Source organism: Tachyglossus aculeatus, chromosome 17 (assembly GCF_015852505.1).
Source record: "Tachyglossus aculeatus isolate mTacAcu1 chromosome 17, mTacAcu1.pri, whole genome shotgun sequence".
NCBI lineage: Eukaryota > Metazoa > Chordata > Mammalia > Monotremata > Tachyglossidae > Tachyglossus > Tachyglossus aculeatus.
Window position 1 is genome coordinate 45,599,962 of NC_052082.1, and position 72,089 is coordinate 45,672,050.

General features: G+C 43.5%; 1 protein-coding gene across 2 annotated transcripts; it reads right to left on the reverse strand.

Moving 5' to 3' along the window:
* Positions 1-12,011: 12,011 nt before the first annotated feature.
* Positions 12,012-59,155, reverse strand: DHX40 (DEAH-box helicase 40). 2 transcript variants are annotated; one of them, XM_038759592.1, is made up of 19 exons: positions 59,027-59,155; positions 54,320-54,528; positions 52,051-52,196; positions 49,997-50,116; positions 49,147-49,377; positions 48,512-48,578; positions 45,286-45,417; positions 44,224-44,323; positions 42,913-42,999; positions 41,486-41,668; positions 40,773-40,853; positions 37,436-37,593; positions 26,773-26,887; positions 25,890-25,998; positions 19,485-19,579; positions 18,191-18,260; positions 17,640-17,868; positions 15,196-15,309; positions 12,012-13,330 (listed from the first exon to the last, which is right to left on the reverse strand). In XM_038759592.1, exons 2-19 carry the CDS (start codon positions 54,501-54,503, stop codon positions 13,320-13,322), a joined length of 2,232 nt encoding a protein of 743 aa, XP_038615520.1. In that variant the 5' UTR covers positions 54,504-54,528; positions 59,027-59,155; the 3' UTR covers positions 12,012-13,319. The 2 variants fall into 2 exon arrangements, with proteins under 2 accessions (XP_038615520.1, XP_038615519.1); XM_038759591.1 differs by lacking the exon at positions 12,012-13,330 and having other exon boundaries at positions 14,949-15,309.
* Positions 59,156-72,089: the final 12,934 nt, after the last annotated feature.

The window sequence follows — 72,089 nt, forward strand, 5'->3', positions numbered from 1 at the left end:
TCATGCGACTCGGGAGGGGTGGCGTCACTTCCGGGGGCGGCGTGGGGCCCCGCCCGGGCGCTTCCGGGGGGCACGTGACGGGAGGGAGCGAGCGGGAGAAGAAGGGCGGGGGGGGGGGGGGGGGCAGTGCCGCAGGACTGAGGGCGGCCTGAGGGGAGGCCTGAGGAGACTCGGACTCTCGGGGCCCGCAATGGCCGGCGCTCCTGAGGCGGCCTCTTTTAGTCCGTTAGAACGAGTTGATTAAACGGGGAGAAGGAGTTGGCGGGCGCTGCCCTCGTTTTCCCTCCGTGACTCAGGGAAATTACCTCACTGCCCTACTGAGGGCGACGACTGTCCTTGGGCGGGCCCCGCCATTTAACCGCCCCCTCACAAACCCAGCTTCTTCCATGGGATCTCTCTCCACAGCCCAAAACAGACTTGGGGGGGGAGTCCTCTTCATCATCATCATCATCATCATCATCAATCATATTTATTGAGCGCTTACTATGTGCAGAACACTGTGCTAAGCCCTTGGGAAGTACAAGTTGGCTACATATAGAGACAGTCCCTACCCAACAGGGGCTCACAGTCTAAAAGGGGGGAGACAGAGAACAAAACCAAACATGCTAACAAAATAAAAATGAATAGAATAGATATGGACAAGTAAAATAAATCATCATCATCATCATCAATCGTATTTATTGAGCACTTACTATGTCTAAGCGCTTGGGAAGTACAAGTTGGCAACACATAGAGACAGTCCCTACCCAACAGGGGCTCACAGTCTAAAAGGGGGGGAGACAGAGAACAAAACCAAACATGCTAACAAAATAAAATGAATAGATATGGACAAGTAAAATAAATCATCATCATCATCATCAATTGTATTTATTGAGCGCTTACTATGTCTAAGCGCTTGGGAAGTACAAGTTGGCAACACATAGAGACAGTCCCTACCCAACAGCGGGCTCACAGTCTAAAAGGGGGGAGACGGAGAACAAAACCAAACATGCTAACAAAATAAAATGAATAGAATAGATACGGACAAGTAAAATAAATCATCATCATCAATCGTATTTATTGAGCGCTTACTATGTGCAGAGCACCGGACTAAGCACTTGGGAAGTACAAGTTGGCAACACATAGAGACGGTCCCTACCCAACAGCGGGCTCACAGTCTGAAAGGGGGGAGACAGAGAACAAAACCAAACATGCTAACAAAATAAAATGAATAGAATAGATACGGACAAGTAAAATAAATCATCATCATCATCATCAATCGTATTTATTGAGCGCTTACTATGTGCAAAGCGCCATACTAAGCGCTTGGAAAGTACAAGTTGGCAACACATAGAGACAGTCCCTACCCAACAGCGGGCTCACAGTCTAAAAGGGGGGAGACGGAGAACAAAACCAAACATGCTAACAAAATAAAATGAATAGAATAGATATGGACAAGTAAAATAAATCATCATCATCAATCGTATTTATTGAGCGCTTACTATGTGCAGAGCACTGTACTAAAGCGCTTGGGAAGTACAAGTTGGCAACACATAGAGACAGTCCCTACCCAACAGTGGGCTCACAGTCTAAAAGGGGGGAGACAGAGAACAAAACCAAACATACTAACAAAATAAAATAGATATGTACAAGTAAAATAAATAAATAAATAAATAGAGTAATAAATATGTACTAACATATATACAGGTGCTGTGGGGAAGGGAAGGAGGTAAGATGAGGGGGATGGAGAGGGGGATGAGGGGGAGAGGAAGGTAGGGGCTCAGTCTGGGAAGGCCTCCTGGAGGAGGTGAGCTCTCAGCAGGGCCTTGAAGGGAAAGGTCCTTTTAATAACACTACTACTAATAATAATGGCATTTATTATTTGGTGTGGGGGAGACAGGAAAGAGGGAGAATTTTGAAGGGTGCCGGAGGGGTGAATGGGATAGGGTTGGGGGCACATAACAGAAGAGAGGTTTTGCTCTTCACAGTTCACCTGGCAGTACAACACTGACTGAACTGTTCTGAGTTCAAGAGGAGGCTCACCTCCTCCAGGAGGCCTTCCCAGACTGAGCCCCTTCCTTCCTCTCCCCCTCGTCCCCCTCTCCATCCCCCCATCTTACCTCCTTCCCTTCCCCACAGCACCTGTATATATGGATATATGTTTGTACATATTTATTACTCTATTTTATTTGTACATATCTATTCTATTTCTTTTATTTTGTTAGTATGTTTGGTTTTGTTCTCTGTCTCCCCCTTTTAGACTGTGAGCCCACTGTTGGGTAGGGACTGTCTCTATATGTTGCCAATTTGTACTTCCCAAGCGCTTAGTACAGGGCTCTGCACATAGTAAGCGCTCAATAAATACGATTGATGATGATGATGATTTATTAAGTGCTTATTATGTGCAAGGTGATCAGGTTGTCCCATGGGGGTGCTCACAGTCTTAATCCCCATTTGACAGGTGAGGTAACTGAGGCCCAGAGAAATTAGGTGATTTGCCCAATGTCTCACAGCTGACAAGTGGCAGAGCTGGGATTTGAACCCATGACCTCTGACTCCAAAGCCCGTGCTCTTTCCACTAATAATAATAATGATGATGGCATTTATTAAGCGCTTACTATGTGCAAAGCACTGTTTTAAGCGCTGGGGGGATACAAGTTGATGAGGTGGTCCCACGAGGGGCTCACAGTCTTCATCCCCATTTTACACATGAGGGAACTGAGGCACAGAGAAGTGAAGTGACTTGCCCAAAGTCACACAGCTGACAAGTGGCAGAGCTGGGATTTGAACCCATGACCTCTGACTCCAAAGCCCGTGCTCTTTCCACTAATAATAATAATAGTGATGGCATTTATTAAGCGCTTACTATGTGCAAAGCACTGTTCTAAGTGCTGGGGGGATACAAGTTGATGAGGTGGTCCCATGTGGGGTCACAGTCGTCATCCCCATTTTACAGATGAGATAACTGAGGCACAGATTAGTTAAAATGACAAAGCCACACAGCTGACAAGCAGCAGATTTGGATACGCCAAGCACTGTTCCAAGCATTGGGGGAGATGCAAGGTCATCTGGTTGTCCCATGCGGGGTCACAGTCTTCATCCCCATTATACAGATGAGATTACTGAGGCACAGATTAGTTGAAATGACAAAGCCACACAGCTGACAAGCAGCAGATTTGGATACGCCAAGCACTGTTCTAAGCACTGGGGGAGATACAAGGTCATCAGGTTGTCCCACATGGGGTCACAGTCTTCATCCCCATTTTACAGAGGAGATAACTGAGGCACAGAGAAGTTTACATGATAAAGACACCCAGCTGACAAGCGGCAGAGTCAGATATGCCAAGCACTGTTCTAAGCACTGGGGGAGATACAAGGTCATCAGGTTGTCCCATGTGGGGTCACAGTCTTCATCCCCATTTTACAGAGGAAATAACTGAGGCACAGATTAGTTAAAATGACAGCCACACAGCTGACAATAATAATAATAATGACGATGGCATTTATTAAGCGCTTACTATGTGCAAAGCACTGTACTAAGCGCTGGGGAGGTTACAAGGTGATCAGGTTGCCCCATGGGGGGGCTCACAGTCTTAATCCCTATTTTACAGATGAGGTAACTGAGGCCCAGAGAAGTGAAGTGACTTGCCCAAAGTCACACAGCTGACGGAGCTGGGATTTGAACCCATGACCTCTGACTCCAAAGCCCGAGCTCTTTCCACTGCACCACGCTGCAGCGGAGTCAGATACACCAAGCACTGTTCTAAGCACTGGGGGAGATACAGGATCATCAGGTTGTCCCACGTGGGGGGTCACAGTCTTCATCCCCATTTTACAGATGCGATAACTGAGGCACAGATTAGTTAAAATGACAAAGTCACACAGCTGAGAAGCGGTAGAGTCGGATAAAGCAAGACAAAGTCACACAGCTGACAGACGTCAGAGTGGGATAAGCCAAGCACTGTTCTAAGCACTGGGGGAGATACAGGGTCATCAGGTTGTCTCACGTGGGGCTCACAGTCTTCATCCCCATTTTACAGAGGAGATTACTGAGGCACGGAGAAGTTAACATGACAAAGTCACACAGCTGACAAGTGGCAGAGTTGGGATTAGACAGTCTTTTAGACTGTGAGCCCACTGTTGGGTAGGGACTGCCTCTATATGTTGCCAATTTGTACTTCCCAAGCGCTTAGTACAGTGCTCTGCACATAGCAAGCGCTCAATAAATACGATTGATGATTAGAATCCACAACCTCTGACTCCCAAGCCCAGGCTTTTTCCATTAAGCCACGCTGCTTCTCACTTTCACTATTGGGAAACCTGAGGAGGAAAAAGGGGTATCTTCCTTTTGCTATTGGGGATCCCAGGGTGCAGGGAAAGGCGGAGACAACCGGAATTCCCTCCAAAATTAAGAAAATAGAGGAGAATTTAAGCACTTTGTTGTAAGCACCCAAGCCCCATTGCACTTATATCCATATCCCTGAACGCTGCTGCTTCACCTATATCATTTTATTTTAATGTCTGTCTCCCCAAAAGAATGTAAGCTCCTTGAGAGCAGGGATCGTGTCGGTAGAGCATGTTGAATTAGCCCAGGAGTTTAGTACAGAGCTCTGCATACAGTAAGCACTCAACGAGTACTATCGCAGGAGTTTAGTACAGAGCTCGGTAGACAGTAAGTGCTCAAACAAAACAATATCGTCCCCCTCTCCATCCCCCCCATCTTACCTCCTTCCCTTCCCCACAGCACCTGTATATATGTATATATGTTTGTACATATTTATTACTCTATTTATTTATTTTACTTGTACATGTCTATTCTATTTATTTTATTTTGTTAGTATGTTCGGTTTTGTCTCCCCCTTTTAGACTGTGAGCCCACTGTTGGGTAGGGACTGTCCCTATATGTTGCCAATTTGTACTTCCCAAGCACTTAGTACAGTGCTCTGCACACAGTAAGCGCTCAATAAATACGACTGATGATGATGATGAATACTATTTATTAATTTGTCATTCAACTACGGAAACAGGTGCCTCAGCAATTGAGGAAAGTGGTGTTAACACTGGAAAGAATTAGGAAGGTTATGTTATCCACCTAGTCAAACCATTCCAGAGGAAAAACTTAATGGTTCTTTGTAGAGGGTGGTACAAAATGGGATGAATTCTGGATATCCCTTCCAGCAAGAGGTTCTGGGAATGCTGCTTTTGACTTCCTGGGTATTTAGCAATGAGACCCTGTTCTACTGGTCTATATTCCAAACAGGAATCATGGAAGATGGAAGTGATACCTAAAGAGAAGCTTCCCAGGAGATCTTGTGAGGGTAAAGGGGAGAAAAAGAAGCAGAAGAGCCGTTGGGTAGAGTGGATGGGAAAACTGGCTTGGGTCACCTCTCCCTGACTTTACGTTCCTCGAGAGGGAGCAACAGGATTAATGGGATTTGTTTCCAAACTTCCGATGCACCCTTGCTGCTCCTTCCTGACACTATTATCTGTAAGTAATTGATGTTTCAAAAGCGGTGCAGCCTATTAGAAAGAGCGTGGGCCTGGGAGTGGGAGGATCTGGGTTCTAATCCGGATCTTCCACTTGCCTACTGTGTGAACTCAGGCAAGTCATTTGACTTTCCTGGGCCCTAGTTTCCTCATCTGTAAATTGGAGATTTCAGATGTGTTCCCCCTCCTACTTGGCCCATGAACCCCGTGATGTGGGGCGGAGAGTGGATCATCATCATCATCAATCGTATTTATTGAGCGCTTACTGTGTGCAGAGCACTGTACTAAGCGCTTGGGAAGTACAAGTTGGCAACATATAGAGACAGTCCCTACCCAACAGTGGGCTCTAACTACCCTAGTACAGTGCTTGCCCATCCACCTCTGCATCAAACAGAAACTCCTTTCCACAGGAATTAAAGCACTCAATCAGTTTGCCCTCTCCTACCTCACCTCCCTACTTTCCTACTAACACCCTCTCTTTTTATATCCGACACTCTCCCCACCTATAAAGCCTTATTAAGGCACATCTCCTTCAAGAGGCCTTTCCTAAGCCCTCTTTTCCTTTCCTTCCACTCCCTTGTGTCCCCTAAACTTGTTTCCTTTATTCATCCTCCCTCCCAGCCCCACAGCAATTATGTTCGTATCTGTAATTTTCTTGACATTAATGTCTGCCTCCCCCTCTAGACTGTGAGCTAGTTGTAGGGAGGTAATGTATGTTATATATTCTTCTCTACCAAGTGCTTAGTAAAGTGCTCTGCACACAGGAAGCGCTCGGTAAATACGATTGACTGAATCAAGTGTAGATTAGTGTGCCCTATATATAAAATGTACACCTGTACACTATTTATAGCTGTCTGTTTTCAAATAACATGAACAGCAAGGCCTTTGTCATGTGAGCAGATGTAGCTGAAATGTCCTTCTCCCTGAAGGACAGTCCATTCCCCATGTACATGAAAACATTTCCCTTTGCCTCACTATGAATTTGTCTCTTGCAGCAACTGTCGCTATTTTCATATCTGTTTTTTGGTGTCCTGATCTTCCTGAAGTGTCTGCTCAAAGACCAACCCATTTCCTGATTGCCACACACCAGGCTGGCATATTTGCGGATGCCTCCCGAAGGTCTGCTGCTTTGCCCCATCAAACTGTAGCTTTCTTAAGTTTTTTAGAGGGCCATACCCTTGTTCTTTGGTCTGTGTCTGGGAGGGAATGTCACCTCTTGCCCCCACACTCGCCATCCTGCAAGAGCAGGACAGGGCAGGCAGAAACCTGGCGCTGAACCCACACAACCCAAGGCTCCTTCACCAAGATCCCTCTTCTTTCCTGCCAAAGCCAGGGTGAAGACTAGCATGGCCAGTGGTCCAACATTATGCTGGACATTCTGGTTTTCCGCTGAACTGTTCCCTGTCTGGTTGCAGTGCAGTACCAGACCCTTCTTACGCCCAGTTCTTCGATTTGGAGCATGCGCCTTCCTCCCCCATGAGCTTCTGCCATCGCATTCCACAGCCCAGGCTCTGTACTAGACTTCATCCAGAACTGGGAAGGGAATACAAAGACTCTGGAACAATTAGAAGGACCGGGGGCCGCAGAGAAATGAGCTCATTTGGGCCAAATCAACCGGACATTTACAAAACGGCAGCCACGCCAGCGTGTGTGACGTCACTTGTATCTTGGGAGGCCCATTTTGGGAACCGCTTGCCTTTTTCAGCCCTGTCCTGGAGAAGTGGGATATCCTTCGGTTGTGGTAGTTGGACTAGGGATGTCTTTGCTAGGACTATGTTCCTTCCAGAGTAGTGTTTAGCAGCTTTTGTTGTCATTTGTTTTTGCTGTATTTATCCCATTCTTTTGTATCTGATGTATATGTCATCTTCCACTTTTAGGATTCATTCATTCAATCGTATTTACTGTGCACTTACTTTGTGCAGAGCACTGTACTAAGCACTTGGAAAGTGCAAATCAATGTCAGCGACCTTTGGGCCCCTACCTGGGATTTCAAGCATTTTGAAAACACACCACATCCAAGAGGCTTTCCCCACTTAATTTCTAACCTACCAAATTTATATCCTCAAATGCCATTTCAGGACTTGGTGTTAACCAAGGCACTTAAGTACTCCCAACCCTGCTATAGCACTTCTATACTCTATTATTTCCTATCTATAAATTATTTTAATGTGTATCCTCTTCAATCCCACTGTGTAAGCATAACATCTCCAAATTCTATTATACTCTCGAGCACCTAGAACAGTGCACTGAACACAGTAGGTGCTCAATAAATCCTATCAATTGACCATGTCTGACTCGCAATTTTTGTTTTCTCCAGCACTTTACAAAAAGCTCTAACAAATGTAATAAAAAATATTCATAATATGTCTTTCTTCAGCTCACCATACAGCAGCGGCTGTTGGGAATCATGCTATATCATTTGTTCTCCTCAGCATCTCGGCCCTATGAATGTGTACAAAGAGCATCAGGAATGTAATCAATCAATCAATCGTATTTATTGAGCGCTTACTGTGTGCAGAGCACTGTACTAAGCAGAATGTAATGACATTCTGTTGTGAATCAGCTTGGTTCGACTCCCTTAAATGACCTAAAAGGCTTCAGGTACGTCACTCTCGGATGTTGAAGAGACTGTGGGAATCCTTTAGTTTGGTTACTAATTAGGAGAGAACACATTCATGAGTTTTGCCGCCTACAGAAAGTGATAAGAAGCAAAGTTTTAAGTGCAAAAAATATAAGCCACTCAACAAGATAGGAAAGACTAGAGTTCTGGGACCTAAGAACTGATTTTTTTTTTTTTAATGGTTTTTGTTAAACTCTTAGATGTGCCAGACAATGTAGTAAGTTCTGGGATAGATACCAGCTAACCAGTTTGGACACAGTCCACGTCCCACGTGGGGCTCACAGTCTTAATCCCCATTTTATAGATGAGGTAACTGAGGCCCAGAGAAGTGCTCGAGGTTACGCAGCAGATAAGTGGCAGAGCTGGTGTTAGAACCCAGGTCCTTCGGATTCCCAGGCCTATACTCCATCCCGTAGGCCACGTTGCTTCTCCTCTGATGTTAAATCTCCTCAGCTCCTACCCCCATAAAATGCTGGCAAGGTTTGTCACTGGAACATGTATACTCTTTTCCTTTTAACTAAAGGATCCAGTAGAGAGGAAGTTATATAGTAAGCCTTCCAGCAACTCCAGATGCTTGGAAAGCAGCTTAATCTGATTGTCTAAGCATTTGGACTTTGTAGGGCTTGGGTTAGGTGACCCTTTAGATAGTTTAGCCGCACAGTTCTTTATGAGCGACTGTGTAAGTGATTAATCTCCTACATTGCTCTTGTGACTAAACCACCGGCCTGGGCTTTTGGTTCTAGGCACCAATAATTTAATGAGGCAGCTGTATCCTTTCTACTTGCAACTATATTTCAATAAAGCCCCATAGACAAGAGGTCCGTGTTTTTAAACCCTGAAAGTAGTTATACTTATCTAAAGTCACCATCTCTGATTGGTATGCTATTTTCAGGACCGTCAATCCCCCAAACAAGCCTATTTCCCAATAAGGTCAGGAAGAGGCTGGCCACCGCCTTTCTCTTGCGGTGCTTCTCTGAAGCTGCTCATTTTCATGGCTTTGACAAAACGTGGCATCGTCTATTTCGAACTTTTAACTCCTAAGAGCAGCTGGAGCACAGATTAAATCCAGAGGATACACCTGTCCAGTGTGAATAGGAATACCATCTCTCAGCAATTTGAGCTTCATTTTGAACGATTTTAGAGCAGGAGATAAGAACCAGCACTGCAAGTATCTAAGATGAACTTCAGTGAAATCATTACCATGAAGAAAATGATGTCAAAGCTATATGTGAATAAGTTACTTTGACACAAGCTTTGAAACACCATGATTCCTTAATATCATTGGTTTTGAAGGCTAAATCGGGTCTTGTGGTATTTACTGAGCACTTACTGTGTGCAGAGCATGGTACTAAGGTCCTTGCCCTAAGTTGAATGAAGCAGCACTTGACTGATAATTTTCTGGAAATGCAGAGAAGGAAAAAAAACATTTTTAGCTGCTTTAGCAGAGGCCAAAATTTGAAACTAGATATTTGGCGGTTTGTTTTGGAAAGCGGTAAATCCTTTCTGCCTTCCTCTTTTAGTAGTAGTACACAACCACAAACCCACTGCCACATATTAAATGTTGTTGAAAACAGAACACACAGGTGGTTGCACCACACGCCTAGTTTTGTTTGTTTTTTTTTAAATGGTATTTGTTAAATGCCTACTATGTGCCAGGAACAATACTAAGCACTGGGGTAGATACATGCTAATCAGGATGGACACAGTCCAATATCCCACACGGGGCTCCCAGTCTTCATCTCCATTTTACAGATGAGGTTAACTGAGGCACAGAGAAGTTAAGTGACTTGTCCAAGGTCACAGAGCACAAGAGGCGGAGCAAGAATTAGAATCCAGGTTATTCTGACTCCCATGCTCTTTCCACTAGGCCTCGCTGTTTTTTGTTCTCACAAAAAAGTCTGTTTCTAAGAATTTAAAGTGATAACAAGAAAGTCCATGAATAACGTGGCAGTCCAGAGGCAAACCAGGAATCAGGCCAGCACAAAGGGAGCCTGCGGAGGACCAGGAAAGAGCTGAAAAGCTAATCATAAAAGATTTTCTCAAATGCACTCAGTTCTTCTGTAATGCATATTTTTATAAGGCACTTTGAGTAGAACGCCGTAAGAGGATTAGGGAACGCTCTCGACAGCGTGTGTCTTTCTGGTCAGAGTGTGATGCAAAGTTGTGCTCACGCAAAGAGTCAGTAAAGACATAAGCCATAATGTGATACCTCTGTAAAAAGAATATAACCCCAGGTTAAGCAGAAATGAATGTATATGCGCAGGGAACGTGTCTGCTCATTTTGTTGTACTGTACTCTTCCAAGTGCTTTGTACAGTGCTCTGCAAAGAGTAAGTGCTCAATAAGTACAATTGATTACGTGATATAAGCAGGAAGCTTGGAAGCTGGATAGAGAATCAGTAGGGTCATTTCCCAGGCAGAGAAGGCTCAAGGAAATGCACTTAATTAATACCACTGATTGACTGATTATTAAGTTGATGGGGATAGTCTCAAATTATTTGTTACAGCAGATAGGTCAGAGAAGAGTCCGTGTGGCCCAGTGGAAAGAGCATGGCACTTGGAGTCAGAAGATTCAGGTTTAAACTCAGTTTATTTCAGGCTCTCTAAACTGCAGAGTATCACTCTTACTTTAATAAAAGTCTCCATTGCATTTTTTAAACTTTTAGTCCATAGGGCAAGAAAATCTACCTTCGCTATAAGAGACGACTTAGGAAACAGTTTAAAACAGCCTGGGATGCAGTAAAATAACATTATGCGATTATACCTCCGCACAGCCAGTAATTTTTTTAGATAATCATTTCCAAACATTTTCCAACACAACAACAAGAGTCTAATTCAGATTAAGGACTTCACATCTGCAAAATTCTGGGGTAATAATATCTTTTGGTTCTGAACCAGATCTATTGCTAGGAGCTATGGGGTGCCTTGAAACAAAGTAAATTGAATCATTAGAAGGCCTGAGTCAGAGACCATTCGAGAAAACAAAATGTAGTAAATGGGAGCTACTGCCAGGTCCTGTTCAGATATAATCTAATTTTGCATAAGGAAATTAACAACATGCTTTTATTGTAGGATTTATTGAAAACAGTAAGGCAACAGGACTTTAACTTGTACACACAATTCATCAAATGCCTCTTTTTCCGGAGGCGGAGGGGCCAGTTTAAATGGTGCAGACATCAGCCTGGGAGCAAACTATCTCTCTTCAAACCAGAGGCTGTAACCTTGCAAGGCTTTACTCACCTTCTTACTCCTTCTAGCCGGTAAAACAAACCCCTGAAATTTCAAGTAGCAGATTCTGAACCTCAAATAATGACTGCCAAAACCCGACAGTTTTTAAAAAGTGCACATTGCCCTAAACTAAACTGCAACAATCACATCAAATCAATTCCTGAAGTGAGACCCGGGTCCAGTGATTCATATCTGAGTCTGGCTGGCTTTCCATGCTAAAATGTAGTAAAACCCCAAACCAATGTATTTCTAAAGCACATCAAGCACTATTAAAAAGAAAGGCTGTATTTAAAATGTGACTTTTTTTCCTCTCATCGTGAAAAAAATATTTGCCCCTTTGGTAAATCATCTAAATGATGCACATGAGGGGAGGAAAGAGAAGCAACATGGCCTGATAGAAAGAGAATGGGCCTGGGAATCAGGAGACCTGGGTTCTAATTCAGGCTCTTCCCTTTGTCTGCTGTGTGACCTGACCAAGTAACAACTTCTCTATGCCTCAGTTTCCTCATCTGAAAATGGGAATAAAATGCCTGTTCTCTGTTCCCCTTAGGCTGGGAATTCCAGGGGTTACTGGGTCTGATTTGAATATCTTCTATTAGGACTCAATACGTAACATAATTCAGTAAATAACTCTATACAATTTGTGCCACATAATAAGCACAGATATTATTATTATTATTATTATTATTATTGGATGGAGAAGGGAGAGGACGAGGAAGGAAGGAGGGGAGGGGATTAAGCGGAAAGAGGAGAGGAAGGAAATGGGTACACAGGCGATGAATTCCCATACTTCTTCAGCCCCTAAAATGAACCTAATCTGGGAGCTGAAGCACTTGAAGTCTAGATAAGGTTCCCTAAGGTGTCTCCAAACCCTGAAAGCTCTGGAATACTGTGAAGCCACGGGAGGACTTGGAAATTCCTGGAGAGCAACAAATGGCGTATGAGGTGTTTGCTGGCGTGAAGGAGTTTCACAAATTGTTGGGCACCTGTTTAAGTCTCAACTGGGACCATTTGATCACAAAACTACAAATCTCAGATCACACTGAGGAGCCACTGGGCTATAATTAAGTTTAATTTTTAAAATTTCCTTAGTTTTAGTAGAGAGTCAACCAATGGATATCAGCATATTACATCCTATGGCACCTTTCATCTCACTATTCTGTGAAAACACTTCAATAATTATCTTAATATCCTTGAGGAGGATACTGCCATTCCCATTCTCAAGATAGTGGAGTCGCAAACGAGAAAGAAACAGTTCTAGAGCGAGACCTAATTTTTATTTCATATTTCTTGACTCCTAATACTGTTTTCAGTCCCATGGGTCATTCTAAGAAGTAAAAAGTAGAACAGCCTGAGCCATTTACTCCATTTCTTGCCCACTGAATTAGCCATTACACTAAAATGGGAAAAAGAAAAGGGAATGAGTACTGAACAGATGTATCCACCCAGGCTGATTTTACGGATCAACAAGAGAAGGCTTTGGTAGGTGGCTGTAGGTTATGGTCGCAATAACATTACCCTCTCAGATGCTTTTCTCCGAGTTAAAATTCTTCCATTCATTCATAGGATGTGAAAAGCAGAATCTAAAGTACAGATTGTCACAGGGAACAAATGGTTCTGCCATCTGAATGTTGCAGAAAACAAAGACACATTTCCCTGACACTACCAGAAGGTATCCAATAATCTTTTGATTCCTGCATCCCCAAGGGAACTAATGAAGAAATAACCAGTTTCTACTTTCAACCTGCAAGCAGAGTGTTAAAGAAGCTTTAGCTGTGACTGAAACTGAACCTGATACGATCCGAAGCCTTGCCTGGAAGCCTAGTTTTATTCGAAGCCCGCCTTTGCGGATTACCCCTCAGATTAAGCGAGAAATCCAAATAACGCTAAAATGCATGTCCCCTTCATTTTTATTCAGAATCAGTGGAAATTGGAATGCCAAGGAAAACCAACCCCAGTCAGAAATCTCCGGCTTTAAGAAGGTCATACACCACATTGTTAATCAGTCATGCATGGGCTGAAAAACAAAGGCAAATGTTAAATTTCTAACATTAAAAACCAGGGAATCACAGAAGACGAGGGGTCATTTAACAGGATATAGCTCAGATGCTGAGGATGAAATTACACGTGGGGCAGAGAGGGTTGGGCGGGCTATCTTCAAAAGTGGAAGTTTAAATCCTTTAGGAAAGTCCCTAACTACCTATACCACACTGATTTGTCTCCCCCTTTTAGACTGTGAGCCCACTGTTGGGCAGGGACTGTCTCTATATGTTGCCAATTTGTACTTCCCAAGCGCTTAGTACAGTTCTCTGCACACAGTAAGCGCTCAATAAATACGATTGATGATGATTTATGACACCGATGAAGCGCCTTTCTGAGGGCAGTTGAGAAGATTGGATCAAAAAATCAACTTGTTAAAGTACTGATATAGCAGAAAAGATAATTCTACCTTAACAAGTAGAAAATCCCCTAACTGATTAAGTTTTTTCTCTCTCAATTCCTACTACTTAAAACATTCAGCCTTAACCTGTCATACACTTAGGTTTCAGTCTCGGCAAACTGTCAACCAAATCTTAGTCCTGAGCCACTTTTTTCATAGCCGCACCAAGGAAGAATTTAGTTTTCATTTTAGTTTTCCTAGGTCACGCTGTAATGTTCACACCGATTTGAAAAGCCCCATTTACAAAATGCACTGCCAGTTAAAGCTGGCAAACTGGTAGCAAGAAAGAAACCTCACTTCCTGACACTCGTTTAAGGTTCACACCTCGCTGCTTCCAAGTGTGTTTGGTTTTGTTCTCTGTCTCCCCCTTTTAGACTGTGAGCCCACTGTTGGGTAGGGACCGTCTCTATATGTTGCCAATTTGTACTTCCCAAGCGCTTAGTACAGTGCTCTGCACATAGTAAGTGCTCAATAAATATGATTGATGATGATGATGATTACTCTATTTATTTACTTATTTTACTTGTACATATCTATTCTATTTATTTTATTTTGTTAGTATGTTTGGTTTTGTCTCCCCCTTTTAGACTGTGAGCCCACTGTTGGGTAGGGACTGTCTCTATATGTTGCGAATTTGTACTTCCCAAGCGCTTAGTCCAGTGCTCTGCACATAGTAAGCGCTCAGTAAATACGATTGATGATGATGATGATTACTCTATTTATTTACTTACTTTACTTGTACATATCTATTCTATTTATTTTATTGTGTTAGTATGTTTGGTTTGTTCTCTGTCACCCCCTTTTAGACTGTGAGCCCACTGTTGGGTAGGGACTGTCTCTCTATGCTGCCAATTTGTACTTCCCAAGTGCTTAGTACAGTGCTCTGCACATAGTAAGCGCTCAATAAGTACGATTGATGATGATGACGCTGCTTCCGATTTCAGCCGTCGGAGCCGAGCCCACTCATTTCCCTGGAAGTTCCACCTGACTGCATTGGCAGCATGCATGGCTCAGTGGAAAGAGCACAGGCTTTGGAGTCAGAGGTCATGGGTTCGAATCCCGACTCCACCACCTGTCTGCTTTGTGACCTTGGGCAAGTCACTTAACTTCTCTGAGCCTAAATTACCTCATCTGTAAAATGGGGATTAAGACTGTGAGCCTCACGTGGGACAACCTGATCACCTTGTAACCTCCCCAGCGCTTAGAACAGTGCTTTGCACATAGTAAGCGCTTAATAAATGCCATTATTATTATTATTATTATTGGCAAGGGCTGTTTTATCAGCACTCCTGCTGAATGTTCAACAGCAGCCAACAGTTTCCTCTGCTTCTTGGCCAAACTAACTGCAGTCTTTGGTGGGGCCAAGGGCCTGACTTCTGGACTGCCTTTTCCGTTTCCTGAGCTAGTGGGGCTGGTCCCTTAGCCTGTTTCCTTCGGCACACCGAAAAGGTCCCTGGATCGCTGCTGCTTTCTCTCAAGGAAGCGGGCACGTGCATCTGATACGGATTTGTCATCGTTCCTTCTCTCCATTTTCTTTAGGCAGCCTTCCGTTCCATCTTGACGTATGCAAAATAAGATCAGAAAATCCAGTTTTTTAGACGGTGGACGGGGGTGTTAAAAGGGGGAAGAGAGATTCTCAGGGAAATATATGCAAATGGAGAAGGAATAACACTTGTCACACTCAAGAGAGACAGTATGGTCTAGTTACTACAGCGTGGAGTTTAAGTCAGGAGACTTGGGCTCAATTCTAAATTTTCTACTGATGCACTCTGAGATTCTGGACACAGTCCCTACAGCATTCTTTTCCTCAGTGACCCCATCTAAAAAAAGGACCACCACAATATGTCTCCCTGCTGCTAGCATCAAAGAACTGTTGGAAAGACGATACAAGTACTCTTCTACAAAGAAAAGATGTATGCTATTTCTTTCCAGACTAATTTTCCTAGGCTGAGAGTTTAGTTGCCCTTGTTTTTTTCCTTATGCTATTTCGTGGGTTCAAATCCCGGCTCCACCAATTGTCAGCTGTGTGACTTTGGGCAAGTCACTTCACTTCTCTGTGCCTCAGTTACCTCATCTGTAAAATGAGGATTAAGACTGTGGGCCCCACATGGGACAACCTGATCACCCTGTAACCTCCCCAGCGCTTAGAACAGTGCTTTGCACATAGTAAGCACTTAATAAATGTCATCATCATCATCATCATTATGCTATTTGCTAAGCACTTACTACGCATCAGGCACTGCTCTAAGCACTGGGGTAGATACAAGCTAATCAGGTTGGACGCAGTTCATGTCCCAGATGGGGCTCACAGTCATAATCCTCATTTTTTACAGATGAGGTAACTGAGGCACAGGGAAGTTAAGTGACTTAGTAATAATAATATCACGGTACTTTTTAAGCACTTATTATGTGTACTAAGCGCTGGGGTAGGTACAAGCTAATCAGGTTGGACACAGACCCTATCCCACATGGGGCTCACGGTCTTATTACCCATTTTACAGATAACTGAGGCCCAGAGAGGTTAAGTGACTTGCCCAAGGTCACAAAGCAGATATACGGCAGAGCCGGGATTGGAACACAGATCCTTCTGCCACCCAGTCCCGTGCTCTATCCACCAGGCCAGGTGCTTTCCTAAATTAGTAGTTGTACAGCTACATCCTGGTTAGTGTTCTTCCTGGTTCCACAAAAACGGCGTGGAGAGAAAAAATACTGAAAAAAAGCATAGCTTCCCATAGGGAAGAATTCCCAGAATATTCTGGAAAGGGGGTGTCTGTAGTTGGATTTGCTCTCACTCCCAATTAGAGAGCTATTCATCGCTTAACAAAACAACATAAAAAAGACATTTTTCCGTATCTCCGCTTTCAAGGAAAAAGTCAGGAACCGTCACAAAATGAAAAAAATACTTGAAAATTTCAGAATTTTTTTTTCTGAAAATAAAACAAGTCCGAATTTTAAATCCTCGGGAACCCCTACAAAATTGGATAGTTCAGAATGGAAAAATAATTTCACCTAGCAAACGACAGTCCCATTATCACACACACGGCTACGCTGTGAGACAGCATCCCCTGCCTCTCCAAGGCAGGAGCAGCGAAGCCATAAGTAGGATCTGCCCTCTGTCACATCAGCTAAAAGCATGGGCAGCTCGTACCATTTAAAGCAAAATTCCATGCTCCATCTGGAGCTATTTTCATATGAGATATGTACGTGCCAACTAAAACAGCCCCAGGGGGAGCACAGCAGGTCCGTGCTGTTCCAAGTCCTCTCCGGGACTATTTTAATCCAAGAAATTCTTGCTGTCATGGACCAAGAGAGCGCTGGAGTCAGCTCTGAGCCCCATAACGGCAATGGGCCACAATAATAACACAGCCTAGGAGTGACATGAAGCTGCAGGGATAATCAAGGATCTAGTGAAAGAGACGGTAGCAAGGAGTAATGGGACACAGCTCCCGGTGCTGGGATGGGCCATTTTTTTGAACATTAATTTTACAGCAAGAGGAGACTGTTGTGGGCAGGGAACTGCTATTTTATACTCTCCCGAGCACTTGGTTCAATGCTGTGCACACAGGGAGCACTCAAATACCACCGATGGACTGACTGAATGACTGATTTGGAGGGAGGGCAAAAAAGCACCCAAACCCCCTAGTTCTTTCAAAGCAACGCAGTGAAGAAACAGAGAAGAGATCAGAGTTTCACGTGTTAGGATGGCGGGGTCCAACGAACACCTCGTGTGACAGAAGAAAGGGGCTTTTCTAAACTACAAAAGCAGCTCTTATAATTAGGAATAATTTGGAGGTTTATGACATTAGACCTAGCACTTAGAACAGTGCTTGGCACATAGTAACCGCTTAACAAACACCATTATTATTACTATCTTTGATTCTCTCACCTTTAGGTCGCTTTAGGTCAGACTTGTTGTTCCATCTGGTCATTTCTTCTTCCGTCACCTCTTCTCGGGCTACGCTACTCAAATCGTACGCGTCAATTTCGTGCAACTTGGGCAATAGATCCTTGACCCATTCATACCGAACTGGACACACTGTCTTCACATAGACTTTGGAGGAAACCATCACGTCATGGAAAATGATCCATTCCAGTTGCATTTCCTGGTCATGGAGCTAAACACAAATTTGGTTTTTGAGTGATTTTCTCCATTTTTCTTTCTCAAACACAGTATAGAACATAAAGTACTCTGGATCTATGACAGGCTGCAGCAGCCAAGCATTTAATAAACGCTTACATTGCTTCTAGAAAAAGGACAATTTTAAGCGGGGTGAGGGGTCTCATCCTGATGTAAACATAAGAATAAGGTCACTACATAGGTACAAATATCTAAATTTTCACAAGTTAAACAAGGGGCAACATTAAAGAAACGTTTTTCCAGCTTCTTATTAAACATCACAAAATGCATTCCAAAGTTTGAAAAATAAGATAACCTACTGCTGATGAAGGATGAATGTGGACTACACTTCCATGCCCATCCATTGTGCAAAATGTTCTTCCTACAGACCTGTTAACACAATAATTTTTTTTCCTGAAAACACATTTGGAATTATGAAACATACAAATAACCAAATTAAGCAGAGTGCTGAGTTAACACTACAGAATTATAGTTTCCAGGAAGGCGAACACACCAGATTAAGATGTAGTTTATTTTATTACCTTAGCCAGCTCTACCATCTAGAGCTAAAACAAAATTGAGGGTTCTGATTTGTAATACATCAATATAATTAAAAGTGCTTCTTTAATTCAAAGTTAAAGGTTGTATATTAAAAACAATAATCACCCTCCTACAATTTCCTTCCAGTAGTGTGCACTCTCCTCACACTTCATGAGCAGGGCACCGGAAACCAATTTGCAACAGCCTAAAGTTCAGTTTCCACGAATTTTACATCCCTTACTGGAAAGAGCAAGGTTCTGTAAATCCTAGTTTCCAATTTCGGCTCTGCTTAATACGCTGAATAAATTTGATTATCGCTCTCATTATCATCATCATCATTAATAATAACGTTGCAATAGGTTCCCTGTGCAATAATGAGCCACTAAAAACACTGCTGTTGAGGGATCTTTTTAATCCTGGCTTGAAACAAGAATTCCTATAATAATAATAAGTATGATGGCATTTGTTAAGCGCGTGCTATGTGGTTAGCACTGTTCTAAGCACTGGGGGGATACAAGGTGATCAGGTTGTCCCACGTGGGGCTCACAGTCTTAATCCCCATTTTACAGATGAGGTAACTGAGGCTCTGAGAAGTTAAGTCACTTGCCCAAGGTCACACAGCAGACATGTGGTGGAGCCGGGATTCGAACCCATGCCCTCTGACTCCAAAGCCCGCGCTCTTTCCACCGAGCCACACTGCTTCTCAAGCTGCGTCACGTTACATAATTCACGGCTGCATTATTACACAGAGTTGCCCTATTTGTGGTGGTGTGTGTCCATATCATCTTTGGAAGACAGGAAAGACTGAATCATGCTTAAAGCAAAAGTGCAGAAAAATCTAGGGACATTAAAAAGTGAAAAGAAAGGAAACAATTAACTTCCACCCTTCTAATTCGATGGATGACTTCAATAGGGGTTTAGCCCAAATGAGAAAGAGATGGGACCATTATCACTGCTGTAACAGCAGTATCAGTTTTCTAATCTTGGCACCCTCATTACCAACAGTCTCTTAATTAGTGCTATTGTGGCCTCCAGCCTGCTTCCTGTTATCACTCCAACGGTGATATCACTCACCTACGGGCCACATTGGTGAAATACCCTGTGCAAAGGCATCTTCTTAGGATTTCATTTCTAGAGCCTTCAAAAGTTTCCTTGGGAAAATCTTGATTCTGTATTAAAAAAAAAAAAACCAAAATCACCATCACGGTAGGGAAATAAATCCATGAGATACAGTGTCCTCAGATGAAGAATACCTAGGATCTACTTCTGTTGGCTTTACCAACCGCTGCATGATCCACCAGTCTCAAAAATGATGATGATGGCATTTGTTAAGCACTTACTATGTGCCAAGCACTGTTCTAAGCGCTGGGGAGGATACAAGGTGATCAGTTTGTCCCACGTGGGGCTCACAGTCTTAATCCCCATTTTACAGATGAGGTAGCTGAGGCACAGAGAAGTGAAGTGTGTATGTATATATGTTTGTACGTATTTTTTACTCTATTTATTTATTAATTTATTTTATTTGTACATATCTATTCTATTTATTTTATTTTGTTAGCATGTTTGGTTTTGTTCTCTGTCTCCCCCTTTTAGACTGTGAGCCCACTGTTGGGTAGGGACTGTCTCTATATGTTGCCAATTTGTACTTCCCAAGCACTTAGTACAGTGCTCTGCACATAGTAAGCGCTCAATAAATACGATTGATGATGATGATGATGATGATGATGAAGTGACTTGCCCAAAGTCACACAGCTGACAAACGGTGGAGCCGGGATTAGAACCCATGAACTCGGATTCCCAAACCTGTGCTCTTTCCACTGAGCCAAGCTGCTTCCCATAATGAAAGGAAATTATTGGAATTTTGACATGAAAGGATTTCATTTATAAATTACATTCAATAAAATTATTGAAATGAAATGAAAAGTGAAAACGAGGCGAGGTGGGATGGGGAGGGAATGTGTTGCAGAAAAGCTCGATAAAGACTCCTGGTTGATTCAATTAGAGGGAATAACAAGAGATCGGAAAGGTGCTCCTGGAGTCTACAGATGCCCACTGCAATTGTCTTAAAATAATAATAATAATAATAATAATAATAATAATAATAATAATAATGGCATTTTATTAAGCGCTTACTATGTGCAAAGCACTGTTCTAAGCGCTGGGGAGGTTACAAAGTGATCAGGTTGTCCCACGGGGGCTCACAGTCTTAATCCCCATTTTACAGATGAGGTAACTGAGGCCCAGAGAGGTGAAGTGACTTGTCCAAGGTCACACAGCTGACAATTGGCAGAGCCGGGATTTGAACCCGTGACCTCTGACTCCAAAGTCCGTGCTCTTTCCACTGGGCCACGCTGCTTCTCACGTTAGGAGTAAAAATATACCTTTTTTTACATCCAAAACTAAACGACAAATACAATCGGCACAATGAACTTGCATGTTCAAATAGTGTAGATACGTACCAATAATAAAAAAAATTTTGAATTCAAACAAGTAACATCGGTACACACACACACACACACACACAACACAAAATTGTGCTCGCCAAATGCTTTGCAATCATTAAAGTTAATTTATTATTTTTATTTTATATTATATTTTTTATATTATATATTTATTTTATTTTATATTTTATTTTCTATTTTTTATTTTCTATTTATTTTACTTGTACATATCTACCCTATTTATTTTTTGTTAGCATGTTTGGTTTTGTTCTCTGTCTCCCCCTTTTAGACTGCGAGCCCGCTGTTGGGTAGGGACTGTCTCTACATGTTGCCAATTTGTACTTCCCAAGCGCTTAGTACAGTGCTCTGCACATAGTAAGCGCTCAATAAATACGATTAATGATGATGATTAAAGTGACACTTGCCTGAGTCCAAGCACTTCGGCGTATTTAAGTGTCAGACAATCTCTTAAAACTGCTACATGCAACGCCTAACTCAAGAGCTACCTGAGTGTTATGTGCCAAGCTATGGCTTCTTGTTGCTTCCCATCAGACTACTACTGTGGTATTTTATTTGAAATTGCTTTGAAATTTGATGTACTGCACTAAATATTGGAGCAGCAGTTGGGCGAGCCCGGGGCGTATCCAACAAATAGATCGCATCCTATTCAAAGCACTATCACGAAGTCTGAAAGCGTTGAAAGGAATACGTGACCTAGTGGATAGAGAATGGGGCTAGGAGTCAAAAGGACTGGGTTCTAGTCCTGGTCCCACCACTTGTCTGCTGTGTGCCCTTGGGCAAGTAACTTCACTTCTCTGTGCCTCAGTTACCTCAACTGGAAAATGGGGATTAAGGCTCATGGCTTAGTGGATACATACATACATATTTATTGCTCTATTTATTTATTTATTTATTTATTTTGCTTGTACATTTCTATCCTATTTATTTTATTTTGTTGGTATGTTTGGTTTTGTTCTCTGTCTCCCCCTTTTAGACTGTGAGCCCACTGTTGGGTAGGGACTGTCTCTATGTATTGCCAATTTGTACTTCCCAAGCGCTTAGTACAGTGCTCTGCACATAGTAAGCGCTCAATAAATACGATTGATTGATTGATTGATACAGCACAGTCCTGGGAGTTAGAAGGTTGTCTGCTGTGTGACCTTGGGGAAGTCACTTTACTCTTCTAGACTGTGAGCCCGCTGTTGGGTAGGGACTGTCTCTACGTGTTGCCGACTTGTACTTCCCAAGCGCTTAGTACAGTGCTCTGCACACAGTAAGCGCTCAATAAATACGACTGAATGATTCTCTGGGCCTCAGTACCCTCATCTGCAAAATGGGGATCGAGACTGTGAGCCCCACATGGGACAGGACTGTGTCCAACCCGATTTTCTTGTTTCTACTCCGGCACTTAGTACAGTGCCTGGCACACAGTAAGTGCTTAACAAATGCCATTATTATTATTATTATTATTATTATTATTATTATTATTATTATGTGGGACATGGACCATGCCCAGTCTGATTACCTTCTACCTACCGCAGCATTTAGAACAATGTCCAGCACGTAGTAAGTGCTTAACAAATATCATAAAAAAAAGTTTCAGTGGTGTTATCAGAGAAGATGATGATGAAGAAGGCATTTATTAAGCACTTACTATGTGCAAAGCACTGTTCTAAGCGCTGGGGGGATACAAGGTGATTAGGTTGTCCCACGTGGGGCTCACAGACTTAATCCCCATTTTACAGATGAGGTAACTAGAGGCATAGAGAAGTTAAGTGACTTGCCCAAGTCACACAGCTGACAATTGGCGGAGCCGGGATTTGAACCCATGACCTCTGACTCCGAAGCCCGGGCTCTTTCCACTGAGCCACGCTATTTTCTGAGTGCTTACTGTTTGCAGAGCGTTGTTTACATGCTCTATATTGTTCTAAATGTTCGAAATGTAAGCGCCCTAGGGGCTTCCAGCCTTCAGGGGGAGAAAGACATTAAAATAAATTATAGGCAGGAGAAATAGAATAGTAGAAGTGCTGAGGGCGACTATCGGCTTAAGGGGTACAAGCCAAATGCATAGTTGACATAGAGGAGAGGGTGGATAGGGAAACGAGGGCTTAGTCAGGGAACGTCTCTTGGAAAGAATGGGATTTTAAATGTGTTATAAAATGTGCTGTATTTTGGGAAAGAGGGTTAAGCCTTAGGCTCCACCTTACGGCCTGGCCTCGGTGGCAGTAAAACCAATTCAGCTGTGCTCTTCTTCTTGACCACTACCCACTCCCATGAGAGGGGCTTCCTCACAGTGCCCCTTTTAGACTGTGAGCCCACCCCTTTTAGACTGTGAGCCCACTGTTGGGTAGGGACTGCCTCTATGTGTTGCCAATTTGTACTTCCCAAGCGCTTGGTACAGTGCTCTGCACATAGTAAGCGCTCAATAAATACGATTGATTGATTGATTGATTTTGCTCTTGTGGAGAGTCCACAGGTCAGTTGACTTACGGCTTTTCCTTTTTTATTTTATGTCATTTGTTGAGTGCTTACTAGGTGTCAAGCACTGTTCATGCACTGGGATGGATGGACATAGTCCCTTGTCCCCCATGGGGCTCATGGTCTAAGTAGGAAGGAGGAACTGTACTTTCCAAGCGCTTAGTACAGTGCTCTGCACACAGTAAGCACTCAATAAATACAACAATGAATGAAAGGCCTGGGCCTGAGCATCCTCCTCTTCATCCTCCTCCTCCTGGCCGTCCTCCCCAACACGCACAGCCTGGCGACGGCCGCGGTGAGTGGCGGCCCCACGTTCTCCCCCTGGCCTGGAATAAGGATGGCATTTCTTAAGCGCCTACTACGTGCAAAGCACTGTTCCAAGCGCTGGATGCCCTCCCTCCTCACATCTGCCAAGCCAGCTCCCTTCCTCCCTTCAAAGCCCTCCTGAGAGCTCACCTCCTCCAGGAGGCCTTCCCGCACTGAGCCCCCTCCTTCCCCTCCCCACAGCACCTGTATATATGTAGTTTGTACATATTTATAACTCTATTTTATTTGTACATGTTTATTCTATTTATTTTAATTTGTTAATAGGTTTTGTTTCGTTCTCTGTCTCCCCCTTCTAGACTGTGAGCCCACTGTTGGGTAGGGACCGTCTCTATATGTTGCCAACTTGGACTTCCCAAGCGCTTAGTACAGGGCTCTGCACACAGTAAGCGCTCAATAAATACGATTGATTGATTGACCAGGTATTAAATCCTCATTTTACAGTCAAGAAACTGAGGCACAGAGAAGTTAAGTCACCTGTCCATGGTCACACAGCAGGTAAGCGGCGGAGCTAGGATGAGAATCCCGGTCCTCTGCCTCCCGGCCCGTGCTCTTTCCACTAGGCCATGCTGTTTCCCGTGACTCGTGAGCTGCTATCGCCATTGTGAGGCACCTCTGCCTCCTGATTAACTTTTAAGACGTCCCTTCCTGGAATGCATTTTTCAGTAGCAGATGGGAGTTCTTTATTTCTCCTTGTTTCTTGGAGAGACGGTGGTGGGGAAGAGCCTAAAAACTCAGCGCTGGCTTCGGGTACGTCATTGCCTCCGCCTGTTCCATACGACGTCATCACATCCCCCTGCGAGCACACGTAGCATTCTACATGGCATCACAGCCTGGTGCTCCATAATTTGTTTATATTAAGGTCCACCTCCCCCTCTATCATCATCATCATCAATCGTATTTATTGAGCGCTTACTATGTGCAGAGCACTGTACTAAGCGCTTGGGAAGTACAAATTGGCAACATACAGAGACAGTCCCTACCCAACAGTGGGCTCACAGTCTAAAAGGGGGAGACAGAGAACAAAACCAAACATACTAACAAAATAAATAGAATAGATATGTACAAATAAAATAAATAGAGTAATAAATATGTACAAACATATATACATATATACAGGTGCTGTGGGGAAGGGAAGGAGGTAAGATGGGGGGGATGGAGAGGGGGACGAGGGGGAGAGGAAGGAAGGGGCTCAGTCTGGGAAGGCCTCCTGGAGGAGATGAGCTCTCAGCAGGGCCTTGAAGGGAGGAAGAGAGCTAGCTTGGCGGATGGGCAGAGGGAGGCCATTCCAGGCCCAGGGGAGGACGTGGGCCGGGGGTCGATGGCGGGACAAGCGGGAACGAGGCCTAACGGTGAGGAGATTAGCGGCAGAAAAGCGGAGGGTGTGGGGTGGGCTGTAGAAGGAGAGAAAGGAGGTGAGATAGGAGAGGGTGAGGTGATGGACAGCCTTGAAGCCCAGGGTGAGGAGTTTCTGCCTGATGCGCAGATGCCCTCTACACCGTAAGCTCGTTGTGGGCAGGGAACGTGGCTACCGACTGTGTTATACTGTATTCTTCCAAGCGCTTAGTATTCATTCATTCATTCAATCGTATTTATTGAGCGCTTCCTGTGTGCAGAGCACTGTACTGAGCGCTTGGAAAGTACAATTCGGCAACAGATACGGGACAATCCCTGCCCACAGCGGGCTCATAGTCTAGAAGGGGGAGACAGACCACAAAACAACAGTGCTCTGCACACAGTAAGTGCTCAATAAATACGACTGATTTGATTGACTGGGGAAACGCGACAAGCGCTCCCTGCTCAGGGCCATTGTGTTTCCCATCCAGGTCCCTGTTCCCCAAAGTGCAGTTTCCAGCGGGCTGGATGCTAATATTTTTTTTCTTTTTAAACTGCTAGCACACCCAGGGACAATTGTTTCATCAGTGCACCATCCCCTAGACTGTGAGCTCGTTACAGGCAGGGAATGTGTTTGCTAATTCTGCTGTACTGTACTCTCCCAAGCACTTAATACAGTGCTCTGCACATAGTAAGCACTCAATAAATACCATTGATTGATTGACTGGTTGATTGGAGGTCAGCTGTAGAGAAACTTCACTATTATACAGGAGATAGAAAAATGGGGAAAGAAATCAATAGGTTTGTACAGGTTCTTTTTGAGGGGGGGTGGAAAGATTAAAAAGCAGCTATAAATTAGTGAAAGCCAGACAGCATGAAATACATTTAAGATAGCACTCACCAGTTTAAGTTTACTGGCTATTTCGCGAAGTTGAGCTTCTACACTGAATGCGGACTTCAAGCCCCTCCAATGGATCCAATGTCTTTGGCACCAATTAGCTGGAGATTTGCTGTAAGTGCAACGCAGGTATTATAGAAAACTTCTTGAAAGTGAAAAGCAACCCAGTTCCTCCTTGTTTACACTGTATTATTATTGTATTTGTTAAGTGCTTACTAGGTGCCAGGCACTGTACTAAGCGCTGGGGTGGACACATGCAAATCAGGCTGGACACAGTCTCTGTCCCACGGGGGGCTCACAGTCTCAATCCCCATTTTACAGATGAGGTAACTAGGCACAGAGAAGTGGAGTGACTTGCCCAAGGTCACACAGCAGACCAGTTGCAGAGCTGGGATTAGACTCCCAGGCCTGAGCTCTAAACATTACGCCAAGCTGTTTCTAAAGAAACAGAGAAGCAGCGGGGCTCAGCAGGAAAGAGCCCGGGCTTTGGAGTCAGAGGTCATGGGTTCAAATCCCAGCTCTGCCAACTGTCAGCTGTGTGACTTCGGGCAAGTCACTTAACTTCTCTGGGCCCCAGTTACCTCATCTGTAAAATGGGGATGAAGACTGTGAGCCCCCTGTGGGACAACCTGATCACCTTGTTAACCTCCCCAGCGCTTAGAACAGTGCTTTGCACATAGTAAGCGCTTAATAAATGCCATTATTATTATTATTATTATCATTATTATTATTCTAAAGACAAAGACAATATCTGCATTCAAGTATCCTGTAACCCCAAAGAAAGCACTGTGCTTTATTTGCTAGTGTCCAATGTTGCAAGTGCCATATGCACAAGGTAATTAATTTTCACCGCTGTAATGACAGAATGCTTCCTTCTCACATATACCTGGATTTGCACTGCTCAAAGACTATTAATAGAGTTGCAAAGTCATTCCATCCACCAGCATCTGATGACAACTCTTGATGTTTCAGGTCAGCTTCTTTTTGCTTCTGGGCATCACCTGGGGAAACATTAAAGGAAGATGTCCATTTCAGAGCTCAGCATTCTGGGCCTTATGTGACACAAGTATTTGTCATACCCATTTTATAAGGGATCAGAATGACATAACCAAGGTGACAAAGCAATAACGACAAGGCTGGAAAACGGAGTATAAGGATGCCAGACCCCTGAGATTCCTGCACAAGACCTCACTCCTTAAGAATTTTTATATTAACGATGAAGACATTTTCATTGATTTCTAAAGTCTCTTTCCCCCTAACTGTCTTGTATTTTGCACATTCTTTGGGGTGATTTGACCTTTTTTTACCTTTTTAGTTTTTTGTTCTCAATTCAGCTACAGGAGACTAGGAGGATACTTTTGAGGCTAGAAGTATTATAAGCTCCAAGCCTCAATAGCAGCACTAGCAAAAGCAAGATTGCACCTGCCGAATTCATTTCTTGGGAGAAATCATTTAATACTTTTCTTTCTCTCAATCAATACCGGGGTAAAGGTTTAGCATAGATTTCAGCGAAGAGAACATTCAGCAGATTCAAACAGGGAGCTTGCCAAGGCTGCAGTATCTCTCTCACACAGAAATCAATGACCTTTGTTTCAGAAGACGTCATTATAAAAAAAAAATACGCGTCTAGTTTTAGATGAAGCAGCATGGCCTAGTGGATAGAGCACGGTCCCGGGAGGCAGAAGGCCCTGGGTTCTAATTTTGGCTCCACCACTTTTCTGCTGTGACCTTGGGCAAGCCACTTCGCTCCTCTGTGCCTTAGATATCATCTGTAAAACGGGGATTAAGACCGTGAGCCCCACGTGGGACTGTCCCGTCCTTTCTAGGGCTCACAGTCTGCCCCTCTTCTAGACTGTGAGCCCGTTGTTGGGTAGGGATCGTCTCTATTTGTTGCCGAATTATACTTTCCAAGTGCCAAAGACTTTGGCCCCAAAACTACTTGACACAGCTAAGAACTGTGGAGTCACTGCAGAGCAGTGGAACCATTTGAGTGCCCTTACGGTGCAGTGCTCTGTACTTGGCGTTTCCAAAATATGGACTAGCAAGGTGACACAGTGCCCGTCCACAAGGAGCTTACGCTCTAACGGAAGCAGCCTAGACCCATGATATTCTCAGTTGGGACCCACAGCCTTGGCTGAACTTTCTGAAACAAGTTAGCCCTGAGGGCCCGGTGGGCCACTGTGGTAACTAGGAGTCGCCTCGGGTGGAAGCCCAGCCACGTCTGCCTCTCGAACCGAAGACCTCGTCCCAGTGACAGACAGAGGTGTGTCAGTCTGCTTCAAGTTTGGTAAGTCAAAAGTTGGTAAGTAGCCCTCCATCCCAAAGAACTGCCCACACCTGTCCTGGAAGCGACTAAGTGGATGGCAGACAACAATCAAGTGCACGCCCACATCTAAAAGGGTCATCTGTTGGGAGTTTGATAATAGCCTTTGGGTTTTTCTGTGATTCCAATCAGGGAACGGTCAGTGGAAGTGCCCAGTTTGATCACAAATCAGGGGAAGATGCAAAGTCTAATCTCCAAAATGCCCAGGGCCCAAGTCAGATAGGGCTTTTTGAAGTCAGTAGCGAGAACCGCATAGTTCAGCAGTTGGCCAGCCAGGACTGATTCTGTCGTTCTACACAACTGGCCCTCTTGAGGATGGGCTGAAGCTTCTGGATTCTAAACTAGAGGTTACACTGTTTAGGTGAAGCCTTAAGGCAAAAATTACACACTTTCTAAGCCTGATAACTGGGAAGCAGAGGGGCCTAATGGAAAGAGCACGGGCCTGGGGGTCGGGGGACCTGGACTTTAATCCTGACTCTGCCAGGAGCTGCTGTTTGACTTTGGGCAACACATTTAAATTCTCTGCGGCAGTTCCCTCATCTGCAAAATGAGGATCAATGCCCGTTCGCCCTCCGAGACTGTGAGCCCCATGTGGGACCTGACAGCGCTTAATACATAGTAAACGCTTAACAAATACCACAGTTATTAGGATGGGCCACGTGGCTCACTCCTCCTCGCCATCGCTAAGACTCAACATTCCCCTGATGACATGATCTCCCCCGTCATAGTCTTGAGGGGCCATCATCTCCTCCCACTCTCCCCATAGGCCTTATCTTCTCCCCATCTCACAGCCCACTCCTCTCCAGTGTCGCTTTTGGTCTGTCTTCCCCCCTTCTTCTTTTTCTTTGCATCGCATATCATCCATCTCTACCACCCTCTAAAGCTACAGATCGCTGAAACCTACCGCCCTCCTGGTGCCACACCTGCATTTCTTGCCCTTTTTTTTTTCTTAAGCACTTACTACATGTGTTCTAAGCCCTGGATTAGATGCAAGATAATCAGGTCAGACTCAATCCTTGTTCCCCAGGGTACGGTTGAAGTGAGAAGGAGAACAGGCATTAAATTCCCATTTTACAGATGAGGAAACTGAGGCACAGAGAAGTTAAATGACTTGCCCGAGGTCCCACTGCAGGCAAGTGGTGGAGGTAGGATTAGAACCCAGGTCCTCTGTCTCCCAGGCCTGTGCTTTTTCCACTAGGCCACTCTGCTTTCCACACAGCTTCTGATACATTTTTAATTTCCTCTCACACTTCTCTGCTACTGTAATCCCTGGGGACTTCAACCTCCATGATAATGATGCTCCCCCTACCACAATCTCCATCTTCTATCCTCCACTTTTCCCAGATTCCCTCACCCTTCCTGTTCTATCCTCTTTGGCTATTCCAGGTGCTCACCCTTCCTGTCCTCTCCACTTCACCTATCACCTAACCCAGATCCTTTTATCACTCCTAGATTTCCCGCCAGTCCTCCCATCCCTAGATGGGAAAGCCCCCCCGGCCCCACTCTGTCTTCTCCAATCTCAGCGCTTTTGCCCCTTCCCTCCACCATTCCTTTTTCACTCTCTCACCACTAACCAAAGCCTGGAACACTTCCCACAGCAGGCTCCTTCCGCTGCTGCATCCATGTGGCCCAATACAGCTGGTGGAAATCCAGGCTGACTTCTGTCATTACAAATTCACTCTGTCTTGCTATAATTCAGCTCAGTTTTCCACTTGACCACGCTCTTCTTCTTCCCTCACTGCCTTTTCCCCTCATCCACAACCCCCAGAGACATTTTCCCAATCTTCAATTCCCTCCCAAAGGTTACGGCTTTGCTCTTTCTTCCCCCCATAAACAGCTTTCACTGTGGAAAAGCTCTGGCCACTCTGCGGCTAAACTACTGCATCCACCTCCTCGTTGAGCTCCCTGCCTTCAGTCTCTCCTCAATCCAATCTGTGCGAAACATTGCTGCATTCTTCACCTTTCTGAAGCAGCACTTGGCACCCACTCCACAAAATCCCCTCCCTGGTTTCCTTCATCCCCCCACACCCAGACTCTCCCCCAGTTCACCCCATCTTACCTTTCTGCTCTCTTCACCTGTGACTCTCCAACTCACTCTTTTTCATTTCTCCCAAACAAAGCGGGAGAAGCCTGGCCTAGTGGATAAAGCATGAGCCTGGGGGTCAAAAGGACATGGGTTCTAATCCCAGCTCTAAATAAATAATGCTAAATAATGCTAAATAATGCTAAATAATGGCTAAATAATGCTAAATAATGGCATTTATTAAGCGCTTACTATGTGCAAAGCACTGTACTAAGCGCTGGGAAGGTTACAAGGTGATCAGGTTGTCTGCCCCCTGTGGGGCTCCCAGTCTTCATCCCCATTTTACAGATGAGGTAACTGAGGCCCAGTGAAGTGACTTGCCCGAAGTCACCCAGCTGACAGTTGGTGGAGCCGGGATTCGAACTCATGACCTCCGACTCCAAAGCCCAAGCTCTTTCCACCGAGCCATGCCGCTTCTTGTCTTGCTACGTGTGACCTGGGGCAAGTCACTTGCCTTTTCTTTGCTTCATCTGTAAAATGGGGATAACGACTTTGAGCCCCAAGTGGGACACGGACTGTGTCCAACCTGACTAGCTTGTATCCACCTCAGCGCTTTATGGAGTGCCTGGCACATAGTAAGCATTTAAATACCATATAATAAACAAAATAACCTGCTAACCTTGAAACCTTATTTTGCTCTCAATTTTCCAGACTCCAACCCCTCACTTAAGCTGTTCCCCAAGCTTGCAACTCCCTCCCTTCCAAAATCCTAAAGATCAGGTGACACTCTCCATATTTAAAGCCCTCCTGAAATACCACCTCTTCTAACAAGCCTTCTCTGATTCCTATTACCCTTAGACTGTGAGCCCACTGTTGGGCAGGGACTGGCTCTATATGTTGCCAATTTGTACTTCCCAAGCGCTTAGTACAGTGCTCTGCACACAGTAAGCGCTCAATAAATACGATTGATGATGATTACCCTGTGCTGTATAAAGCCACCAGCCATCTCTAGAATCTTTGAACACAATTTATACCCAATCTCAGAACTCACGCGTATACACTTGATCAATTGTTTACTTTGACCTTCATAGTTAGTAATAGTATTTATCAGCGTGGCTCAGTGGAAAGAGCACGGGCTTTGGAGTCAGAGGTCATGGGTTCAAGTCCCGGCTCTGCCGCTTGTCAGCTGTGTGACTTTGGGCAAGTCACTTAGCTTCTCTGTGCCTCAGTTACCTCATCTGTCATATGGGGATTAATATTGTGAGCCCCACTTGGGGCAACCTGAGCACCTTGCATCTTCCCCAGCGCTTTAGAACAGTGCTTTGCACATAGTAAGCGCTAACAAATACCAAATACCAAAATTATTATTATTATTATCAAGCACTTACTGTGTGCAGAGCACTGTACTAAGCACTAAGAACAGACTGGTGGGAATAAGACCCGGTCCCTGCTCCTCATGGTAAATCTTTCTTATGTTTGTCCTCGTGGGCAAGGACCTTGTCACGTCTTTTGTTTTGTACTTTCCATGCTCATAATACCACACACTGCCTTTGGTGGAAGCTCAACGAATGCTGCTGTTGTTTTTCTCCTAATGGCATCCACTACATGCCAGGCGCTGTACTAAGAGTTGGACACTTGTTCCTCGTGGGGCTGACAGTCTTAATCCCCATTTTACAGATGAGAGGACTGAGGCACCGAGAAGTGAAGCAACTTGTCCAAGGTCACAGAGCAGACAAGCGGCGGAGCCGGGATTGGATCCCCATGTCCTCTGATTCCTAGGCCGCGGCTCTTTCCAGTAGGTCGCCGTATACAGACGCGGCTGATTTCCATGGATCTATAATCACCTACAGATTTCGGGCCACTCCAAGGTCATGAACCTTTGTGGACACAGGCAATTCAAAAAGGGCCAGAATTGCCCCGGCCCCATTCTCTGCATATTTTTGCCGATTAGCATCAACAACATCAGCTGCATTACAAACCCAAGTCTCAGTCAAGACACATCCAAATGTGAGGGGCAGTACTGTCCCTTTACTTTGCACTAATAATAATAATAATGTTGGTATTTGTTAAGTGCTTACTATGTGCCAGTGCTAGTACAGTGCTAAGCGCTTAGTACAGTGCTCTGCACACAGTAAGCGCTCAATAAATACGATTGATGATGATGATGATGTGCCAGGCACTGCTCTAAGTACTGCGGTAGATACAAGGTACTTGGGTTGGACACAGTCCCTGTCCCACATAAGGTTCACAGTCTCAATCCCCATTTTATGGTATTTGTTCATCCCTTACTATGTGCCAAGCACTGTTCTAAGCGCCGGGGTAGATACAAGGTAATCAGGTTGTCCCACAGGAGGCTCACAGTCTCAGTCCCCATTTGACAGATGAGGTAACTGAGGCACAGAGAACTTTAGTGACGTGCTCAAAGTCACAGAGCAGGAAAGTGGCAGAGGCAGGATTAGAACCCAGGTCCTTCTGACTCTGGGCGCACTGACCCAAGGAGCTCCCTCCATTCTCAAAGATCAATCAATCAATCGCATTTATTGAGCGCTTACTGTGTGCAGAGCACTGTACTAAGCGCTTGGGAAGTACAAGCTGGCAACATATAGAGACAGTCTCTACCCAACAGTGGGCTCACAGTCTAGAAGGGGGAGACAATCGTATTTATTGAGCACTTACTGTGTGCAGAGCACTGTACTGAGCGTTTACGGGACGAAGGAAATGGACGCCAAGGGCCAGACTCTTATCCAATGATCTTCCCTTTCAGTGTCCATCCACTTGCTACAGAAATTCCAAGACCTTAATCTCTTCCAAACTGCACATAAGAACCCTCCAGTAGCATGGGTCTATCCAGTTGTCTCTCCTTCTACGGAGTTCTTTACTGTCAGTGAGATCTCCCCAATCCCAGGCCCTAAGATTTCTCTCCAGACCATAAAATCACAAAGGCAGTAAACAGAAACAAGCCCCATAGCCCCGCCACAGAACGGGGGGGAACACTTTTCTATTTATCACTGCAGCCTGATGAGAGTAAAAATGGGTAGCCAATGATCCGTGCGAGGTTGAAGATTTATTTGTTCAAATCTGGACAAGGACAGCACCGTGTGAAATTGAATTTGCTTTCTTTATTAAATGAAAAAGACAGACTTCACTTGCCCATTTGAACAGTCTAATGGAGAAAAATAATTTTGCTGTAATTCAGTGAGAACCAAGTAGTATTCTGCTTCATGCTATCTTACTCATCACTGCTAGACAAATAGTTATCACTGCCTTCAAGGCAGTGCTGAGAGCTCACCTCCTCCAGGAGGCCTTCCCAGACTGAGCCCCTTCTTTCCTCTCCCCCTCGTCCCCCTCTCCATCCCCCGTCTTACCTCCTTCCCTTCCCCACAGCACCTGTATATATGTATATATGGTTGTACATATTTATTACTCTATTTATTTATTTATTTATTTATTTTGCTTGTACATTTCTATCCTACTTATTTTATTTTGTTGGTATGTTTGGTTCTGTTCTCTGTCTCCCCCTTTTAGACTGTGAGCCCACTGTTGGGTAGGGACTGTCTCTATGTGTTGCCAATTTGTACTTCCCAAGCGCTTAGTACAGTGCTCTGCACATAGTAAGCGCTCAATAAATACGATTGATTGATTGATTGATTGATTGACTGCCATTATGATAGACTGTGTTAGGATAATTCCCCCAAATTTCAGGCTAGGTACAACCCCAAGAGTTTTACCTAATTGAAAAGAGCAATGTAGGGACAGACTCCAACTCTTCACAACAGTTGGCAAAAAGGAAGAACCCCCAGCACCCCAAGGTGATGGTGACAACTCTCTCCCCCGCTAGCTTTTCTCATGATATTTGTTAAGCTCTATGTGCGAGGCACTGTTCTAATTGTTGGGATAGATACAAGGGAAAAAGGTTGGACAGAAGCCATGTCCCACATGGGGCTCACATTCAGAAATCCAATTTTACAGATGAGGTGAGGAAAAGGAGGTTAAAAGTGACTTATCCAAGGTCACACAGCGGACAAGTGGTGGAGCCGGGATTAGAATCCAGGTTCTTCCGACACTCAGACCCACGCTCTATCCACTAGGACACACTGCTTCTTTTAGATCAATCAATCAATCAATCGTATTTATTGAGCACTTACTGTGTGCAAAGCACTGTACTAAGCGCTTGGGAATGAGGCTAAATTCTCAGACGCCAATGGAAGTTGTGTTCAAGCACTGACATGAATCGATGGTATTTATTGAACGCTTCCTGTTACTTAGAGAAGCAGCTTGGCTTGGTGGAAAGAGCAGGGGCTTGGGGTTCTAATCCTAGCTGCGCCACTTATTAGCTGTGTGATTTTGGGCAAGTCACTTCACTTCTCTGTGCCTCAGTTACCTCATCTGTCAAATGGGGACTAAGACTGTGAGCCTCCTGTGGGACAACCTGATTGCCTTGTATCTACCCCAGCGCTCAGAACAGTGCTTGGCACGTAGTAAGTGATTAACAAATACCATAATTATTAATTATTACTACCGTGTGCAGAACATTGTACTAAGCATTTGGGAGAGTGCGATACAACAGAGTTGGTGTGGGCAGGGAATGTGTCTGTTTATTGTTAAATTGTACTCTTCCAAGTGCTTAGTACAGTGCTCAGCACACAGTGAGCGCTCAGTCAACACAACTGATGGACTGCCAATGAGGATCTTATAGTTTAAAGGAAGAGGCAGACGTTAAAAAAATCACAGATAAGGACTGCGGGGCTAAGGATGGGGTGAATATCAAGTGTTAGCGGGGAAAAAAATCCAAGTGCATATGCAACGGAAGGGAGGGGGATTAGGGTTAAACCTCTCGGAGGAGATGCGATTTTAATAAGTCTTTGAAAGGTGGGAAGAATGGTGGTCCGGCAACTACGAAGGGGAAGGTATTTCCAGGCCAGAGGGAGGACGTGGAGAACGTGAAATAGAGGCGTGAAGTGTGGCCGTTCACCTGAAGTAGGAAATCGGAGGGGAAAGATAGGAGGTGAAAAGCGGATCGAGGGAGTTCTGTGAGGAGAATTAAAACCAAGGGCAAAGTGAATACTAAATAAATCCCCCAACTGATAAATTATTATCAAAACCCTGAATGCCTGAACTACCTTTGCTGCTAGCACAGCAGAACAGAGTTAATACATTACTGACGTAGTTCAGTGGAGCAAAGGTCTTCCATACTGCCTTGCCTTATCAGCATAAGCCTCAGAGGCCAAAGAAAAACTTTTAAATGGAAACACTCTAAATAATTTATGTGCGACAGAAGAAAAACAAGAGTTTGAAACTTCCTAACACAATGTAAAAAGTTCAGCCAAAGCACACCCATTTCAGCACACGCAGAACTCTCTGGAAGCCAGAGCCAAAGAGGAGAGTGGGAAATAACCAGCTCTAACCTCCAAGCTCGTAGGCATGGCTTTGAGAACTGAGGAAACCATCTTTCCCTTTTCTGCTGCAAAATAAGAATCATGTAATTTCTAATAAGGGGGTACGGAGACTTCATCATTTAGTTGCCACTTGGGGACTGAGAGGTTTGATTAACACATTTTTGCTCTTTCATCTCAAAGCACTTTCGCTGCAAGTACAAGGCTACTCTCGTTAACAGTTGTCCTTTATATGTAAAGACACCACGGCAGGGGAAATTCACAAAGTAGCTGAAAAGGCTAATGTAGAACCGACGTCCTTGACCCCACTGTGCATACACAAAGACTTTCCTTTGCTGTGCTATCATGCTTGTTGGCTAAGAGCCTCATATTCTTTTTGTTTTTGTACATCCCAAAACCTTAAAGAAGCTTCTGCTCCAAAAGTGCTCCTCTTTTCTCTCCATTGCAGTATGCCAGGCTGGCCTGTTTACCACAGCTAGCTCCCAGTTTCCCGCTATGTAGTACAATTTCTCTGCAGACTTACAAATAATAATAATAGTAAGACTTGTTAAGTGCTTACTATAATAATAATGGCATTTATTAAGCGCTTACTATGTGCAAAGCACTGTTGTAAGGGCTGGGGAGGTTACAAGGTGATCAGGTTGTCCCACGTGGGGCTCACAGTCAATACCCATTTTAGAGATGAGGGAACTGAGGCACAGAGAAGTGAAGTGACTTGCCCAAAGTCACACAGCCGATAAGTGGCGGAGCCACAGTTAGAACCCACGATCTCTGACTCTCAAGCCCAAGCTCTTTCCATTAAGCCACACTGATAGTCAATACTTTCTGCGTGCAGAGCGTAGTACTAAGCACTTGGAAGGGTACAGTAATAATAATTACGGTATTTGTGAAGTGTTTTATATATAATAATAATAATAATGGCATTTATTAAGCGCTTACTATGTGCAAAGCACTGTTCTAAGGGCTGGGGAGGTTACAAGGTAATCAGGTTGTCCCACGTGGGGCTCACAGTCAATCCCCATTTTAGAGATGAGGGAACTGAGGCACAGAGAAGTGAAGTGACTTGCCCAAAGTCACACAGCCGATAAGTGGCGGAGCCACAGTTAGAACCCACGATCTCTGACTCCCAAGCCCAAGCTCTTTCCATTAAGCCACGCTAATATTCAATACTTTCTGCATGCAGAGCGTAGTACTAAGCACTTGGAAGGGTACAATAATAATAATTACGGTATTTGTGAAGTGTTTTATATATAATAATAATAATAATAATAATAATAATGGCATTTATTAAGCGCTTACTATGTGCAAAGCACTGTTCTAAGCGCTGGGGAGGTTACAAGGTAATCAGGTTGTCCCACGTGGGGCTCACAGTCAATTCCCATTTTACAGATGAGGGAACTGAGGCACAGAGAAGTGAAGTGACTTGCCCAAAGTCACACAGCCGATAAGTGGCGGAGCCACAGTTAGAACCCACGATCTCTGACTCCCAAGCCCAAGCTCTTTCCATTAAGCCACGCTGATGGTCAATACTTTCTGCGTGCAGAGCGTAGTACAATTAGTATTGTACTAAGGGTACAATAATAATAATTATGGTATTTGTGAAGTGCTTTCAATATGTCAGGTACTGTACTAAGGTCTGGGGTGACTACAGCTGCACACAGTCCCTGTCCCACATGGGGCTCACAGTCAATGTAACAGATTGGTAGACTTGTTCTCTGCCCACGATGAGCTTACAGTCTCGAGCCACTAGAATTCAGGCCCCAGGAATTCGGCTGCACCATAAAAACAAGGAAACCCATGCATTTCATACCTGGTCTAATGAAGACATTTTCCACCGATAACATTGCCGCTATTGGCAGCAGCAGATCTTCACAGCCCAGAGAGATGGCCTTTAGGACAGCACAGGTCAGATTTGGAGGAAGAGGAAACTCCACCATGAACTCACCGAGTCTTGTCACGTGGCCTCGCCTAGCAGGAGCAAAAGATTTTTATATTATTCTTCCCTGAAGAAAGGGAGGGGTAGGAGGATAATAAAAGTACTAGCAACTGGATTTATTGAGCGTCTGAGGGGTGCAGAGCACCGTACTACAGGCTCGGACCGGACAAAAACAGAAGTGACACATCCCCTGACCACAAGGAGTTTACACTCTACTGAGGAAGGCAACATATTTACAAATAGAGTTAATAAAGTAAATGAGTGACCTCGCTGCTCTCCTCCTACTACCCAGCCTGCACACTTTGCCACTCTAATGCCAACCTACTTGCTGTACCCGTCCTGCCTTTGGCCTGGAATGCCCTCCCTCTTCATAGCCAACGGACAATTACTTTCCTCACCTTCAAAGCCTTACTGAAGGCACATGTCCTCCAAGAGGCCTTCCCTAAGCCCTCATTTTCTTGTTTCTCTCTGCGTCACCCTGATTTGCTCCCTTTATTCAACCCCCACACTCAGCCCCACAGCACATACGTACACATTCATAATTTATATATTTGTATTCATGTCTGGCTCCCTTTCTAGACTATAAGCTCGCTGTGGACAGGGAATGTGTCTACCAACTCTGTTGTCCCAAGCACTCTGCACACATTTACTTCATTGTGTAATTGATTAGGATGTCCCAAAGTGCTCAACATCTACATAAATGAGAGCATAAGTGATGGAAATAACTGATGGGTGTGTGCCACGCGGTGTTGGGAACTCATTCAGGAAGGCTTGCTGAAAGAGGTAGAATTAACTGCAGGGAAAACTGCGGTCTGTTGGAGTTGGGGAAGGAAGGAGAGGGCAAAGGTAGGAAACCTCTGTTTCCTCCCCTCTCCCAGAATCTTTCCAGTTGTTTTTTTCCCCAGGGCTTCATATTTCCAACTGACTAGATCGATGTGACAAGACCCCCAAATTGGTGGAATGATTGGGTGCAGGATGGTTTCTTTGCCAATCTTTCTGGGTTTTTCAAGGCCTTCCAATTTCTAGCTCTCGCCTGCCTTTTCTAGCTTCTTGCTTCTCCTGAAAAGATAAAGTCAAGGTTGGTGGCCAGGGAGGAGACAGAGAGATGCTTTTAAATGCAGAGCTGTACTTAAGGCTCCCAAACTGATAGCATTTTCTTGTTCTCCATTAAAAAGTTTTGTTTAGCACTCAATAATGGAATTGTTTTTTCTTTGAACAGGACTTACAGATTATGCTTCCCTGTTGTCTTTATTGCAAGGGAGCAAGGTCCTGTTTATATCCTATCCTCCTCACTTAGGGATATTTATATTTGGATTTTCTCTTGCATAGTCAATTACTTACTCAACTTCATCCTAATATACTGGAATCATCTCCTGTTATAACCTCCTGTGCACCCTATTTGTAGTTTCTGTCTGTCTCCTTTAGATTGTGAACTCTTTGAGGGTAAGGGATGTATCTCATTTCTGTTAAAATAATAACAACAATAATTGTGGTATTTGTTAAGTGCTTACCGTGTGCCAGACACTGTACTAAGCGCTGGGGTGGATACAAGCAAACCAGGCTGGACATAGTTCCCGTCCCACATGGGGCTCACAGTCTCAATCCCCATTTTACAGATGAGGCAACTGAGGCACAGAGAAGTGACTTACCCAAGGTCACCCAGCAGACATGTGGCGGAACTGGGATTAGAACAGTGCGTGACACATAGTAAACGCTTAACAAATACCACCATTATTATTTTTTTTTTTTATTAGAACCCATCACCTTCTGACTCCTAGGACCCCGCTCTAACCACTACGCCAAGCTGCTTCTCTTATACTTTCCCAAGCGTTCAGAACCGCGCTTCACACTCTTAAGATCATCATCATCATCAATTGGATTTATTGAGCGCTTACTGTGTGCAGAGCACTGTACTAAGCGCTTGGGAAGTACAAGTTGGCAACATATAGAGACAGTCCCTACCCAATAGTGGGCTCACAGTCTAAAAGGGGGAGACAGAGAACAAAACCAAACATACTAACAAAATAAAATAAATAGAATAGATATGTATTAAGGTGCCACTGGTTGAGTGACTGACATCCTGAGGCTAAAATGGGATGTTTCCTCAACCCTGAACCAGGGTTGGGAAATAAGCCCCGGATACACCAAGTGCCCTCTGTCATTTATAGCCAACTCAGCAGGGGCTAACTGTGCTTAACTTAGCCCCTCTTTACAAAAACAGATATCCAATTAAGAGGGAGGGAGACAGGAAGGGCAGGAAAAAAGATGGGGGGAAAGAGAAGGGAGAAAGAAGGTAGCAGGAGCAGCAAATTGTGGCTGAGTGGCCTGTGTGTCTTTTTGTTCTTTACACAAGAGCTCATTCATTCATTCAATCGTATTTACTGAGTGCTTACTGTGTGCAGAGCACTGTACTAACACAAAGACATCTTCAACTGGAGTTTGGGAAGCAAGCACCTTAGGCTACAACACAGTATATTGGCTCTTAATGTTCCTATTTAAGCCACACCTTAGACATAGTCTCAAAAACGAATATGCACAGTTGGACGACATGTTGCAGTACTGAGTTGCAGTAAAACTCTGCATGCAGTACAGTTATGGAAGTTATTCCCTTAAGAAATCTTGCATTAATAACTGTTTTCTTCCAACACCAAACACCAAACAACACCAAAAGCCAACACCAAAAACACTCAGTCATTCACGTTAATATCCATCTTAATTATGCATATATACTTTGATGTAGTTTTTACTTATATCTATGTCTTTGTGTTAGTTTTGCCAAACTACCCTTCTGTCCACATGCTTGCAACTCTATCTGAGGGCAAGGAATGTGGCACATTTCTTTTTATGTAACCTCCTCTGTACCCAGTGGCTATACAGTGTACAGTGGCTGTATCATCATTGTTGAAGGAATGACTTATGGGAGATAAAAAAACAGTTCTACCTTCACGCATGTCTTCATTATAGATTTTGGACAAAAAGCCTACTGAAAAAATTAGGGAATTTCCTTTCCACAGTGCACTTCTGTCTGGCTCTATTGCTTTTTGGTGTTGGAAGAAAACAGCTCTTAATGCAAGATTTCTTAAGGGAATAACTTCCATAAGTGTACTGCATGCAGAGTTTTACTGCAACTCAGTAACAGAACAGATTAATTTTCTGCTGTATCACGTTCTGTGCTCTCTCATGTAACACAAAAATTAAAAATATCTTTTACCTATTAATAGCATCACATTGATAAAGCTGTTTAAGAGCTTCCAAAATAAGTCTTTCTTCAGGGCGATCCAAATAGGGGAACCTGTTTATGTGAACAAAAGACAGAATCAAATACCAATGACTGACTGGGGGAAAACATAATACAAGATTTTTAACACCTTCTTTTTTAACGGTACTTGTTAAACACTAACGAAGTGCTAGGCATTGCCCTAAGCTACTTTCAATTTTCTCAGCTTTCAAGTCACTTTCCTTGTGATCCTAAGATCAGAACTGACACTGAAAGAAGAGGAGCCACTTTTAAATCAATTATCTGAAAGAATTACACATCTCTAGAATTATAAAGGCAATTTGTACTGAAACAGGAATATTTATTATAACTGCTACCAGTATTCGGTATTGAAATATATCTGGGCACAAGGAGACTACATAAAAGTGTAGGACAAAACCTCAAAGGGGATCAACTATTACTCTCCAAGGGCCCCAACCATCACTGTAAAGCTTATGGTTTTTATCCAATTCAGTAGGACCCTCAAAACAGAAGCCATACAAAAATTTTGTACGTTCTTTATGGATCAAGTTTATAAATATATATATATATATAATATATCTATGTATCTATCTGTATAAATATAGATATATAGATATAAAATCACTGGAGACACAACTCAATTCCACCCTAATGGCCTTGACTTCCACCCACGTTGTTTTTAATACCTTATGACATCATGTATGGCAAGGCATTTCAAGGTCAAAATCACCGAAGTCAGGCTAGTTCTCTTAATTTCAGGGATTGTGTGATCGGGCATACACTGGCCCCAGAATTCTTGGCTGTAAATCCGGAAGCATTTCCCGGAGGCAGTCCTGCCAGCTCGGCCTGCTCGCTGTCTTCCTTCACTCCTTTCAAAACAGAAAGGATTAAAAACTCTAATTCACACCTGTGTATCTTCCCAAGCAGGGCAAGTGCTGTTGCCTAATTCTCCTAGTTTTCCTTCCACAATAGTTCCTGTACCCACCCTTTCCTCTTCCCCCTCACAGCCACCACCCTGATTCAAGCACTCTTCATCTCCAATCTCTTCCGTCTTCAATCCTCCACCACCTCACCCCTTTTTTAGGTATTTGTTAAGTGCTTACTATGTGTCAGGCATTGTACTGAGCACTGGGGTAGATAAAAGCTAATCGCGTTGGACACAGTCCCTGGCCACATCTCCATTTTACAGATGAGGTAATGGAGGTACGGAAAAATTCAGCGACTTGCCACGGTCACATGACAGGAAAGTGGTGGAACCGGAATCAGACTCCAGGACAATGTATTCTTTCCATTAGGGCACGCTACTTCTCTACCCTTAATTCCATTGCCCAGATTATCTTTCTAAAAGGTGGTTTGGAAAGTTATGCTGTCCATCCACTCCTCTCTTCATCGAACAGAATTTCCATTCACTCATTCATTCACGACCATTGGCTTTAAGACTTTCCACCAACTCTCTCTTTTTTGCCCATTTGCTCTCTTCACCTACTATGCTCCTTCTTGTACCTTCTCAGGGGACCCTGTTTTTGACACTGACATTTCCTGCCACTTCTTCACACTTCTTTCCCTTGTCTGAACCTCCCCCCCATTCCCTTTTAGACTGTGAGCCCACTGTTGGGTAGGGACCGTCTCTATATGCTGCCAATTTGTACTTCCCAAGCGCTTAGTACAGTGCTCTGCACATAGTAAGCGCTCAATAAATACGATTGATGATTCCCTTCCCCCTTCAAATAATCCACCACGCCAGATCCTTCCCCATCTCTAAGGTTCCTAAAACCCCTCACTCCTCGGCAGGCATTCCCCAATCTCCAGATCATTTGTGTATTTGATTTGCCTTTTTCATACTCTTGCTGTTACCAGAAGTTTTTCCTCCTGTTCCCATTGCAGGGATTCAGTGTGAGGCTGCCTATGATAGGCTGTAAGCTCTTTAAAGGCAAGAACCATGTCTTATTTTATTGTACTCCCCCCAAAATCAGGTACACTTCTGCAACACAATAGCTGCTCCGTAAATACTAATGGCTGCATGAAGCTCTCAAGAGACAACCCAAACAACTATTCCTCAAGTGAAGGGCGTGGGTCAAAGGATAAACGAAAAGTGCACCTCATGGAGACTTACTTCGAAATTGGAACCACCTCCAGAATGTCCAACCCCACCCTGGGGTTATGATTTAACTGCTTCACAAAGCCACTATCCACCACATACCTAGAGAAAATGAAAACACTTTTAATTCCCTGAATAAAATAATTTAATTTACAATTACTCTTGCTCCCTGCACTCTTTATCTCAGAACAACCGGGCGTTAATTTTTGAAATTGTCTTATTTTCAAACTGGGCTCCAGACGGTCTTAACGGACTCACAAACTAACTCCCATTCAGCTTCTATCACGAGGTTTATTTTATAAGTGAACAGGGAGATAGTTGAGTGAGCAAGAGGAAATAAGGCCCAGCTCTCTAAAGAAACACTTCACCCTTACTCTAACAATTCTAATAAAATGAAATTATCCTTGCTTTTGTTTACACTTAACATTAAGGCCTAACTTGCAATAGTCAGTTTTTGAAAATCTACCAACGAGGGACAGGACTTCACACTGTCTACTTATTTGGTTCAATTCCTACAGGTTTTCGCACTTCTCTAGAACTACGTCTAACGAAATTAATTAAAAGAAACCAAACGACGCCCCAGTCGTCATCTGGGAAGTAGAGTTTTAGAGCCTTCCTGCAAAAATGAAGAGTAAGCAAACTGCTTTATGAATAAAGACCAGTATTCAGCGCACAGTCAGTGCTCAATTCATTCAATCGTATTTATTGAGTGCTTACTGTGTGCAGAGCACTGTACTAAGCGCTTGGAAAGTACAAGTTGGCAACATATATATATGATTGAATGAACAGGGAAGAAAACAGAGTCCGTTTTGGTGGAATCCAGCTTCCACATAATGATAATGAGTTCACACAATGAACTCAGCCAAACAAGTGAGTTTGGGGTTATGATTTAACTGCTTCACAAAGCCACTATCCACCACATACCTAGAGAAAATGAAAACACTTCTAATTCCTTGAATAAAAGAAATTAATTTACAATTACTCTTGCTCCCTGCACTCTTTATCTCAGAACAATTGAGAACCGGGTGTTAGCTTTTGAAATTGTCTTATTTTCAAACTGGGCTCCAGACAGTCTTAACGGCTCTGGATGTCCAGTTCGGAAAAAAGGGTGTGGATGATAATACATATGATCTGAAATTCGGAATAAAGTTTCATGTTGCAGGCCAATTTGAGAAGTCAACCGATGTGATCCTCCCTCATTCACTTTCTGCTCTGATAACAGAAAAAGACTTAAATGGTGGGGAGGAGAGAAGCGGGCCTGAGAAACTCAAAGAGGTTTTTCTGCCAATCTTAAGGAGATTGCTTCATCAGTTCTAGCCACTGTACCTGATTCCATTAATTGTCAAGGATGTTGCAGCGATATTGGTGGACACCACACATTTTCTAATGCCCGGAGGTGGTGGCAAAAATATTCTTCTTTGTTGATCTAAAAGAATTGGCAATCAAAAATTCCTATTAACCTTAAATGAACTCCAGTCACATTCAATTGCCAGAAATTAACAAAATCGGACAGGAACAGCATCAACAGTTCAAATTCAAAAATAAAAAGTTTTAAACTTCTCTACTAAACCACTAGAGCAAAAGGATTTCAGCACCTTATTTATAAGGCTAACAAAGGCAATGAGTGTTAAAAAATAAAACTACAAGATGCCACCTAAACTGAATAGTAAAAAAATTCAAACGTAATAAAAGGACAGGTCAATTCTTCAACAAGAATCCTTAAGAAAAAAACCCCATAAATGATAAAAAATGTTTTGCGTTTCCTCGATTTATATAATTCATTACCCTCAAAGAGTTTAAATAAATTGCAAGTTATATGAAAGAGGCCCCCTTTTCATTTAACACCCCCCCCCTTACTCTAACAATTCTAATAAAATGAAATTATCCTTGCTTTTGTTTACACTTAACATTAAGGCCTAACTTGCAATAGCCAGTTTTTGAAAATCTACCAACTAGGAATAAAATCTCGACTCTTCGTTTGACAATAGTAATAAAAAATAATAGTAATAACAATAATAATGCTTGTGGTATTTGTTACACGCTTACAATGTGCCGAGCACTGTACTAAAAGTTGGGATAGGTAAGATAGGCATCATATTGCACACAGTCTCTGTCCCACATGGGGCAACAAGCTATTACTTCCCCTGAAACTATTGCTCCTACTGTCTCACATTCATTTCACCTAGAACAAATCCATGTTTACTCATAAATTAAGTTAAACTACCTTCAAATGTCCCTTTCCTGCCCTTCATTAGCAATGTTGGTAAGCAACGCTGAGATCTGCTGAAATATGTGCACAAAGCTTGTGAAGGAATACACATGGGCTCACTACTCCAAGTGTTCGACAGCATGGCACACAAACTAAAAATTAGATTATTACATCATTACCTGTTGGCATTGACCCATATAATGGCAGAATAAGCAAACCTTCCACAGAGTCATCTTGGACATCATACTGATAATCAATAGCTTCTGCCTTCTGGAATAATAAGTCGCAGGCTTTCTCAATCTCCAACTGGCCTGTATTGACAAAATAACAACAAAAATAATTAAAATGCTTACTCAGGAAGTAATCATTTTCCATAAAAAATGGCTAGAGTAGAAAACTCTTAGGCTGCAGAAATACAATATTATGCTTCATGATACAGGAGTTTGGTTTTTTTAAAAAAAAAGAATTTAAAATAAAATTTCTAGGGGAGAAAAACATTAAGCTCATTGCCCTTTCAGCTTATTAAAAGCAGGTGGGGCATGGGTAGAATGGTGAAGAAATATACGCCACCACTATATCCAACCAAATACCAGTTTATTGTTTAAGGGACGATGAAGAACCACGGAAATCATTAGTGTCTCACTTCTGATCCCAGGATTAGATAAAATAGAGGGTGAGATAGCAAAATGACTCACTCCTCTTAATAGGATACTGCTGCTGAAGGATTTAATTGCTCTATTTTTATCTTTCGAAGGACTATCAAAAACTGTTTCATGTACCATGCTTTCATCACATTGTATTCCGCTTCAGAACAAGATTCAAGCATACACTAAAATGTCAAAGAGATGCCCCGAAGGACAAAATTCAGGAAGAGTGTGGGCATTCGGAGTCAGGGTACTTCAATCCGTTAACTGCTCAGAACAAAATTAAAAAAAAAAAAACACTCAATAATAGCAATTCAATCAATATCCTTTCATTTCTCTCCAAAAATCTGAAGTTATGTGACATAGACTTCTTGCTCATTATGAGAAGGGGATGGGTCTGCTAATTCTGTTGTACTGTGCTCTCCCAAGTACGTAGCACAGTGCTCTGTACATCAATCAATCGTATTTATTGAGCGCTTACTGTGTGCAGAGCACTGTACTAAGCGCTTGGGAAGTACAAGTTGGCAACATGTAGAGACAGTCCCTACCCAACAGTGGGCTCACAGTCTATAAGGGGGAGACAGAGAACAAAACCAAAAATACTAACAAAATAAAATAAAATAAATAAATAAAATAAATGACAGTATTTGTTAAGCACTTACTATGTGTGAAGCACTGGTCTGAGCACTGGGGGGAATACAAGGTGATCAGGTTGTAAGTGTCCAATAAATACCATTGATTAATTGACAAATACTGCCTAGTTCTCTGGAATTCTTAATGGGGCACACTGACGACGGGTACAATTGGGTAAACTGAGATCCAGAAGTCATCTCCGTGAGAAAACCAGCCACCCCCTCTAAAACGGACAACTCCCAATCAATCAATTGAGCACTTGCTGTGTGAAAGCACTGTACCAAGCACTTGGGAGAATACGATACCTCATTCCTGTCCTCAAGGAGCTAACAATCTAGTGGGGGAAATACACATTAAAATAAATTACAGATAAGGAAAGCAGCAGTGTATAAGGATATGGGCACGAGTGCGGTGGAGATAGGGTGGGTATCCAAATTCTTAGGGGTACGGACCTAAGTGAATAGGAGGTGCAGAAAGGAGGAAAAAAGATGGGGGGGGGGGGGGTGAGAGGGTAGCCTGGGAAGGCTTCCTGAAAATTTCATATCTATTTTATGGTATTTGTTAAATGCTTACTATTGCCAGGCACTGTTCTAAGTGCTGGGGTAGATACAAGCTAATCAAGTTGTACACGGACCCTGTTCCAATTCATTCATTCATTCAATCGTACTTATTGAGCACTTACTGTGTGCAGAGCACTCTACTAAGCACTTAGCAACATAGAGACGGTCCCTACCCAACAGCGGGCTCACAGTCTAGAAGGGGGAGACAGACAACAAAACCAAACATACTAACAAAATAAAATAAATAGAATAAATATGTACAAGTAAAATAGAGTAATAAATATATACAAACATACATACAATAATCATGATGACAGTCAATCAATCGTATTTATTGAGCGCTTCCCGTGTGCCAAAGCACTGTACTAAGCGCTTGGGAAGTACAAGCTGGCAACATATAGAGACAGTCCCTACCCAACAGTGGGCTCACAGTCTAAAAGGGGGAGACAGAGAACAAAATCAAACATAGTAACAAAATAAAATAAATAAAATAAATAAATAAAATAAATGACAGTATTTATTAAGCATTTACTATGTGTGAAGCACTGGTCTGAGCACTGGGGGGGATACAAGGTGATCAGGTTGTCCCACGGGGGGCTCACAGTCTTCACCCCCATTTTAATAATCATAATATGAATTAATTAACAATGGCATTTGTTAAGGGCTTACTATGTGCGAAGCACTGGCTCCAATGGAGCCTCCAGTCTTAATCCCCATTTTACAGATGACGTAACTGAAGCCCAGTGAAGTGACTTGTCCAAGGTCGCACAGCAGACAAGTGGCAGAGCCAGGATTAGAACCCAGGTCCTTCTGACTGCCAGTCCTGTGCTCTATCATCATCATCATCATCAATCGTATTTATTGAGCGCTTACTATGTGCAGAGCACTGTACTAAGCGCTTGGGAAGTACAAATTGGCAACATATAGAGACAGTCCCTACCCAACAGCGGGCTCACAGTCTAAAAGGGGGAGACAGAGACCAAACATACTAACAAAATAAAATAAATAGAATAGATATGTACAAATAAATTAAATAAATAGATAATTTATCTATCCACCAGGCCATGCTGCTTCTTTGTAGAGCTTTGAGGTGGGAAGAGTTGTGGTCTCCGATTTGAGGGGAGAGGGGGTTCCATCGAGACAGAAGGGAAGATGTGATCATGGGGTCGACGGTGAGAGAGGTGAGACTGAAGTACAGTAAGTAGGTTGGTAGTACAGGAGTGCCATGCGCAGGCCGCAAGGTTAGGGAGGAGAGAGAAAGAATAAATCATACAGGGAGCCCACAGCAAAGCTGAGGGTAGAACTAAGGTCGCCTTACTCCCGAACTCTCCCTATTCACCCCGCTGTGCTTCCCTAGGAAAAGAGTCACTTAACTTCTCCGTGCCTCAGTTCCCTCAACTGTAAAAGGGGGATTAAAACTGTGAGCCCCATGTGGGACTAGACTATCTCCAACCTGATTAGTTTGTATCTACCCCAGCACTTAGTACAGTGCCTGTCACATAGAAAGTGCTTCGCAAATACGGCCAAAAAAAAAGGGGGGGAAAAAAAGTACAGCGTTGAAAACTCACCAGTCAGGAAAACCAAGATGTCTCCAGCCATTTCACTCAAGTGGATATCCAGGGTTACTTTCACAGCCTGAAATACACATCACAGCCATGAATATTTACTAAATTTGAAGTCCTTCTCCTGCCCATCAAAGATAAATGGCATAAAGATTTGCAAATACTAAGAGACTTGAGATGCTCATATGATTGTTCTGACTTTTTTTTTTTGGATGGCATTTGTTAAGCGCTTACTATGTGCAAAGCACTGTTCTAAGCGCTGGGGGGGGGGGGGGGGATACAAGGTGATCAGGTTGTCCCGCGTGGGGCTCACAGTCATCATCCCCATTTTACAGATGAGCTGAGGCTCCGAAAAGTTAAGTGACTTGCCCAAAGTCACACAGCAGACATGTGGTGGAGCTGGGATTCGAACCCATGACCTCTGAATCCAAAGCCCGTGCTCTTTCCACTGAGCCACGCTGCTTCTCAAACACTTGTTCATCAAGTGTTTACTATCAATCACCCTAACGGGGAAACGGTATAGTTGGGCTCAGTCAATCAGTGGTATTTATTGAGCATTTACTATGTACAGAGAGAGCACTGTATTAAGCACTTCATCACCACTGGCCAGAAAAAGGGGAAGCAAAAAATTTAAGCAATACCTCTGAAACGTACGCTGAGCTTTCTCTGTCTTTGGGGCCAACCGAGTTGCAAAATATTTCTGTGACCGGATAAATCCTTCCAGGAATGTCCACTACTGGGCAACTGCCAAAGAACTCAGAAAGTTTGCCTAACTCCAGAGTAGCAGACATTACCACCACTTTCAGATCCTCTTTCCTGTCAGGATGTTTCTTCTGCTGAAAGAGCTTCTTCAGCAAGCCAAATAAAATGTCCTGGACCAAAAAAAAAAAAAAAGGTTGCTTTACACTAATAATCATGTACGGATAATAGCCAAAACACAATGGAATGATTTAGCTTTACAAGATTCCCATCAATAAATTGCAAAAGTTGAGGCATTCACTTGGGGAATTCAAAGGGCAATGTGATGAGTGTGATAGGATCTCTCTGATTTTCTAGATAAGACTAGCAAAAATACCCTTCTGTTGTGTGGGTCATACAAACAACTCTTTTCTCTTCCTTCTTTCATTAATTCTCTCCCTAGGCCTGTCCCCTCAATCCTCCTCCCCGTTCACCTTTTCATTTTCTCTTCTTTCTATCCCTCTTACTCCGTTTAACACTCTACCCTCGTGCCTACTTGTCTGCCCGTCTTGTTCCTCCTTAGAGAGAACCAGGGTAGAGATACCTATGAAAAGTGTGGCATGAGGCCAAGTCTCCCTGATCCGTGGTAGGTCGGAGGAAGGGAGAAGGGAGCCTGTGCTTTTTATGGAAAAAGGCCGAGGGAGGTAGACGTGCCTCCTGGTTAGGGGAAAAAAGAAACACCGAAAACGCCCTTATATCTCCCAAACCCCACACGCTCAGAAAGAAGACCCCACAGTCTAAAAATACTCTCACCGTACTTAAACTCCTCTCGTGGACTTCGTCCAAAACAATGACGCTGTATTTGGTAAGACTTGGATCGGCCAAAATATGTCTTAGTAAACATCCGTCGGTCATATATTTGATCGCCGTATCCTGGACGGGTTAACAGTACATATATGTGCTTCAGCTTATTTAGTGACATCATTACAAAAGCAAAATCATGTCCATCAATCAGTGGTATTAATTGAGCCCTGATCGTGTGCAGAGCATTGTACTAAGCGTTTGGAAGGGTCCGAAACAAAAGAAAGAGTAGGTTCTAGGCGACTCCTGATCAGGAACTCTTGGGTTTTTTTTTTTTCTTTTACTGCTGTCACTCATGCAAGCAGGCTGCAGTGTGCCACTATTCGCCCAATCCCTGCTGAAAGCACCGGCTGACACCTTCTTGCATCATCACCATCATCAATCGTATTTATTGAGCGCTTACTGTGTTCAGAGCACTGTACTAAGCACTTGGGAAGTACAAGTTGGCAACATATAGAGACAGTCCCTACCCAACAGTGGGCTCACAGTCTAAAAGGGGGAGACAGAGAACAAAACCAAACATACTAACAAAATAAATAGAATAGATACATACAAGTAAAATAGAGTAACAAATAAAGAGATTGTAGCCACATCTTTACCACCCTCCATTCCTCCACGCCCACAACCCTGGGAATGCCTGCTTGCCATATTGGGGTTTGGATTTGGGGGCTTTTTTTGGATCTGGAGTTCTCCGCCACGTCATATTCTTGGTTTGCCGCTCTTCAGTTCGTGAGCCTTTGATACCTCTGCCATGGGTATAGAATTACAAAATAAAGCTGGAAAATAATGACTATGTACGAAGAACTGTTCTAAGAGCTGGGGGGATACAAGGTGATCAGGTTGTCCCACGTGGGGCTCACATTTTTCATCCCCATTTTACCGATGAGGTAACTGAGGCACAGAGAAGTTGCCCACGGTCACACAGCAGACAAGTGGCAGAGCCGGGATTAGAACCCTTGACCTTTGACTCCCAAGCCCGTGCTCTTTCCACTGAGCCACGCTGCTTGTTTGACCGTGAGCCCCACGTGGCAACGTCCTCTTCGAACTGATGGGCAGCTGTTTCACACCATTCTGGGATTGTTAAGTGCATACGATTGATGATGATGATTGCAGCAGTGTCTGTACAATGAAGAAGGTAATGAAATTAAACAGTCCTTCAAAGAGCTGAGAAAGGGAAGGCTCCTCTTCCAAAGAGCCTAACTTTCTATGACACGAAGGTGGTAAAAAACTTAAAACGCTGAGAGAATTGTGCTCCGTGTGCTTCTTAAGAAGAAAGTATAGTCTCCACCTGGCAATTTAATATGGGCCTAGCCTAAAAGAGGGATCCAATGTCTTCTATTAGAAAACCAACAGTTGTGATTAGAAAAGCAAGCCACGGTACCAATCACTAATTTATGATCTCGCTCACGAGACAAAGCTGTTAAATGCATACCATGGTTTAATTGCTAGCCTTTATGGGTAGTATAAATGTTCCAATTGGAGCATTCCGGTAATTTTGCAGCTTGACTGATCTTTGACTCTGAACTTCAAAATGTCCAGTGGTAACAGCAAGACAGCTGTAAAAATTCTCAATTCCTAGCAAATTCCAAGTAAAAGCACATCTGGAACCGGATTAGGAGAAACTGACAGCACGGGAAGTTCAAACTGATCCTGGGTCAAATTCCGGGAGTTGAGTTTCACTTTAAAATTTAATCATTGTCTTTCCGGTCAACTACGGATCCGCATTCTGACAGCCTCGATAAGACTAATCAACCCTGTCCCGAAAACTCAGAGGTAATCTAAAATAAAAGAACTACAATATACCAAAAGATAGTTGTAAACTGGGAACTCTGGAAAATTAGATTCTAAACAATCACGGATACGAATGCAATTCGGTCTTTTTTCAATTTTTGTTTAAACTCACGTTTGGGATTCAAAAATCCAAGGGTGCTTTATCACCACCTCTTCCTCAGACTCTAAAACATGTAATACTAAAATCAAAAGAAATTCACTCAACCCGTTCATACCTGAGAGCTACAGTCATCAAAGCGAACCTGATATCCCACTGTGCTTCCCAAGGAACAGTTCATTTCTTCGGCAACTCTATGAGCCACGGATATGGTGGCTACTCGCCGCGGTTGAGTCACGCCAATTCTTCCACGCTTGGCAAAACCTACCAAAGTTCAGAGTTAAACCAAAATGTGAGGGGTGATTTTTCCTCCTCAGCAAAGTCTGACTGTTTTTCACAGAGCCAAATCATGCAATCCTCTAGAGTGTAAGCTCATTGTGGGCAGGGAACGTGTCTACCAACTCTGTTATCATCATCAATCGTATTTATTGAGCGCTTACTGTGTGCAGAGCACTGTACTAAGCGCTTGGGAAGTACAAATTGGCAACATATACCAACTCTGTTATATTATACTCTCCCTAACACTGGCCTAAGGGAAAGGGCTTGGTGGTCAGATGGACCTAATCCCACCTCTGCCACTTGTCCGCTATGTGACATTGCACAAGCCACTTCACTTACCTGGGCCTCAGTTACCTCATCTGTAAAATGGGGATGAAGACTGTGAGCCCCATGTGGGATACGGACTATGTCCGACCTGATTCCCTCTGCTGTACCCCAGTGCTTAGAACAGTGTCTAGTACGTAGGAAGCACTAACAAATATCATTAAAAAAAGCTTAGTACAGTGTTCTGAAGACAGTAAACGCTCAGTATGATTGAACAAGGGTATTAAGATTGAACAGGGATTGAACCCTGTACAATTTAGTATTAAAAAATGGAAAATTAATATGCCCAAATTAAAGGCAATATATTTTTAATACAAAACAGACCCAATTATTATATGGCATGGGACTGCATCCTTGCAGGATTTTTTAAGAAAATCTGGGTTTTGTATTCACCCATGTCTGACATCACACACACACACATATTTCTTCCAACATCCCACATCAGGCTGCACCTCGAAGAACGTGCACTACCTCTGTAGCCTCATTTTATGCAAAACGTCTAGTAAAAGCGCACGGTATGGAATAACTTTTCATAACTTTGAACCTGTTTTTATAATCCCATTAAAGACCACGTGTCGGGCACTGTAGTAAGCATCGGGGTAGGCACAAGCTAATCAGGTTGGACACAGTCCATGTCCCACATGGGGCTCCTAGTCTTAATTCCCATTTTCAGACGAGGTAACTGAGGCCCAGAGAAGTGAAGTGACTAGCCCAAGGTCACACAGCAGACCTTGGTGGCGCCGGGATTAAAACCCACGTCCTCTGACTCCCAGGACTGGGCTCTTCCCAGGAGGCTACAGTGATTCCAGGAATAAAACTTTTAATCATTTTTTTCTCTAGGCTAGATTAACCTTTGTCCCAGAGATGAAACCAAAGTAAAAATAACTGAAGCCAGGAAATGTTTTAAATGTATAAAAGTTGTACGATAAGTGTGAGATATCTAAATCCCTGCAAATATTTCAGGTTTGGCAATGCCCTTGATTCAGGAATAAGAAAAAGATTCAACACCTGCCACCTCAATTAGTCTCTGAATTTGTAATAAGGTCGCTGAGCACGAGAAAGAAATGGGAGGGGAGAAGGGCTAAAGGAGGATGAAAAGGGAGACAAAAAGGGCAGCGGGAGGGATCTGCCCCCCATCTCACCTCCTTCCCTTCCCCACGGCACCTGTATATATGTATATATGTTTGTACATATTTATTACTCTATTTATTGATTTATTTTACTTGTACATATCTATTCTATTTCTTTTATTTTGTTAGTATGTTTGGTTTTGTTCTCTGCCTCCCCCTTTTAGACTGTGAGCCCACTGCTGGGTAGGGACTGTCTCTATATGTTACCAACTTGTCCTTCCCAAGCGCTTAGTCCAGTGCTCCGCACACAGTAAGCGCTCAATAAATATGATTGATGACGATGATGATGAGGGATGATGTCTGCTGGTTGGCAGAAAGCAGGGCATGGGAACAGCCATTTTGAAACAGTGTCTATTAACCTAGAAAATGCCAAAAGATTCAAGTATATTGTTACCAATTTGTACTTCCCAAGCGCTTAGTACAGTGCTCTGCACATAGTAAGCGCTCAATAAATACGATTGATGATGACTGGTGATGAAGTAGACACCGGTGCAAAATGAATCTGCCTGACCCTTTGGCAGGGCTCTGCATGGACAAATATGCGAAGTTCAATCTTCCTGCTCGGATTCCTTTAATATTCACCACAAGTTCATTGAACCATTTCCTCAAAAAGCACAGGGTTTCTGTCATGATATTACTATCCTGTTCACTCACCTGCTTCAAATAAGTATTTGGGAAGCTGAGTTGTTTTTCCACTTCCCGTCTCTCCGGTCACAATAAGAAAGGCATTGTCTCTTACAGCCTGAACGAGTTTTTTGCGGTATTTATGAATAGGGAGGGGCACTGAACCGCCTTCTCTGCTGTCGGCCGTTTTTCGGGATTTGCGTTTTCTTTCCATCGCGGTGACAGTTCTGGAAACTGCTCTGAAATGCAAACACAAAGAATACTTTTTTTTTTTTTGATGGCATTTGTTACGCGCTTACTATGTGCAGAGCAGTGTTCTAAGTGCTGGGAGAGGAGGGGGACACTAGGTGATCAAGTTGTCCCACATGGGGCTCACAGTCAACTCCCATTTTACAGATGAGGTAACTGAGGCTCAGAGAAGCGAAGTGATGACTTGCCCAAGGTCACACAGCAGACACGTGGCTGAGGCGGCATTCGAACCCATAACCTCTGATTCCAGAGCCCGGGCTCTTTCCACTTTCAACTAATCTGATTCAAATACCCAAGGAGCAAATTACAGTACTCTGCACATAGTAAGCGCTCAATAAACTAGAGAAGCAGCGTGGCTCAGTAGGAAAGAGCACAGACTTTGGAGTCAGAGGTCGTGGGTTCAAATCCCAGCCCCGCCAATTGTCAGCTGTGTGACTTTGGGCAAGTCACTTCACTTCTCTGGGCCTCAGGTACCTCACCTGGAAAATGGGGATTAAATCTGCGAGCCCCACGAGGGACAACCTGATCACCTTGTAACCTCCCCAGCGCTTAGAACAGTGCTCTGCACCTAGTAAGCGCTTAATAAATGCCATTATAAAAAAAAATAAATAAATACGATTGATGATGATGATGATGAAATTAACAATATGGCTTCTTTGTCTCTAAAGGTGTGTCCAAGGATCCATGTTGGGAGTTGGAGAAATTAGCCCGTGATCCACTAAACCCGCAATTCATCATCATCATCATCAATCGTATTTATTGAGCGCTTACTATGTGCAGAGCACTGTACTAAGCGCTTGGGAAGTACAAATTGGCAACATATAGAGACGGTCCCTACCCAACAGTGGGTTCACAGTCTAAAAGGGGGAGACAGAGAACAAAACCAATCATACTAACAAAATAAAATAAATAGAATAGATATGTACGAATAAAATGAATAAATAAATAGAGTAATAAATATGGAGAGATTAAGAACCCAGGTCCTTCTGACTCCCAGGCACACGCTCTATCCTCTAGGACATGCTTCTTCGTCCGTTCAATTGAGCCCTGCCCAGACTGAAAATCCCCAAACCAACCCTGTCCATTCCAATTATGGCTTCTGCCGAGCCCACAGTCATCATCATCATCATCAATCGTATTTATTGAGCGCTTACTATGTGCAGAGCGCTGTCCCAAACCTTAGTGACCAGAAAGTCCCAGTACGGGATGGGGACTGGAACTGGGCCCAAATCTTTTCCGTGGAGTAGGATATGCTGCCGTACGCAGTGGTCCAGAACGCTGCACGGATCCCCCTAATGATCACACCTCCTCCGAGAAGCCTTCCCTTCCCAGCCCTGCCACTTGTCAGCTGGGTGACTTTGGGCAGGTCACTTAACTTCTCTGGGCCTCAGTTCCCTCATCTGTACAATGGGGATCATCATCATCACCATCAATTGTATTTATTGAGCGCTTACTGTGTGCAGAGCACTGGACTAAGCGCTTGGGAAGGACAAATTGGCAACAAATGATGAAGACTGTGAGCCCCATGTGGGACAACCTGATCACCTTGTATGCTCCCCAGCGCTTAGAACAGTGCTTTGCACATAGTAAGCGCTTAATACATGCCATTATTATATTATAATAATATATTAATAATTAATAATAATAATATAATAATTAATAATAATAATAATAATATTCCCTAAGCCCTCATTCACCCTACCTACCCTCCACTCTGCACTATGTGCTTGGCTGTGCATCCCTTAAGCACTTTGATACTTACCTCAACCCCACAGTATTTATGAACGTACGAAGCAACATGTCCTAGAGGATAGAGCATGTGCCTGGGAATCAGAAGGACCTGGGTTCGAATCCCGCCTCCGCCACCTGTCTGCTGTGTGACTTTGGGAAAGCCGCCTAACTTCTCTGTGCCTCAGTCACCTCATCTGTAAAGTGGGGATTAAGACTGTAGGCCCCCCGTGGGACCACCTGATTACCTTGTATCTACCCCAGCGCTTAGAAGAGTGCTTGGCACATAGTAAGCGCTTGACAAATACCATTATTATTGTTTGGGGCAAGTCACTTCACTTCTCTGGGCCTCATCTGTAAAATGGGGATTAAGACTGTGAGTCCCATGTGGGACTGTAGGTCAATTATCTTGTATTTACCCCACTGCTTAGTACAGTGCCTGACTTGTAGTAAGTGTTTAACAAATACCAGTTATTATACTCTATCTTCCCTTTTACAGATGAGGAAACTAAGGCACCAAGAAGTTGGGTGACTTGCCCAAGGTCACACAGAAAACACATTACCAGAATTTGAACCCAGGTCTTCCTACTCCCAGGCCCTTGCTCTTTCCACCACACCAGTTTGCCTCTCCAGTGGGACAATATCCTACATTGTCTCAAACAGTGACAGCAAGATTTTAGTACAGTGGCCTGCACACAATAAGTACTAAATAGATTCCCTTGACTGACTGATTGTTGGAATTATGTTGCCAATTTGTCCTTCCCAAGCGCTTAGTACAGTGCTCTGCACATAGTAAGCGCTCAATAAATACGATTGATGATGATGGAAACTTCAAATGACTGTCCCCCTTGACAAAAACATGTCACCTGGGCAGAGGGTCTGCAATTTGACAGAGGAAGTCCAGGTGATTCAAAGGCCCCAAATCCAGCGCTTAGAACAGTGCTTTGCACATAGTAAGTGCTTAATAAACGCCATTGTTATTAATAAACCCAGTGCTTAGAACAGTGCTTTGCACATAGCGCTTAATAAACGCCATTGTTATTAATAAATCCAGTGCTTAGAAAAGTGGTTTGCACATAGTAAGCGCTTAATAAATGCCATTGTTATTAATAAATCCAGCGCTTAGAACAGTGCTTTGCACATAGCGCTTAATAAACGCCATTGTTATTAATAAATCCAGCGCTTAGAAAAGTGGTTTGCACATAGTAAGCGCTTAATAAACGCCATCGTTATTAATAAATCCAGCGCTTAGAACAGTGCTTTGCACATAGTAAGCGCTTAATAAATGCCATTGTTATTAATAAATCCAGCGCTTAGAACAGTGCTTTGCACATAGTAAGCACTTAATAAACGCCACTGTTATTAATAAATCCAGCGCTTAGAAAAGTGGTTTGCACATAGTAAGCACTTAATAAACGCCATCGTTATTAATAAATCCAGCGCTTAGAACAGTGCTTTGCACATAGTAAGCGCTTAATAAATGCCATTGTTATTAATAAATCCAGCGCTTAGAACAGTGCTTTGCACATAGTAAGCACTTAATAAACGCCACTGTTATTAATAAATCCAGCGTTTAGAAAAGTGGTTTGCACATAGTAAGCGCTTAATAAATGCCATTGTTATTAATAAATCCAGCGCTTAGAACAGTGCTTTGCACATAGCAAGCGCTTAATAAATGCCATTGTTATTAACAAATCCAGCGCTTAGAACAGTGCTTTGCACATAGTAAGCACTTAATAAACGCCACTGTTATTAATAAATCCAGCGTTTAGAAAAGTGGTTTGCACATAGTAAGCGCTTAATAAATGCCATTGTTATTAATAAATCCAGCGCTTAGAACAGTGCTTTGCACATAGCAAGCGCTTAATAAATGCCATTGTTATTAACAAATCCAGCGCTTAGAACAGTGCTTTGCCCATAGTAAGCCCTTAATAAACGCCATTGTTATTAATAAATCCAGCGCTTAGAACAGTGCTTTGCACATAGTAAGCGCTTAATAAACGCCATTGTTATTAATAAACCCGGCGATAAGAACAGTGCTTTGCACATAGTAAGCGCTTAATAAATGCCATCATTATTATTATTATGAGCCCCCCATGGGACAACCTGAGCACCTTGTAACCTCCCCAGCGCTTAGAACAGTGCTTGGCACATAGTAAGCGCTTAATAAATGCCATTATTATTATTAATAAATATGAATGAATGATATATATGTTTGTTCGCATTTATTACTCTATTTTATCTGTACGTGTTTATTCTATTTCTTTTATTTTGCTAATCTGTTTGGTTCTGTTCTCTGTCTCCCCCTTCTAGACTGTGAGCCCACTGTGGGATGGGGACCGTCTATGTTGCCAACTTGGACTTCCCAAGCGCTTAGTACAGTGCTCTGCACACAGTAAGCGCTCAATAAATACAACTGAATGAATGAACATATCTATTCTATTTATTTTATCTTGTTAGTATGTTTGGTTTTGTTCTCTGTCTCCCCCTTTTAGACTGCGAGCCCACTGTTGGGTAGGGACCGTCTCTAGATGTTGCCAACTTGTACTTCCCAAGCGCTTAGTACAGCGCTCTGCACATAGGAAGCGCTCAATAAATACGCTTGGTTGATTGAATGAACATGAATGAATGAATGAGTGATTGATTTCGTTACCTCTGCCTCCCCGGCGCGCGCGCGTTGCACCCTGGGAGTTGTAGTTTTCCACCGCGCAATCGGGGCCTGGCCGCCTCCCGGCTTCCGTAGTCTCCCTCCGACCGTACCTTTATAAACGGGGGGAGCCGAAACGGACCATTCCTCCCGCAGGCGCCGTTTTAGTTTCTCTCCCTTCTCCTCCTCCTTTAACTTGTCCTGCAAAAAGCGGGCGGCGGCATAAGATCGGCTCAGCCCGGAACGGAAGCAACGGCGGCCATTTGCGACTGGACGGGAGGGGCGCGTTTTGATGACGTCACAGCGCCGCCCTGCGTGCGCGCGCAACTCCCCCCTCCCGGAGAGACTTCCGGGATTTAGAGACGTCAATCAAAATCCAGATGCCAGCCACCCGCCCCTCCCTTTTGTCCCTCACTGCGCATGCGTCGAACGTTGTCGTTCGTTCATTCATTCAATCGTATTTATTGAGCGCTTATTGGGTGCAGAGCATTCATTCATTCAATGGTATCTTTTCATCAATCGTATTTATTGAGCGCTTACTATGTGCAGAGCACTGTACTAAGCGCTTGGGAAGCACAAATTGGCAACATATAGAGACAGTCCCTACCCAACAGTGGGCTCACAGTCTAAAAGGGGGAATAGTAATAATGGCATTTATTAAGCGCTTACTATGTGCAAAGCACTGTTCTAAGCGCTGGGGGATACAAGGTGATCAGGTTGTCCCACGTGGGGCTCACAGTCTTAATCCCATTTTACAGATGAGGGAACTGAGGCACAGAGAAGTTAAGTGGATTGCCTAAGGCCCCTCAGCTAACAAGTGGAGGAGCTGGGATTCGAACCCATGACCTCTGACTCCAGAGCCCGGGCTCTTTCCACTGACCCACACTGCTTCTGCGTGCAGAGCACTGGACTGAGCGCTTGGGAAGTACAAACTGGCAACATGTAGAGACAGTCCTTACCCAACATTGGGCTCACAGTCTAAAAGGGGGAGACAGACAACAAAAGAAAACATATTAACAAAATAAAATAAATAGAATAAAGATCAATCAATCGTATTTATCGAGTGTTTACTGTGTGCAGAGCACTGTACTAAACACTTGGGAAGTACAAGTTGGCAACTTGTAGAGATGGTCCCTGCCCAACAGTGGGCTCACCGTCTAGAAGGAGGAGACAGACAACAAAACAAAACATGTGAACAAAATAAAATAAAGAGAATAAAGATGTACAAGTAAAATAAATAGAGTAATAAAATAAATAGAATAAAGATGTACAAGTAAAATAAATAGAGTAATAAATACATACCAACATATTACATGTGGGGAGGGGAAGGAGGTAAGGCGGGAGGGATTGGGAGAGGAAGGAGGGGGCTCAGTCTGGGAATAATCAATCAATCAATCGTATTTATTGAGCGCTTACTGTGTGCAGAGCACTGTACTAAGCGCTTGGGAAGTACAAGCTGGCAACATATAGAGACAGTCCCTACCCAACAGTGGGCTCACAGTCTAGAAGGGGGAGACAGAGAACAAAACCAAACATACTAACAAAATAAAACAGAATAGATAGGTACAAGTAAAATAGAGTAATAAATATGTACAAACATATATACATATAGACAGCTGCTGTGGGGAAGGGAAGGAGGTAAGATGGAGGGGATGGAGTACTAAGCGCTTGGAAAGTACAATTCGGCAACAGATAGAGACAATCCCTAGCCAACAGGCTCAAAGTCCCGAAGGGCTTCTCATAATAATAATAATTTGGTACTTATTAAGTGCTTAACAGGTTCACAGTCTCGAAGGGCTTCTCATAGTAATAATAATAATAATTTGGTACTTATTAAGTGCTTAACGGGCTCACAGTCATAGTAATAATAATAATAATTTGGTACTTATTAAGTGCTAAACGGGCTCACAGTCTCAAAGGGCTTCTCATAATAATAATAATAATAATTGTGGTACTTGTCGGAGAAGCAGCGTGGCTCAGTGGAAAGAGCCCGGGCTTTGGAGTCAGAGGTCATGGGTTCAAATCCCCGGTCTGCCAAGTGTCAGCTGTGTGACCTTGGGCAAGTCACTTAACTTCTCTGGGCCTCAGTTACCTCAACTGTAAAATGGGGATTGAGACTGTGAGCCCCCTGTGGGACAACCTGATCACCTTGTGACCTCCCCAGAGCTTAGAACAGTGCTTTGCACATAGTAAGCGCTTAATAAATATTATCATTATTATTATTATTAAGCACTGGGGTAGATACAAGGTAACTGGGTCGGATACAGTCCCTGTCCTACATGGGATTCACAGTCTCAATCCCCATTTTACAGATGAGGTAACTGAGGCACAGAGAAGTGAAGTGGCTTGCCCCAGGCCACACAGCAGACAAGTGGTGGAGGCAGGATTAGAATCTATGACCTTCTGACTCACAAGCCCGTGGTCTATTCCCCAGGGTGCCCCTCAGGAGTTGGAAACCGGGCCCTGCCCTCGTAGTAATAATAATAATAATAATGATGGCATTTGTTAAGCGCTTACTATGTGCAAAGCACTGTTCTAAGCGCTGGGGGGGAGATACAATGTGATCAAGTTGTCCCACGTGGGGCTCACAGTCTTAATCCCCATTTTTACAGATGAGGTAACTGAGGCTCAGAGAAGTTAAGTGACTTGCCCGAGGTCACACAGCATCTCGTAAATGGATCCTTAGCTCCCAGGACTCCTGAAAGGCTTCTCCTGGCAAGAAACAAGGCTTCACCCCCTTTTTCTCACAGGCGTCAGTCAGTCAGTCCCATGTATTGAGGGCTTACTGTGTGCAGAGCACTGTACTAAGCACTTGGGAGAATACAGGATAACAAACAAACTTCCTGCCCTCAATGAGCTTCCAGTTTCTTGTTAGGATTTCTGACGGAGGCACCCTAAAGCACTGAACCAACCGTGAGCTTCACCCCTCATGTGGTCCTCAGTTGGCCTATGCATCCTGCCCCTTTCTGGCAGTTAATTAAGCCTTCAGAGGTGGCCCCCACAGCAAGGTGTAGGGGCATCTTTATGCCCGATCAAAAATGCTTTATACCCGTCTTATCTTTTGGAATTTGAAAACATTTCAAACAAGCAGGGTTTCGCCAGGTCAGTTGTGAGCCTCAAAACTTTTCCACTGAAGAATTAATGCCACATCACATAAGGACCCTTCCCTTTCTAATTGGGTCAGTTCACACTGCACCTAGAGTTCAAAAAGATAATAATAATAATAATAATGATGGCATTTGTTAAGCGCTTACTATGTGCAAAGCACTGTTCTAGGCGCTGGGGGGGATACAATGTGATCAAGTTGTCCCACGTGGGGCTCACAGTCTTAATCCCCATTTTTTACAGATGAGGGAACTGAGGCTTAGAGAAGTTAAGTGACTTGCCCAAGGTCACACAGCAGAGTTCTGGTGGAGCCGGGATTCGAACCCATGACCTCTGACTCCCAAGCCCGTGCTCTTTCCACTGAGCCACGCTGCTTCTCTGATAAGATTTGGGAAGGGTGGAAAGCAAAAATCTTGAGCGTACAAGCCAGGGCAGAGGGCACTTTCAACAAAAGTAAAGGCTAGTGATGGAGATGGGTGATGGGCAGTTGTGTAGACACACATAGAGAATGTTTTGGACCATTGCAGCCCAGTGCAAGGGCCTCGGAGTTAGAGCACCTGGGTTCTAATCCTACCTCTGAAGCGTGTGTGCTGTGTGACCTTGGGCAAGTTGCTTAACTTCCTTGTGCTCGATTACCTCGCCTGTAAAATGGGAATCGATACCAGTTCTCCTTCCTACTTAGATTGTGGGACAGGGAGCTTGTCTGACCTGATTATTTGCATCTTCTCTAACACTTAGAACAGTGATTGATACCCAGGAAGCACCTAAATACCACAATTATTATTATAATTATCATCATCATTTGGATTGGAAATTAAACATCCCCAACATGATACTTTAGAATTCCTTTAGCATAGCACATCCACACGCTGAAAGTCTGGAATCGAATATGTGGGATAGCCACCCTAATAGAAATTCAAATGCAGCAAAAAGCCAAGCTTTCGTTTCAGAAGCTTGAATAATAAAATGGGGCTTTTGAAATAGAGACTTTGAAATGCATTATTAATACTAGTAACCATGATCACCGCGAATGAGCTTGGTACTGTTCAAAACATAAAGGTCAACATGGTTCCTCTCCAGTGATCTTACAACTATAATTTGCACAGTAAAAAGGAAGACTACAGATTATTTCCCCAAGAAGCTATAACCGGGAAGAAAGGCTTGTTTGTGCCCTGCAAAACAGAACCGTGACAAAACAAGTGAACTGGCCTCAATATATGGATATGAAATAAATCCAAGGCTCAAAGTCTGCCGTCGTTGCCACAGGCTTCCTCCTCCTTGAGCCATAGAAATCAGTGGGAGCTGAAAGTGGGTTCTGTTCTTTCACCGCAAATGTCAGCTCTTCAGGGAATATTCCTCTTCCAGCCACCCAAGGAAAGTGCAATACTGAGTTAGTTTCCCAGGCCCACTCCCATTTTTACCAAGAACATTTGCCCTCATTGCTGACACCACTGCCTAGAGAAGGGAGGAAAGCACTTATAACAGTGCTCTGCACACAGTAAGCACTCAACAAATACCTTTGATTGACTGGACCAACAGATAAGGCAGTAGCAGGGGCCGTGTCCTGGATTATCAATCAATCAATTGTATTTATTGAGGGCAGGGCACTGTACTAAGCGCTTGGGAAGCACAAATTGGCAACATATAGAGACAGTCCCTACCCAACAGTGGGCTCACAGTCTAAAAGGGGGAGACAGAGAACAAAACCAAACATACTAACAAAATAATAAATAGAATAGATATGTACAAATAAAATAAATAAATAAATAAATAAATAGAGTAATAAATATGTACAAACATATATACATATATACAGGTGCTGTGGGGAAGGGAAGGAGGTAAGAAGGCGGGGATGGAGAGGGGGACGAGGGGGAGAGGAAGCTGCACAAGGATATTCAATTCTGATATTAACTAAGGCTTCTACACCCCTAATCAATCAATCATATTTACTGAGCACTTACTGTCTGCAGAGTACTGTACTAAGCCCTTGAGGGAGTACAATATAATAAAGCTGGTAGACAGTTTCCTGCTTACAAAGAGCTTACGTTAAACGTTGCCCCCTTAATTGTTTTTTCCATTAATTTAAATACAATACAATCACTAAAATGGTGGCATTAAAAACAATCAATCAATCATTGGAATGTAGTGGATGCTTACTTTTGTACAGTCTTTGTTAAGCACTTATTATGTGTCAAACACTGTTCTAAGAGCTGGGCTAGATACAAGTTAATTAGGTGGGACACAGTCCAGCATGGGGCTCATAGTCTTACTGTGTGCAGAGCACTACGCTTATCATCATCATCATCTATCGTATTTATTGAGCGCTTACTGTGTGCAGAGCACTGTACTAAGCGCTTGGGAAGTACAAGTTGGCAACATATAGAGACAGTCCCTACCCAACAGTGGGCTCACAGTCTAAAAGAGTCACAGTCACTACGTGGGAGAGTACAATACAGAAGAGCTAAAGGTGGAAGTCTAAAGCTCAAAGGGCCCAAACCGTCAGAAATTCTGCCAAGGGCGTTACATTCATCTTCTATTGCCTTTGGAAGTATTTGGGAGTTAAAGAAGAACGTGGAAGGAGCGATATTTGAGATATATTAAAAAGCTATTGAAATCCGTGGTGGCTGCCACGTTAGCTACCCTATTGCTGAACCAGCTAGCCCATCTCCAGATATTCAGGAGATGTGAAAACTAAGGAAGTGTTCCTTCCTCTCCCCCTCGTCCCCCTCTCCATCCCCCCCATTTTACCTCCTTCCCTTCCCCACAGCACCTGTATATATGTTTGTACATATTTATTACTCTATTTATTTAATTATTTTACTTGTACATATCTATTCTATTTATTTCATTTTGTTAGTATGCTTTGGTTTTGTTCTCTGTCTCCCCCTTTTTAGACTATGAGCCCACTGTTGGGTAGGGACTGTCTCTATACGTTGCCAACTTGTCCTTCCCAAGCGCTTAGTCCAGTGCTCTGCACACAGTAAGTGCTCAATAAATACAATTGATTGATTGATAGGAAAAAATACCATAAAAAATACAAAGAACGTAGACGGAGAAATATTTCACTCAGCTGAAACAAGATACAGAAGTAACTCAGGTTACCCTCTCCTCTCCACTACAAGACATGTAATCAGGGATTCGTTATGTAGTAGTTGATTATCTCAGCATATGTGCGTCCCACCCCTAGTTATATCTAATTAACACCTTTAAAGTCAGTTTCTTCTGGTCCCTCCTTTCTTCTCCTCCCCTCCCCTTCCTTCCAACTTTCCTGCCTCCTCCCACACCCTAAACTCAACACCCCACCATCCCTCAACCTTCCTAGTCTTCCCCTCCTCCAGTATATTTTTTCTTTTAAAAAACTAAACCCCAGTGACAGTTGTGACATCTATTGAAGCTGTCTCCGTTTCCCCTTCCATTCAAGGTTTAGCTCAAGTCCAGATGGGGTTAGAATGGGAGGAATGATTGCCACGGCTTGGGAGGCCTAGCCTCAGATCCATCCAGCCTAATCTTCCCCTCCCCATTCCTCTCCCCATTCCTGAAACTTTGGCTAGGGTAAGGAAGAGGGGACTCCTAGCAGGAAGAATGAGGTTGATGGCCATCGTGCTTATCTTAGCAGCAGGCACTAAATTTAATCTGAATTAAAAAAAATACTGAAACCTGGGAGGAGTGTGTGTGTGTGTGTTCTGGGGGGGAAGAAGCTTTGCAGCAAAAGAGTGAGAAGCTGTGTGGGCTAGTGGGTAGAGCACAGGTCTAGGAGGGCAGAAGGAGGTGGTAAAAGTTAAGGTAGCCAAATGATAGATGGGGAAAATATAGAAAAGAGGCAAAGAGGGTGGAAATGCAGAACCTGGTCCTTGTGGGCAGTAATATCAGTCAATCAGTCAATCAATCAATTGGGTCTTTTTCCTTTACTGAACTCCGATTCTATTGCTTGTAAATTTTTTATGTCATTCTTCCCCATTAGAGTATAAGCGTCTTGCAGAAAGGAAACATTTTAATGAATTAATGATGGCATTTATTAAGCGCTTACTACGTGCAAAGCACTGTTCTAAGCGCTGGGGAGGTTACAAGGTGATCAGGTTGTCCCACGGGGGGCTCACCGTCTCCATCCCCATTTTACAGATGAGGCAACTGAGGCCCAGAGAAGTTAAGTGACTTGCCCAAAGTCACACAGCTGACAATTGGCGGAGCCGGGGTTTGAACCCATGACCTCTGACTCCAAAGCCCAGGCTCTTCTCCACTGAGCCACGCTGCTTCTCAAACATACGGTATGCTTCTGTTGAGCTTTCCCCAGTGCTTAGTGCAGTCCACGGAACTCAGCGCTCAATAAGTGCCATTACTATTACACGCCCAAGTGTTTAATACAGTGCTCTGCATACAGTATGTGCTCAATAAATACCAATCAATCAATCAATCAATCATATTTATTGAGCGCTTACTGTGTGCAGAGCACTGTACTAAGCGCTTGGGAAGTACAAGTTGGCAACATATAGAGACAGTCCCTACCCAACAGTGGGCTCACAGTCTAAAAGGGGGAGACAGAGAACAGAACCAAACATACTAACAAAATAAAATAAATAGAATAGATATGTACAAGTAAATTGTACATATCAACCAGTGATTGATTGAAAAGAAGCACGGGTGTGAATTACCATGATTTGTGAGGAACGTGGCAGGAATCACGAAAACTCACCAATCTCCTTAGTTAAGCCAAAAAGGGGGATGTCTTTCCCAGATGAAAGCAGTGTCGTCCTGAAAAATTGAGACTCCCATCCTTGTGATTAGGAGGCCTTCCCAGACTGAGCCCCTTCTTTCCTCTCCCCCTCATCCCCCTCTCCGTCCCCCCCTCCATCCCCCCATCTTACCTCCTTCCCTTCCCCACAGCACCTGTATATATGTATATATATATTGTACATATTTATTGCTCTATTTATTTATTTATTTTACTTGTACATATCTATTGTTAGTATGTTTGGTTTTGTTCTCTGTCTCCCCCTTTTAGACTGCGAGCCCACTGTTGGGTAGGGACTGTCTCTATGTGTTGCCAACTTGTACTTCCCAAGCGCTTAGTACAGTGCTCTGCACATAGTAAGCGCTCAATATATACGATTGATTGATTGATTGTGATTTATTTCTGGAGCTTCGAATGGGGCCTTGCCAATGATTTCTGTTACCTGAAGGTGGCAAGCGGAGCTTACGGGAAAAATAGTCTGCAACTTCAACGTGAACATGGTCTGTAAGGAAAATGAAGGCACCAGTGCCTATCTAGAAAATTAAATTCATTTCATTCATTCATTCAATCGTATTTATTGAGCGCTTACTGGGAGCACAGCACTGTACTAAGCACTTGGGAAGTCCAAGCTGGCAACATATAGAGACGGTCCCTACCCAACAGCGGGCTCACAGTCTAGAAGGGGGAGACAGCCAACAAAACAAAACATATTAACAAAAGAAAATAGAATAGTAAATATGTACGAGAAAAATAGAGTAACAAATATGTACAAACATGTATACATATATACAGGTGCTGTGGGGAGGGGACTTACTGTGTGCAAAGCACTGTACCGTTTGGGAGAGTACACTATAACAACAAACAGACACACCGCCCACACTTTGGTGCTTAGTACAGTGCCTGGCACATAGTAAGCCCTTAACAAGTGCCATTAAAATTGCAATCCTTCTTCCCATTCCTGAGGACACAAAACATGACTAAATAGACTGACACATGACCAGCAATATAATGATAATAATAATGACTGTAGCATTTGGAGCAGAGAAGCAGCGTGGCTCAGTGGAAAGAGCCCGGGCTTTGGAGTAAGAGGTCATGGGTTCAAATCCCGGCTACGCCAATTGTCAGCTGTGTGACTTTGGGCAAGCCACTTCATTTCTCTGTGCCTCAGTTACCTCATCTGTAAAAAAAAAATTTGACATTTAACCTGTGGAATCAGTAAGCAAAAATAGTTAAAGGAATTCCTGCCGGAAGGCATTTTTTAAAATGGCATTTATTAAGTGCTTACTATGTGCAAAGCACTGCTCTAAGCGCTGGGGAGGTTACAAGGTGATCAGGTTGTCCCACGGGGGGCTCACAGTCTTAATCCCCATTTTACAGATGAGGGAACTGAGGCACAGAGAAGTTAAGTGACTTGCCCAAAGTCACACAGCTGACAATTGGCAGAGCTGGGATTCGAACTCATGACCTCTGACTCCAAAGTCCGTGCGCTTTCCACTGAGCCACGCTGCTTCTCCTGAATTTCCTAAATTCCCTCAATTTCACACACAAATTTAGTATGACAGCTAATGGGGCATAAGGGATATCCAATTCTGGTTTTACGTACCCTTAGAAATATTGCTAAAAATTATTCACTTCTGACAGATTCTGATGGTGTTGACACCTGTCTACTTGTTTTGTTGTCTGTCTCCCCCTTCTAGACTGTGAGCCCGTTGTTGGGCAGGGAACGTCTCTATTTGTTGCCAATTTGAACTTCCCAAGTGCTCAGTACAGTGCTCTGCACACAGTAAGCGCTCAATAAATACGATTGAATGAATGAATAATAATGATGGTATTTGTTAAGCACTTACTATGTGCCAAGCACTGTTCTAAGGGGTGGCTACAAGATAATCAGTTTTTAAGCACTTACTATGTGCCAAGCACTGTTCTAAGGGGTGCCTACAAGATAATCAGTTTGTCCCACGTGGGGCTCACAGTCTTAATCCCCATTTTCCAGATGAGGTAACTGAGGCACAGAGAAGCTAAGGTCACACAAATGGTGGAGCGAGAATTAGAACCCATGACCTCTGATTCCCAAGCCCGCTCTCTTTCCACTAAGCCACAGACAGATGAAACAAAGGATGTGAATTTAGTGAAAAATTGTGGACTCAAGCTTTTTAGTAATTAAAATTTTTGATTAAATCGTTCATGAAGATTTATAAACCCTCACCTTCCCCGTTAAGTATTGCCTTTCCTTTTTAAATGTTTCATCCCATAAGAAAGAATAAATAGTAGTAATAGTATTTATTAAGCACTACTGGGTGCAAGTGCACGATACTAAGTGCCAGGAGATAATACATAGATGGGAATTAGTCATCGTCCCTGTCCCTCAGGGGGGCTCATAATCTAAGAAAAGTCAACTCCAGATTTGCAGTATATTTCAATTTTCTTCCACTGAATAACATGAGGTTATTTTATGATTTTCAGAGTACTTATCTGCTATTCCTGGAGCTCGATGCGTTGATTTCTAAAAACAGTTGCCTATATCATTCATTTTATTTTAATATTGTAGTTTAAAACCGGTTTTCGGTAGCCATTGGTTTGTTTATTTCTGTCAATCGGGAACTTTGCAAAGGAAAGCAAACCCCTGTTTTTGTAAAAAAAAATGCCGTCTATATTTAAACTGTCTTGCCACATTATAGCATCACTTCACAAAAGCAGGTTTTGTTTTTTTCCCATTTTAACATAGGGTTCTTGCTCGGGATTTTTATTTTTTATTTTTGGCTGCGGCAAGAGCAGTTAAATCTAGCCAGCTTCAGGTTGTGTCATAAACCCCTGCTTCTCCCACCCCCTCACTAGGGATTCTGGTTCAGAGCCATAGGAGTCCAAATTGAGTCACATCCCTCAGAGGATTACCTCAGTAAAGTGGGATTAAAGGTGACATTTGTACAGATGAGGAAGAAAAATCACCCTGAGCAAACTAGAAAGGCGAATAAGGGCCCAGCAGAATAACAGAGGACCAGAAGAGGTTAGGAATGCTGTGGCGTACTACTCCTGAAAAAGTCTTTTAGACTGTGAGCCCACTGTTGGGAAGGGACTGTCTCTATATGTTGCCAATTTGTACTTCCCAAGCGCTTAGTCCAGTGCTCTGCACAGAGTAAGCGCTCAATAAATACGATTGATGATGATGAATGCTGTGGTGTACTACTCCTGAATAAGTCTTTTAGACTGTGAGCCCACTGTTGGGTAGGGACTGTCTCTATATGTTGCCAATTTGTACTTCCCAAGCTGTTAGTCCAGTGCTCTGCACATAGTAAGCGCTCAATAAATACGATTGATGATGATGAATGCTGTGGTGTACTACTCCTGAAAAAGTCTTTTAGACTGTGAGCCCACTGTTGGGAAGGGACTGTCTCTATATGTTGCCAATTTGTACTTCCCAAGCGCTTAGTCCAGTGCTCTGCACAGAGTAAGCGCTCAATAAATACGATTGATGATGATGAATGCTGTGGTGTACTACTCCTGAATAAGTCTTTTAGACTGTGAGCCCACGGTTGGGTAGGGACTGTCTCTATATGTTGCCAATTCGTACTTCCCAAGCGCTTAGTATAGTGCTCTGCACAGAGTAAGCGCTCAATAAATACGATTGATGGTGATGAATGCTGTGGTGTACTACTCCTGAATAAGTCTTTTAGACTGTGAGCCCAGTGTTGGGTAGGGACTGTCTCTATATGTTGCCAATTTGTACTTCCCAAGCTGTTAGTCCAGTGCTCTGCACATAGTAAGCGCTCAATAAATACGATCGATGATGATGAATGCTGTGGTGTACTACTCCTGAAAAAGTCTTTTAGACTGTGAGCCCACTGTTGGGAAGGGACTGTCTCTATATGTTGCCAATTTGTACTTCCCAAGCGCTTAGTCCAGTGCTCTGCACAGAGTAAGCGCTCAATAAATACGATTGATGATGATGAATGCTGTGGTGTACTACTCCTGAATAAGTCTTTTAGACTGTGAGCCCACTGTTGGGTAGGGACTGTCTCTATATGTTGCCAATTTGTACTTCCCAAGCGCTTAGTCCAGTGCTCTGCACAGAGTAAGCGCTCAATAAATACGATTGATGATGATGAATGCTGTGGTGTACTACTCCTGAATAAGTCTTTTAGACTGTGAGCCCACTGTTGGGTAGGGACTGTCTCTATATGTTGCCAATTCGTACTTCCCAAGCGCTTAGTATAGTGCTCTGCACAGAGTAAGTGCTCAATAAATACGATTGATGGTGATGAATGCTGTGGCGTACTACTCCTGAATAAGTCTTCTAGACTGTGAGCCCACTGTTGGGTAGGGACTGTCTCTATATGTTGCCAATTTGTACTTCCCAAGCGCTTAGTCCAGTGCTCTGCACATAGTAAGCGCTCAATAAATACGATTGATGATGATGAATGCTGTGGCGTACTACTCCTGAATAAGTCTTCTAGACTGTGAGCCCACTGTTGGGTAGGGACTGTCTCTATATGTTGCCAATTTGTACTTCCCAAGCGCTTAGTCCAGTGCTCTGCACATAGTAAGCGCTCAATAAATACGATTGATGGTGATGAATGCTGTGGTGTACTACTCCTGAATAAGTCTTTTAGACTGTGAGCCCACTGTTGGGTAGGGACTGTCTCTATATGTTGCCAATTTGCACTTCCCAAGCGCTTAGTACAGTGCTGTGCACATAGTAAGTGCTCAATAGATACGACTGATGATGATGATGATACAGCCTGGCTCTGCACATAGTAGGTGCTGAGTAAATACTATTCAACCAATCAATCATTTATGAAACTCCTGCTGACTGTACTGAACGCTTGAGAGAGAACAACCTCACCTCGCTAATCTACTACAGTCCAGCCGGCGCACTTCACTCCTCTAGACCAGTTTATGTATTTATTTTACTTGTACATATCTATTCTATTTATTTTATTTTGTTGGTATGTTTGGTTTTGTTCTCTGTCTCCCCCTTTTAGACTGTGAGCCCACTGTTGTGTAGGGACTGTCTCTATATGTTGCCAGTTTGTACTTCCCAAGCACTTAGTACAGTGCTCTGCACATAGTAATCGCTCAATAAATACGATTGATTGATTGATTGATTGATTATTTTGTTAGTATGTTTGGTTTTGTTCTCTGTCTCCCCCTTTTAGACTGTGAGCCCACTGCTGGGTAGGGACTGTCTCTATATGTTGCCAGCTTGTACTTCCCAAGCGCTCAGTATAGTGCTCTGCACACAGTAAGCGCTCAATAAATACGATTGATTGATTGATTGATTTACTCACCATGCTCTTATCTCCTTTATCTCGCCATCAACCCCTTTCCCACATCATCCCACTAGT

Coding starts and splice junctions, on each gene's coding strand:
- DHX40 (XM_038759591.1), bottom strand. CDS start 54,503: ATGGAAAGAAAACGCAAATCCCGAAAAACGGCCGACAGCAGAGAAGGC. Junction 50,117..52,050: donor TTGATGACTGTAGCTCTCAG/GTATGAACGGGT, acceptor TAACCCGTCCAG/GATACGGCGATCAAATATAT. Junction 48,579..49,146: donor GCTCAGCGTACGTTTCAGAG/GTATTGCTTAAA, acceptor TGTGTATTTCAG/GCTGTGAAAGTAACCCTGGA.